The 72089-nt window shown below is 38.5% G+C and overlaps 3 protein-coding genes across 5 annotated transcripts in view; 1 reads left to right on the forward strand and 2 right to left on the reverse strand.

Annotated features, from left to right (window-relative positions):
* The window catches only part of mettl24 (methyltransferase like 24), a 34153-nt gene extending 31329 nt beyond the window's left edge, over window positions 1-2824 (reverse strand). The window contains exon 1 of one of the 2 annotated variants that reach the window (XM_053646371.1): window positions 1768-2824. In XM_053646371.1, the coding sequence (XP_053502346.1) occupies window positions 1768-1980 (213 nt within the window). In that variant the 5' untranslated portion in view covers window positions 1981-2824. The remainder of the gene's footprint in view (window positions 1-1767) is intronic. The other variant, XM_053646381.1, reaches the window with a different exon arrangement.
* A 12012-nt stretch (window positions 2825-14836) lies between these two features.
* Window positions 14837-44239, forward strand: slc22a16 (solute carrier family 22 member 16). Of its 2 annotated transcripts, XM_053646336.1 has the most exons (9): window positions 14837-15061; window positions 19589-20062; window positions 20647-20764; window positions 23076-23390; window positions 29995-30235; window positions 32362-32489; window positions 34660-34769; window positions 42242-42341; window positions 42648-44239. In XM_053646336.1, exons 1-9 carry the CDS (start codon window positions 15012-15014, stop codon window positions 42819-42821), a joined length of 1710 nt encoding a protein of 569 aa, XP_053502311.1. In that variant the 5' UTR covers window positions 14837-15011; the 3' UTR covers window positions 42822-44239. The 2 variants fall into 2 exon arrangements, with proteins under 2 accessions (XP_053502311.1, XP_053502319.1); XM_053646344.1 differs by lacking the exons at window positions 42242-42341; window positions 42648-44239 and adding an exon at window positions 34949-35300.
* A 5144-nt stretch (window positions 44240-49383) lies between these two features.
* usta (uronyl 2-sulfotransferase a) overlaps window positions 49384-72089 on the reverse strand; it is a 98846-nt gene continuing 76140 nt past the window's right edge. Inside the window, exons 6-8 of the mRNA XM_053646358.1 lie at window positions 57237-57334; window positions 56741-56898; window positions 49384-52751 (exon numbers count right to left, since the gene is read on the reverse strand). Coding sequence (XP_053502333.1) covers window positions 52450-52751; window positions 56741-56898; window positions 57237-57334 — 558 coding nt within the window. The 3' untranslated portion in view covers window positions 49384-52449. The remainder of the gene's footprint in view (window positions 52752-56740; window positions 56899-57236; window positions 57335-72089) is intronic.

Genomic DNA, 72089 nt, shown 5'->3' on the forward strand with positions numbered 1-72089 from the left:
TAACATTAGCAAGGACTGACATGGCACACTTTCAACTGCTTGAAAGCCGAGTTATAACACATTTAAAAATCCGTACTGAATTATGAGAATGCCTACGCTGTCCTTTTTCTTTTTGGGTATTGGGTAGTGTCTATAAAATGACTGAAAGGAGGGCCATGTAAACACAAATCAAGCACTCTGCACTCTGATTCTCTGTTAAATAATACATTTGTGCAGAGGCCATGGCTTAAACAGTTATTATATATCATGTTCTTTATATTTTTTCAGGTTAATTTTAAAAGAAAGAAACATTTTAAAATCAACTATTGTGCCTTCAAGCCTGTCTGGAGTTCAGTGAAAAATGTATGATGTAAAGTAGAGAGAATAGATGTATGGAATGTATAATGTTCTCTATGGGCCTTTTGTTATTGCTTACATGAAAGGTTGGAACAAAATAAGGACTTTTGTTAGGTTCAGGACACTGCTGCGTGTCTGGTGAAAATCTAGCTGGAAAAAGAAAATAGCAACAATAGAATATTCAGTGATAAGACAAACTAACCATTGTGCTCTGTGAAGAGCGAGGGAATGAGAGTATGTATCTGTGTCATTCAGTTGTGTGTGTTTAAGAGAGAGTGTGTGAAAGATAGGAGAGAGGAACTGAGGGACATGATGTTTGTGTGTGTGTGTGTGTGTGTGTGTGTGTGTGTGTGTGAGCAGAGGATGATAGGAGAGTCTGAGTGCCTGCTTTGACGTGTCACATTATACGCGACTCAAACACTGTGAACAGAAAAGTATGTCAAAACTTCTTTATTGGTTTCTTCACAGTCAACGCCACACACACACGTGTCCACTCAACCAGCAAATAAAAACACGAGAAGAAAGAGAGCAGAAAACTTTACTTGGTTGTGTATGTTTCATCTCTGTGGACACTTCGCAAAAGCGATTAAGTTTAGAAATGCATATATACACTGGGACAGCATTCTCAATTCAAGCCCCATATCCCTTTCATTAATAATAGGACATGAAATCTAATATTATCTGATTCAGTGATATGTGATGCATTTGTGTTCTACCCAGTGCCATACCCACTAATTGAAGTCATTTATATCCATAGCAGACACTTTCTCTGAGGACACGGTTATACTGTAATACCGCATTGTATTCCCCTGCACTGGATATTATGTCTGGCCTCCATTTTGTGACAGCAATTCAATTAGCAGGGTTTTATATGCCACACAAATTTCCATATGCGTTTTGAACGAGGCCGCAGTCTTTCTGTCACTGTACAATAAAATGGAAAGTGGCACTTCTGTGAGGTGCACTCCAGTGATGTTTCATAAAAGCACCATTAAAATCTATTTTAATTTCCACAGCCCAGAGGAAATGACAAGAAAGCTCATTAAAAAAAAAACAACATTAAAAACATAAAACGTTTAGGCAAAAGGTGTGGTTAACTCTTCATTTATATGAAATCCACAGGAAAACTGGGTGCAAGGTGTCCATCATAGGGAACTATGCACACACACACACACACACACACACACACACACACACACCTTGGGACAATTTAGCATAGCCAGCATGTTTTGGTAGGTGGGAGGAAACTGGAGAACCCAGAGGAGACCCACACAAACACTGGAACATTCAAAATTCCACACAGACAGTAATCCAAGTTTAGGATTGAACCTGAACCTGGAGCTGTGGGGCTTCTCCGTTGTTCACTGCACACTCAGTGTGTAGCTATCTAACTCAAAAGTAAAGTATTTCAGAATGAAAACTCACACTCACCTTTCTGTACTGTCTGTCTGTTGGGGAGCACGTGCGCACCAAGTCACTCAATCCTCTGTTTTCCTGAGTCTTGGTGTGATTTTGAGGTCCCTTGTGTGGGGCAAGTGTTCTCCAGCGCTTCACATAATATCCCTTAAACTCCACATAGACATGAGCAGCAAGGCACAGAACAGAGAGCAGGACACACACACGCGTGAGCACACATCTGTTCATCCTCTACTTTAGTGTTTTTCACTTCTTCTCCAGTGCCCTCTCATGCCATTGATCATTATATCATTTCTCCATATTTCTCCATTTCCTGGTGTATGGACTCTCACACGCAGTGTGCTGAAGTTTTTCTCTTTTTTGTCTGGTTAATCTTTGTTCTGCTTCTTCATCATGTTCTGAAGCACAGCACCAAAGCTCTCTGGTTACAAAGTGCACCATGTGTAAACATCTACGTCCATGCTGGTGGGCGGGAGTGTGTGTGTGTGTGTGTGTGCGTGTGTGTGTGTGGGTGTGTGTGTGTGCGTGTGTGTGTGTGTGTGTGTGTGTGTGTGTGTGTGTGTGTGGATTGCATTCAGAATTTTGGGAACTCCTTCTCTCTTTCTCTCTCTCTCAACTTTTGGTACCTCCCCCTCTCTCAGTCAGCAGTCATCTGTTCTGTGTTTTGTATCAGTCTCCTCGGCGATGTTGGCACAATCACACTTTAGACCAGATGGCAGCAGAAATGTCCTTCATCTTCCTTCATCTCCAATAAGACAGTTTCCAAAAACCAAATGGTGCTAAAAAAAAACATAACTTTGAAAACAAGTAAATAGGGGAAAAGCCTTCATTCAAAAAAAAAAAAAGAAAAAAATATAAGACATGAATCAAAAATCTCTCAGCACATACAGTATGTAGCGGACATACTCGAAACTCAATCTTTAAGTATTTTCCTTCAATATATAACACAAACACAAGACTATAACCATTAAATTCTAACAATAAATGAGTCTTTAAATGAGACAGACATGAAAGAAAGGCTTCCCAATGCTGATCTCATGTAGTCTTATCCCTCTCTCTAACACTGGAGTAATACAGTTAAAGTAATTTCAGGTTTGTTTCAGTTTTCCCAAAGAATTAGCCGCATTTCATGTGCCTTATTCCCATGTCTGCGTAGCCATGTTCCTGCTGTACTGTTTAGTTGTTGGATTTGTCTTGTGGACTGTGTTTTGACTTCTCTGTGTTTTGACCATTTTGGATTGTGTATTTTTGATTCTGGACTTTGCTCCATATTTTATCAGGACGTGTCTAGAGCGTTTCTGTGTTTACTCTGAGCTCTGGTACCTCACTACAAGCTCACATGTTATTTTAATTATACAATTCTCAGAAGTGTGTTTATAAATTAACATTTTCAACGGCGCACTGTAATAAATAAAGCCAAGTTGTTTAGAGAAAGCAATGAACTCGAGGTACTTCAAAGCATAAGTGTCGATAGTTGCTGATTTTGAATCAACAAATGAATAGAGATGAGATAAACTAAGACTTTTTTTTTTTTTTTTTTTTTTTTTTTTAAAGAAGAATAGCTTTATACGCAGCTAGTTCCCAAAGGAAGCTTATACTTATGCAGTTATTTTATCTTTTTATGTTTTTATTTTAACCAAAATGATAAATCAAGAATTTATAAGCAGATTTAAAACTGAGAGCCGAATCAGGCATCTTTCCATATCTGGGTAATTTTTGGGTCTTTTTACTTACAGTACAATACCAAAGTAAGATTTTGTTGGCAAAAAAAATAAAATAAATAAAAATAAACAATTTATGGAAAAATAATTAAAGAAAGTAAAAAAGATATTTAAAAAAATTTGTGTGATGTGATAATAGTTCAGAATTACAACCAAACCCCAAAACAAGCATATTTTCTTAGGTTCAGGGTTTAAAAATGATTAAAATAATAATTATAATTTTTTTTAAAAAAGGTTAGGAGATATAGTGGCACTCTAATTGTGGAATTATCCAGATGATACCGGATCAATCTTGTCACCTCAGGCTAGATTCAGAGCTTCCATATATTGTTATTGTTTCCTGTGCCTAGTAATCTGTTGCCATGGCAGTTAATTAGTTACATCTGTTTCTTGTTACCCATTGTTAGTCTGTTGATGTATACTCAGGTTTCCCTGTAAGTGTGCTGTACCTCCTACATTGTTCCTTGTGTTGCTTTTCAGTCATTAGTTACTCCGGAGTGTATCTTCACCTAGGATTTTGCAGTCATATTGTCTGCATTTTGCTTTCGTTACGGATTCCCTGTAATAGATATACCAAGCCTTGTGTCCTGCCTATCTCCTACACCTTCTGGGAAAAGTTACAGTTTCAGGCTTCACAGATTGAACATGTTGGGAATACTTTTGGGAATACTGTGTGACAATAGTTTCATACATAGCACAATACTGCCCTCTGCCGGACACCGAATGCTGCTATTTTGAAAGTGACTCAATGAAAATGACTCTTTGACTTGTGCTCCAGTAGTTGCATCATGTCCACTATTACTGTTCAGTCTTCCGACCCTTTTACTCAGTTGTCATAATATACTGAGCTACTACCTGCAAATACTCCACTTTTTGTATTAACTCTTCCTAGGGTTATTATATTTTGTTTCAGACCAACTAGACCAGCGAAAATTGTACATTGCAAAAAATGACATCTTAACTAATAATAATATCTCAAATATAGTCAAACATATTTAGTATTTCCTATAATAAGATTAGATAAGCCAAATATTTAACTTATATTTCTAGACATTTTTTGCTTACCAGTTTTAACCTTAAACGTGAAATAGTCTTATTCTATTGACATCATTTTACAGAATTGATGGAAATGAGTCTTTGTAACAGTCAGTTAGTTTTCCACCATGGACTACGTTCCAGATTCTCAGTAACAGGGAAAAAAATGTGTTTTTTTTTTGGCTTATTTATTTTAATAGAGAGTTATAAAAAAGGCAGGTGAGGGAACAGTTGAACAATAAATGGATAAAAATTATGTACCATTCATTAATAAGTTAAACACTGTAAATTTTGGCAAATTGCTGCGGTATGAGAAGAATAAAACACTCAGAGACACTTCTGAGAAATAATCAACGATGGGTCGTAACGATGTGGCCTGATGTGAACCAGGGGTCACTCATAAGTGATTCTTTTATAATAACAGCACATCCCAGAATGGTTTATTCAATTCAATTCAATTCAATTTTTTTTGTATAGCGCTTTTAACAATGGACATTGTCTCAAATCAGCTTTACAGAAATATATAAACACAAGATACAGATTTTAAGTGTATGAATTTATCCCTATTGAGCAAGCCGGTGGAGACGGTGGTGAGGAAAAACGTCCTAAGATGATATGAGGAAGAAACCTTGAGAGGAACCAGACTCAGAAGGGAACCCGTCCTCATCTGGGTAATACCAGATGATAATGTGAAAGTAAAGGAAAGTTCATTATGGTTTTAACATGAAGTCTTTGTTGAACTAACCCACTGTTCACCAAAGGAGACTTGAGTGCAAAACTGCATGTGATAATTGCAGTCCCAAGGCCATAGCAGCAACGGTAGTCACAGCAACCACAGCGAGAATGTCCATGTGGAATTGAGGTCCACACCCTTTTCCATGGTACTTCAAGCAGTACCATCCTAAGCATTCTCCATGCTGTAGCCTCCAGTTGATGAGAGCTCCATCCAGAGGTAGGGCATCAGGATGGATCAGGCAGGTCCGGAGAGCAGAAAGGGTCAGGATCACTGGCATCTCCATACAATAATGTGTGGCTCGACAGAAGGAGAGAGGGCGAGGAAGGTAAAAAGACGGAGAGATTATTAGGTATGCTTACTATCCCGTGATGGATAAAACTGTCTACTTTGCATATAAGAAAGTCTGTTCATGGTAATCTGGGAAGGTGACAGCAGCCAAACATTCCAATTCACCACAACATTCTATGCCTGTGAGCCCTCTAGATCTGCTCCTTTACATAAGAAAAAAAACTATTCACAAAAAGCTTGAGTAAACAAACATATTTTAAGCCTAGACTTAAACACAGAGACTGTGTCTGAGTCCCGAACACAAATTGGAAGACTGTTCCATAACTGTGGGGCTTTTAAGAGAAAGCTCTTCTCCCTGCTGTAGCTTTCGCTATTCGAGGTACCAACAAATAGCCTGCACCTTTTGATCAAAGTAGGTGTGGTGGATCATAGAAAACCAAAAGTTCGCTTAGATACTGTGGCGTGAGACTGTTTAGTGCTTTATAGGTCAGTAATAGTATTTTATAATCAATGCGAGATTTCACTGGGAGCCAATGCAGTGTTGATAAGATTGGGGTGATATGGTCGTATCTTCTGGTTCTAGTTAGTACTCTCGTAGGTGCATTCTGGACTAACTGGAGTTTGTTTATGTTCCTACTGGAACATCCAGACAGTAAGGCATTACAATAATCCAACCTAGAGGTAACGAAAGCTTGAACTAATATTTCTGCATCATGTAGTGACATTATATTTCTTATCTTAGCAATATTTCTGAGATGAAAGAAGGCTATCCTAGTAATATTATCTACATGAGCATCAAATGAAAGACTGGAGTCAATAATCACACCAAGGTCTTTTACTGCTGCGCATGATGAAGCAGAAAGGCAATCCAGAGTTACTGAGTAATCAGAAAGCTTACTTCTAGCTTCACGTGGTCCTAGTAGACATGCTTCTGTCTTAAGAGTAAGTTAATAAGCACCCAGTGTCTAATGTCCTTTACACATTCCTCAACTTTATTAAGCTGGTGTCTGTCACCTGACTTTGCTGAAACATACAACTGTGTATCATCAGCATAACAGTGGAATTCCATGTTTACGAATAATTTCAACCAGAGGTAGCAGAGGTATACAGTAAAAAGCAGTGGGCCTAAAACAGAACCTTGTGGAAGACCAAATTCAACATCGTTATGCGTGGAGAATTCACCATTTACATCTACGAACTGATAACGATCGGTCAAATAAGACCTGAGCCAGGAGAGGACTGTTCCCTTAATGTCAAAGTTTTCTAGTCAGTCAAGGAGAATAGTATGATCAGTAGTATCAAAAGCTGCACTAAAGTCAAGTAACACAAGCAAGGAGACACAACCCTGATCAGAGGCTAGTAGTAGGTCATTTACTCTTTTAACCAGCACTGTCTCTGTGTTACAATGATGATCGTGAACGTTATTCCTATGTATGTACGAGCATAGCTGCAGTGCTATAACCTTTTCTAAGATCATGGAGACAAAGGGGAGATTTGACATTGGCCTATAGTTGGACAACTGAAGCGAGTGACTTCCAATTGATGAAAACTCCAACATGAAGTAGGGCTGCAGGATTGACCCAGGCAGGTCCTCAGAGCAGAATGGGTCATGATCACTGGTATCTCAGGAGTAGCTTTTGTAGCTCGACAGAGAGAGAGAGAGAGAGGGAGAAAGAGAGTATTATGACATACACATACATAAGACAAAGTCTTACCTCAGCTCATGTGCCTTATTCCTGTGTCTGCGTAGCCATGGTTCTGCTTTACTGTTAATTATTGGATTTGCTCTGTGGACTGTGTATTGACACTTTTGGATTGTGTATTTTGGATTGTGGACAAACCTTTGCAAATGCAGCCTCAACCCTCTTCTTAGTCCCAAGTATTGCATCACTGTTTATATGGATATCTTATATGAATCTGGCCCCCAGGTGGCACAAAAGACAAGGGCTCACCATAACATCAGTAGATCACAAGCTTGAATCTGTGGCTGGTAGCTAAATTGACTGTGCTCTCTGAGTGGGAGGGATGGCATACTCTCTCTCCCCAGTCAATCACACATACACTAGCCAATCATGTGAGCTCATGTATGAGGGCAGATGGAGCTTTCCTCAGTCTGTAAAGTGAGGAGAATTACTTGCTGCTTTTCACACTAGTCCATCCAGTCCATCCAGTCCATCAGTAAAAAGAAGAGATTGCTGAAGTGGAGGGCAACAGTCCAGCCCAATGGTAGCAGCTCAGATGTCACATGACCTGAGAACATGTCTCTGCATTACAGCATGCCATAATAAAAACGTGTATATATAACTTTTCACCAGGTAAAAATCTTAAATATTTAAATTATTGAACACTTGTATTATACATCATAATTTTTTAAACAGATGCCATTATACTGTAATGTAACAAAAATGTGATTTTGGACTGCACAGTTATCATAATAAAATCAAAATAAAATACATTTTCCCTACAGTTTATCCCAGAACAGACATAGACATGATTATCAGTCAGAATGTGGACACTGGCCAGAAATAAATTTGTGTGAACAATGTGTGAACGGTATGAACCATAACTTGCATTCTTGCACATACTTGCGATGTCTGTGAAAACAAATATCCTTAGCTCACATTACATATTAACCTCATCAGGAATGCTCTTTACTACAGCTTCACAAGAGGTAAAGATGGTGGTCTTAATGGTAACTAGAAAATTCATTTGCAATCACAATCACAATTTACTGTATTAAATGTATAATAAATGATATAATAGAGATATATATTGCACAATTACAGTTTAAAATAATTGCAGCTTTCTGTAATGTCTTTCTTTCTTTTTACACTGTGTGAACTGCTTTACATCTAGTACTGCAATGTGTATTGTCTTGCATTGTTTCTAAAGTTACGTTCACACTGTCCAGTCTCTTACACTATATTGTTGTGGTTCTAATGTTTTGGTTGCACTGTAGTGAACAGTGAGAAAGTCACTGTACTTGTGACTTTCTCACAACAGTTTTTTTTTTTTTTTCTGTTGCCGTGTTTGTACATAGACATGGTGTACTCTGATCAGCCCTATCAGGAAACCTTGATGAGTGGGAACTTGGCAGCTGGAAGCAGAGATGAAAGATACATATGCATGAGTACATTGTAACTTGTAGCAAAAAAGGGGAAAAATAGGGAAATTGAATAATAAAGCTTTGTTTCCCTCTATAGAGGTTCAAGTTGCAGCACAGTTTCTTTTTAGAATCATTAGCCTCAGCAGGAATGCCATGATTTAGGACTTGGAAAGGGGCCCTGGAACATGAGTATTTAATATGAGAGGAGCCTTATGGGAGTGTCGTTTAAGTCGGGTGGGGGACCCAGGTTAAGCTTCTATTTCATGAAGCTCACTATTTCTTACCTCAGGCTTGCATTTGACTTCATTTCCCTTTTTCCAAAAGCTGATTTGACTCTGACACTTAAAACAGTCATCAACAATTAAAGATAGGCCTGCTAGAGATCAGTGGAGTTCAATCAGAGGCTACTAAATCATATCATATTGTTTAGTATTATAGCAGATTTCTGTGCCACAGTCAAATATCAAATTGTTGGCTTATGAGTTAAAATCACATCGTATCATATCATGTAGATGCCTGAGTATAACGTCCGTGATCATGTGATCATAGGTTTTTCCACATTATTATTAGAAGAAGAAGTCTATATTTGTCACATATACATTACAGTACAATGAAAATATTTTGACTGAATTAATGTTGTTGTATGAACACTCACTCATATGGAAAAAAACACATAAAGTGGGCCCAAAAATTATGTGGACACATTAAGTCTATTTTAGATGTCATAGTTAATCCATAGTTAATGTGATGAACTACACCATGTGGTTACTCTGCTAGGGGGAACTTGCATAATATTGATGGTAACTGACTACTTACATCCACTATAAATAACCTTGGGACCAGTTGATTAAAGGTAATTGCAAAATATTCTAAGAAAAGGGAAGTAAGTTTTGAGAAAAGGTCATGATCTATTTGCACAATGATGGCCACTCTATTGCAAGCTCAGGAAAAAAAATTTTCCTTCCTCTACCGTTAAATATATCATTAAACGGGAAATTAACACATACAGGCATAATTGTGAATAAAATCAAGAAAAACAGCATCAAGGATAGTTTCTGACTTAGTCAGTGTTATGAGCTACAACTTGTGCAAACTATTCAAAACAGTTTCAATAAGCATGGGTACAGCAGGAGAGTAATGCAGCGGAAACCATTCATCAGCCTCAAGAATAAGAATCATGGACAGGAAGACAGCCGCTTCTAGAGAAGTGTCTTATTTTCAGATGAATCCAAATTGAACTAGCTTGGATCTGATGGGAGCGAGTTTGTGTGCAGACTGCATTACAGTATAAAGCATGGAGAAGGCTGGGGCTATTTTTCCTGCAGTGGGGTTGGTGAGCTTGTGGGCACTGATGGTATCATGAACTCAGAAGTGTACACATTTTGGATGCAAGCTTGCAGAAATCAGCGAAGAAATAATAATGAGTCTTTATTGATCACATTCACACTACAGCACAGTGAAATTCTTTTCTTCACATACCCAAGCATGTCAGGAAGTTGGGGTCAGAGTGCAGGGTCAGTCATGATACAGTGCCCCTGGAGCAGAGAGGGTTAAGGGCCTTGCTCAAGGGCCCAACAGTTGGCAGTGCTGGGGCTTGAACCCCCGACCTTCCCATCAGTAAGCCAGAGTCTTAACCACCAAGCCACCACTTCCCCATGCAAACTATTCAAGTGACAGAAGTGGAATTTTCAGCAGGATAATGATCCAACGCAAACCAGCTGCCTTTTGAATGAATACTTGTGGCCAAATAAATGACACTTGGTTCAACATATTCAACTCCATTTGATTAAATTTTATTTGTATTGTGCTTTTAACAATGGACATTTTTACAAACAGCTTTACAGAAATATATACATTCAGGATATAAATTTTAAATGTATGAATTTATCCCTAATGAGAAAGCCAGAGGTGACGATGGTGAGGAAAAACTCCCTGAGGAAGAAACCTTGAGAATAACCAGAATCAAAAGAGAACCCATCCTCATCTGGGTGACACCGGATAGTGCAATAATAAATAAATCCCTTCTATAATTGTGTACTACATCGTCAAAAAGTGCAATCGTGTAACCAGGAAGTTCATTACAGGCTGTGGAAATGTGACTGTTTTCTATATTTAATTAGAATGTTAATATTAGATCAAGAGTGTGACCATTATTATGAATGGGTACTATTACATTGTGATGAACCCCTACTGAATCTGTTGTAGAATGGACACAACCGCTCTCAGAGGATCTTCTGGATTATCAAAATGAATATTTAAGTCTCCAACATTTCATGTTTTGTCTAAAGAAACAACCAGGTTAGAGAGGAAATCTGAAAGGTCACAAAGGAATTCAGAATATTGCCCTGAGGGTCTGTAAATGAATTTATCGATTAGCAGAATCGACTGGGTAGACTGATTATTTTGTAGCTACATATGTTGTGTTAGTATAAAGAACTACAAATGCATTGGATTTATGACTAGATTTGTGTGTGACGCCTAGATTATCACTATAAATGAGTGTGACACCTCCTCCTCTGCCAGTTATGCTGTTGTATATAACTGCATCCAAAAATACTTTTTGGGGCCACTGAAAATTTCACATGCTCATAAGTTTTTCCACATTTAAATTCAGAAATTAATTCCAACCTGCAACTTTCTTTGTCCAACTGCTGCAAGTACATCTCCTTTTTGTGTTTAGTAATTAATATATGAAGAGTTAATATTTCAGCAATAAACATTTAATCAAAATCTAACGTTTAATTAAGCTTTAATATCAATGCACACGTTTTTACTTTAATTCATGGATGCTAACAGTACAGATTGTTAAAAGGCTTTAATGTCTCTGTTTACAGGTCCTCACAAAACAGGTTCCATGTTGTCTTACCCTATACCATGTGTACAAATCTCCCTCACACACTTCTGCACTTTTAAGACAACACAATGAAAAAAAAAAACTCAATAAAAAGTAAATAGTTAAATAATTGTAGGTCGATGTTAAATTCATGAAATACGAATAGGAAGTCATTTGTCGTGTACATTTAAGCTACATTCAGAAATTTTAAATTTTATTTTTCTTTCTCATTTTTTCCCTTTAGCTTCACCATTGAGAGAGAAAATAGAGAAAAGTAATCAGTCAAACGCAATCATGAAGGGTTAAATATAGGAGACCTTGGGGCAGCAAACCCTCTCACGCTGACACAGAGACACACTTAATTCAGCACATTCAGTGAGTGCCAGTTGCTCTCGGCTCTAACAACTCAGTTCTATCAACATGAAAATAAATCAGTGTATTTTGTCTTATGGTTAGTCACTGTAAGTCTTCATTCTCATGAGATTTTTTTTAATGAAATGAAACTTCTCAGTCTATAAATAGAGCTTTCATTTCTCTGTCTTGTAGCATTGTGCTTGATGGAAAGCAAATGTTACTGTACATATCGAATGAATTTCATGAATACAGCCTTAAACATCCCACTGCTAATACAGCTACAGTAGTCAATGATTTGATCAAGGGAAAGCTAGGTGTGATTGCGTATGTGATTAATCATGCTGATTACATTTATAAATGAGTTTTGTCAGCCGATGTTCTGATATTACTAAAAGACAAGAAATTACAAAGGAAAGTTATACCATTTAAGTCCTCCTTGGCAGCTACTCATTTTTTCCAATAGACCTACACAAAAGTTTGGTCATCCCTGGCTAAATTATTTTTGTTTATGTATATAAGCTACTTATGTAATTTTTGGGCCCCTATAGTTGTCACAACCTTTCACCACACTAGCAACTTTCAAGCAGGAAAAATCTGTGAACACGAGAGCATTGGGCTAAACATTTCTGACGAAATATTACTGAGATTTTGGGATAGGTGGGATTATCAGTCATTCCAGATTTTTTGATTGGTTCGTCTGTCAATTTTATTACACACACACACTATTGGATTCACACACACACACACACACACACACACACACACACACACACACACACACACACACACAACCTATTTGTTCTTTGATTATGCTGTATTTGGTTTTGATTTTTAAATTAAAACGGTCATCATTATATATTTTCAAATAATGTGATACTATGTGTTGAAAAATCCAGTGTGATAGGGAACATTGACACAACTTTCTAGAACTTTCTACTGATTTTAGATATAATAAATGCAAATTATGTGTCTGAGGTTTCATTCATTCATTTGATATGACATTTATTCCATTGTAATGTATCTACAATGAAACTGGATCACACTCAAGCAGGGACATGGGAAGATGTTTTACACTGGAGGTGCTGGAATTTTAAACATAAAATTCTCAGATAAGAAGGTGTTGATTAATTTTCTATAACAGCATGAATCTGAATATTTACTGTACAACAGTAGCATAAATTATCGGTTTATATTCATGCACTCATTCTTATACGTTATTGCTCCTATAATACCTCATAAATAGGGTGCACTTGTGCGGTGGATGGTTTACATTTAGATTTAAGCCTAATAATAATGAACGAGGTCTCAAGTTCATCTGAAGTCATCTGGAGTCCACAAACACAAAAATGCAGCTGGTCATTTGTCTTGAAACTGGATAGTGCAACCTCCTGGAGACTTGAGGCTCATGGTGTTCCATACTATTAAATATCGCAGTTAAAATGCATGATGCAACATTCATTATTATATTTAAAATACTCAAAATACTCAATTTATCTAGCGTAAATTACGCTCCACAGTTAACCTGCTCCAGGGCAGGTTATGTTCTGGGTAAGAAAATTCAAACCCAACTTGGTCCAATCAGCTGTGAGGAAAGTGACATGTAAGTGGCGCAACTAATTCAACTTAGTGTCTGTTGCATTTCCTTCACCATTTCTTCATAATCCCATGGACATCACTGTGCAAACTGAAAGAAGAGAACTTTGCAGAAAAGGAGTTTTTATGGATAGACAAAATCCTCTGGCTTTCCCTGATACTTACTTGCATGAAAGATATCGATGTTCTGCGGATGGAATCTCATATCTTTGTCAAGTTTTTGAGCCGCACATTAAAAATCTGACATGCCAAAGCCACGCTCTTACTGTCCCGCAAACTGTATGTATTGCTTTGTGGTTCTTTGTGAGTGGTAGATATTTGCATGTGCCATCATTATTCCTGTCCTAATATATTTTCACAACTTGATATTTATTTATTTATTTTTCATATTAAATGAAATGACATGAAATATGTTGGGGTTATAAGTTCTCAATCCCTTAATTCTCATTGTCAGCCTATAAAAGTCAGCAATTTTCCCAAATTTTGGCAGCCACAACCACAATGGTGTTGCTTTTTGTGCTTAGTGTAGGTTAAATTCCTCTTATTTCCGCATAATAATTTCTTGCTCTTAAACCGGAAGTATGCTGCTTTTTTCCCCATGTTGAACGCAATTGGTTGTTCGGTGCCAACGTCAAAGTTTTACATACACACACTCGTGGACTAATCATAGCTTAAGGATCAAAGCCTGAGTTGACAGAGGAACTTAATAACCAGCATCATGGCACCAATAAAGCCAGATTGGTTTGGTTTGGTCAACTCAAAATCTAATAATGGAACAAAATTCCTCCAAGACCATGGTGCTACATAAAACAACACAGAACTACTTGAGACTATACAGAACTAAATAAGACGGCACAGACCTACACATGTGAAAATATATGCAATCAGACAAGACAACAACAGTACAACAGTTACTAAATTCAGGATAATAGGCACAGTGAGGGACAGTCCAGTGCCGACTGGTACACAATTCTAGTGTGGAATAAAGTGCAAAGTGATATTACAATATAATAATAGATCTGTACATGTAAACATGACATTAGCATGAAATTATCATCCAAAAAAAAAAAAATGCAGGTGGTCAGTACAGTATTTTGTTTACGGTGTCCCAGTGTCCCAGTCACATTTCAAAATATTTGAAAAAAAAAAGCTGCCTTTGATATTTCTAATATTAATTTATCAAATAAATTAATGAAACAAAACAGGAAATAGGGAGTATCTCTCGTGAACCCTTTTGCAAATTAAGCAACACCAAATGGGGTCACAATACTGAAGGAACCCTGAAACACTCAGCACCCCCATTTCCTTCATCTCCTCACTCAAGAAAAGTGACAACCTTCCCCCTCTTCCCTTATCGCATTACTCTGGATTAGATTATATTAAAGACTTTATAGGAGTCATTATAGTAATAATTACACCCGAGTATGGCACTGTGTTCTCTGAATGCTATCCTCTCTAATTTCACTTGGTGATCAGAGTGGAAATTTCCCTTCAGTAACCTCCCCCTCTGAGCTGGGCTGGACTCTGGGAGGCAACATTTACAACTAGTGACTGCATGAGCAACAAGCTCCAAGAACCTCACAGGACCTCAACATGAAAAGCGGTGTGGAGCACCTTTTCGACCAACTCGGCCACTTCAGCAGGTAGGTTGGGTGTTTTGATTGTTTTTCCAGACAGTGATAAGTGTAATAACATCTCATAAACATGCACAGACAGTGACAGGTTATGTATTCTTAATGTAGTTATTTGTTATGTTATGTTGTGTTGTGTTGTGTTATGTTATTCATTATGTTATGTTATGTTGTGTTGTGTTATGTTATGTAATGTTGTGTTTTGTTATGTTGTGTTATGTTATTCATTATGTTATGTTATGTTATTCATTATGTTATGTTGTGTTATGTTGTGTTATGTTATTCATTATGTTATGTTGTGTTGTGTTGTGTTATGTTATTCATTATGTTATGTTGTGTTGTGTTGTGTTATGTTATTCATTATGTTATGTTGTGTTGTGTTGTGTTCTGTTATTCATTATGTTATGTTATGTTGTGTTATGTTATTCATTATGTTATGTTATGTTATTCATTATGTTATGTTGTGTTATGTTGTGTTATGTTATTCATTATGTTATGTTGTGATATGTTATTCATTATGTTATGTTATGTTATATTATATTATGTTATGTTATGTTGTGTTGTGTTGTATGTTATGTTATGTTATGTAATGTTCTGTTTTGTTAGGTTGTGTTATGTTATTCATTATGTTATGTTATTTTATATTATGTTATGTTATGTTGTGTTGTGTTATGTTATGTTATGTTATGTTATGTTATGTTATGTTATGTTGTGTTTTGTTATGTTGTGTTATGTTATATTAGGTTATGTTATGTTGTATTGTGTTGTGTTATGTTATGTTATGTGATGGAGATGCAGTTTGCGCATAAACTATTAGATTTGAGCAAAACTGTACTGTAACTGCAACTGTAAACACAGTTATCATGCCTTGGCAACTAGTAAATAGATATTTTTAGCTGTGTTGTAACTCCTTTCTGTGAAGATACTCAGGTAGAGTCTGAGTGTGTGTTATCGTGCAGTTTCAAGTACACTCAAAGGAGTACTTCTTTCATCATGAAAAAAAAAAAGGTGGGGTATTCCTGTCACATTTTTAGCAAATTCAGCTGTTATGTTTCAAATGCAATGTTTTTACATAGATATCAACATATCAGCTCAAAGTGAATGGTAGGTTGTTGTTGTTTTATGTATATTTTTACAGTGTCTAATTGTCAGCCACATTCGATTAATCATATCAGATGGAATGCATACATTTAAGTAAGGAGTGATAGATGGTCACTTCAAATAGGCTAAATCCAAAAAGTAATCAGACTGAAAACATATAAACAAATACAAAGTTATTTTTTTATTAGGAATGCCATCTGATACTTTTTTTTTTGACAACATTTTGGACATGTTTATATTCAGGATGTGCACTATATGGCCCAAAGTATATGGACACCTGACCCTCACACCCTCTGTCGTGGATAAATCAACCTTTTTAGCCTAAGTCAAAAACTTCAGAGACAGAGAGATTAGTAGATGTCAAAAAGTAAATAAACTTTATTGAAAACCAGTCAAGTGTGACAGTCTGCAGAAAGGCCAAATTATGCAAACACACACAGCCCTTTTTATACTTTTCTCCACAGCGTAGTCATTGTAGGTGGGGTTTTGCCTTTCCTATTTAAAACAGACCAAACTTCTTTGCCACAATTAAATATTCATGTCTATGTGTTATCTTAAATTTGTGGAGCATGCGCAGTTAGTTGTTTTTCCTCAAAACGATTTTATGAGGTCATGGTTTCTTCTTATTTTAAAAAGGTTTCACACCGGCTTGTGTGTCCTGACCTTGATCCACACTCGCCTTTTTTAAGTCTTATCCTAGCTCGGTAGTTTGTATCTGACCTCAAAGTTAATTGCTTCTGTGGAGGAAGATACAGGCTGGTACAATTGTTATACAGTAAGACACAGAGGTCATTCAACTCAATCCACACTCAGAATATAGTGGATCAAACATTGTTCTATGGATTTAGATTATGCTTCTAACTATTGATTATACATATAGATTATGCTTTTTCACTAATATTGCTTATTCGATTATGCTTACGTAATAATTCTAAATGCTGGTTATACATTTTGAATACACTTCATTAACATATCCAAATGTTGGTTACACGTATTGATTACGCTTCATAAATATTTTCTATACCTCTTCCCCAAATAGTTGCAACAAAGTTAGAAGCACACAATTGTATAGGATATCTTTATATGTTTTAGGGCTAAGATTTCCTTTCACTGGAATTAAAGGGCATGGCACCATTTTTACCAGCGTGACAGTGCACAAAGTGAGCTCCATGAAGACATGGTTTGCCAAGGTTAGTATGAAAGAAGTCACGTGGCCTACACAGAGCCCTGACCACAACCCCACTGAACACCTTTGTAATGAACTTGAACGCTGACTGCACCCCAGGACTCTTCGTACGACATCAGAGCCTGACTTCACTTATGCTCTTGTAGCTGAATGAACACAAATCCCTATAGCTACGCTCTAAAATCTACTGGAAAACCTTCCCAGAAGAGTGAAGGTTGTTACTAGGAAAGGGGAGACAAATCTTGAATGAGATGTTCAACAAGCATGAGTGTGATGGTCAGGTGTCCGCAGACTTCATGTAGACTTAGAGCTATCATCCTGCCATGTCCAGCTGCCATGTCCAACTATACCATCTTAAACCCTTAAGGTTCTTTAAGTGTTTTCCTATCAGCCAGGGTTCTGAAAAATAAAACCCATTTGGAAGCTTAGAACTTTTAATTATCCAATGAACCCTGAAGGAACCCTTGAATTAATTTAATTTGTGTACAACATCCAACTTATTGGTAATGATGTTCTTCTTAATACCTATAACCTATCAGGCATTTAAAATCTGTCTTGGTTGGTTCATTGGATAATTAAGGTTTTTTGATAAGGAAATACTGTTGTGGAACATTATATTTACAGGGAAACTCTGTTGTAAGGTTCTAAATACTGTAGAACCCTTAATAGTTCCTTCAGACAGACAAATAAAGAACACATAAGGATTTGAAAATTTCTAAAAGGCATATCATGAATTCATTTCATGAGCAAAGCCGCTGGTGCGTGTAGTTTACATTCACACTGCAAATGTAATTGTTCCACTTTGATGTACTGCTGAAGTAAATTTTTTTGTTATTCTGTACACATTTTCTTTATAACATTGTATAAACAGTTCATACTTGTAAACTGACCCATATACACAAAGGAATAAAAATGACCATTCAAAAGGTACTTGATGATGTTATTGTGCAGAAATCCAATTTGTGCATCTGTTACTATGTTGTCTATGGAAAGAGTACAATGCTGCAGTGTTAAGTGGGCATACACATGATGCACAGTTATGACATCATTGTGTAGGATTTAAGAAAAAGTCACCTGAATTGCAATCTCGTTATTCAGACTGAGGTCATGTCAATATGTATAAGTACCAGTGGCATTGCTGCTTCAGAGTTCCAGGGACCATGGTTCAATCCTGAGCTCCCCATGTCCATGTGGCTTTCCTCCAAGTTCTCTGGTTTCCTCCAGCCTCCCAAAACCATGCCAGTGGGTGGACTGAATAAGATTAATTGCCCCTAGGTGTGTGAGCATGGTGCCTTAGCCCAAATCCTGCCCAGTTTTCCTGGGATAGGCCCAAGATCCACCATGACCCTGAGCCAGATAATGCGCTTACTGAAAGTGAGTAAGTGAGTGATATCAGTACCACATATGGAAGCATAGAGAATGGCAAATTCAATATTTGAATTGGAATATTTGATTGTCTTGAATGAAACAAATCTGTGCCACATGAGGAAAACAGTAATATTTGGCCCACTTAGAGGTTTTTTTTCTTACAGCTGCCCAATCTAGCCATGAGCGCTGTCTTTCAAATGCTGTTGCACAATCAGCAGGGCAGGAGAACCTTGCTCTGGGGTCATTGCTATTGATGTATCAGGAATCTCAGAGGACACACCTGTAGCTTTATCTAACCTTGGCAGTACTCTGTCCTTCTCTGCATGGTCTATATTTGACTGTCCATGCTAGTTTTTGAGTTAACAAATCTGGTGACATCCCCCGCTAATCACGTATTAGTCAATAATTTTCAGAACCTTTATTGTGTGAGGAACTGTGACTATCTGTCTTCTGTTTGAAATAACCATTTTATAGTTACTTAAACTTGACTCACAATATAATGGAATTTCATTGACATGTAATGAGTTTATCTAAAAAAAATACATTTTATTTAATCTTGAAGCAAAAATAAAACACATGTTCTATATTATTGCACTAATTATGTGAGATAATCATTATATGCTGTCTTGAATACAGCTGTAGAAGAAGCTGTCATCGAAATGTACAGATTATCCCTTAAAACCTTTTCTTCTTACCTTGATGCACCAGTGCATCAAGGAGTAGAGTTTTCACACCAATTTTCAAGTTCCTCTGACAAGTCTGAAGGACTTGTCTTTGAACATTATAAAGTAGTACATTCTTATGTCCAGCTGTTAACTGCATTTTTTGCTGAAGGTTAATCACAGTGAGATACAACATACTGACATTACTTCTTCATTCTCTAGGTTTCAGGCCTACCTCTACTTCGGTGCTGTTTTCCAGGCCACATCATGCGGGATTCACTACCTGGCCTCTGTTTTCTTGGTGGAGACCCCAAAGTTTCTTTGCGATGCTCCTTGGAACATCACTGATGTCCTGTACAGAAACCACTCAACAAGCTCGCTGGAGGAGATCTGGCCGGTTTATACTCCTGGAAATGGGCCAGTGGTGGTACGGACAGTTAACGGAGAACAGTGGGAACTTGGACCCTGTCGCAAAATGCTGCGTCACTACACCCAAGGCTTTCAGTATGAGTTTACTGGCAATAAATCTGTGGAGTCATGTAATGGCTATGAGTTTGATCATAGCCAGGTGGAGCAGAGTATTGTCACAGAATGGAACCTGGTGTGTGAGAAGGAATGGCTTTCCAAGCTTACACAGCCTAGCTTTATGCTGGGAGTCTTGATCGGGGCACTGCTGTTTGGAGACATCGCTGATAGGTATGCATGACATCCTAGGTAAAAAAGAAAAAGGGTCCCAAATAAAGTGTCTGGCACTAGATATAAACTGTGCAATGATGCGTGTACATTTCCCATAGTATTTCAGTGTGTGCTCCACCGGGGCCAATATGTCCATGCATACATGTATCTGGGGTGTTTCAGGCAATTATTATTAAACAACTACTGTATACAGTTTTGTGCCAAGGCGATACAATGGGTAGCATTACCACCTGTCAGCTCCCGGACCCTTGCTTCGATCCAATGCTCAGGTTACTGTCTGGTGAGGAGTTTAACATGTTCATGTTTTCTGGGAGTGGGTGAATTGGCTACTCTAAATTTGCCATAAGCGTGAGTGTGTCCTATCCAGGGTGTAGTCCCACCTTATGACCAGTGTTCCCATTATAGACTCCAGATTCACAGTGACGCTGTCCAGAATAAAGCTGTTGCTGAAAATGAATGACTAATTGTCTATACCAAAAGTATATTTATTTGCTTCAAAATATGTCTTGTTAGCAGAGTCAATAAAGTGCTGCATATAATAACATAATATTAAATAAATCTCTGTTTTCTTTGTCTTTCTCCAGGGTTGGGAGACGTCCCATTCTGATGGCCACCAGTGTGTGTCAGTTTGTATTTGGCATCACTGTGGCATTTACAGGAAACTACTACATTTTCATGGTGATGCGCTTCCTGCTTGCCATGGTAAGATTCTTATAACGAGACCCTCTTTCCCCTTGAAGCGAAGATACAATCACACTTTAAAGGTGCAATTGTCAATTAACTTTTTTCTTACTAGTATAAATATCATGGAAATTACAGTATGTAGAACCTGATAAATAAATAATTGTTTAAGCAAAGACATCAGCATGTGGCTGGGAAAACATGTTTGGAATGCAGAGTGTTTACATGGGTGTCCTGTCAGGCTTTTTATAGACACGACCCAAAGCCCCTGTATTTCATCCCCATCTCTGAAAGGACACCGTGGAAGAGTCTGGTATCTGAACAAATCAAGCAGATACACTTTTAATTATTTAGAGACACAGGCAAGGTAAAATGCTTTGGATGAACCACCTCGATAGAAATGTATGTAATGCTGCTAATATTCAGTGCACAATACTGGTAGTGATGGTCAGCTAAAAAACTCAAGAGAGCTCATTACAGAGAAAAACAGGAGAGCAAATAAACTCTTGACCTTTCTCGGAAATCAGTATGAACCGAATGTCTATGTCTCTGGCAAAAACATAGCTGTAAGAAAAAGAATACTTGGGTATCATAATTAGATGATGAGTCCATCTGGAGAAGTGAAATGTAATGGTGTATTATGAATTGACATGTTGACATTATGTATTGTGCAGTAAATTGACATCTGCTAATAGGAGAGCAATGCTTTAGCCCTCTGTTGATGTTTTTCAGATAATTGGCATGCAAACGGATGCAATTGCAGTTAAAGGCTTTATTAAAAGCCTTTAATAAAAGTAATATTAAAAAGCAATATCAAAGTCCAAAAACAGGCATGGGTCAGACTATCAGCTAATGAGAAAAACTAGGAAAAGGCAGAATCCAAAAACAAAGGACAAAAACAAGATCAATAACCACGAAACAATGTACAAATTCTCGGTACAGCACTGGCGGCAACACACAGAAACTCAATACTTTACGCCAAACAAAGACACACAGGGGTTTAAATATACAAACTAATCAAAAAGGAGAAACAGAAACAGCTGATTACAATGATTAGGACACGTTGGGGAAATAACCAATATTAACCCAATTTCATTTGAGTCTTATGATTTGGCTGATTCATTGAGAGCTCCGACTCATGCATGGACTCCACAAGACCTCTGAAGGTGTGCTGTTGTATCTGGCACCAAGACATTAGCAGCACATCCTTTAAGACCTGGAAGTTGAGAGGTGGGGCCTCCATGGATCGGACTTGCTTACCCAGTACATCCCACAGATGCTCGATCGGATTGAGATCTGGGGAATTTGGAGGCCAAGTCAACACCTTGAACTCTCTGTCATGTTCCTCAAACAATTCCTGAATAATTTTTGCAGTGTGGCAAGGAGCATTATCGTGCTGAACGAGGCCACTGACATTAGGGAATGCTGTGGTCATGAAGGGGTGTACTTGGTCTGCAACAATGTTTAGGTAGGTGGTGCGTGTCACAGTAACAACCACATGAATGCCAGGACCTAAGATTTACAAGCAGAACATTGTCCAGAGCATCACATTGCCTCTGCCATCTACATGATGTAAAAGAAAACATGATTTATCAGACCAGGGCACCTTCTTCCATTATTGGTATATGGTCCAATTTTGATGCTTACATGCTTAAGGGTCAGCATGGGCACTCTGACCAGTGCAAGCTGCGATGCACTGTGTCTTCTGACACCTTCTATCATAGCCAGCATTAACTTTTTCAGCAATTTCTGCTATTCACAGTAGCTCTTCTATGGGATTGGACCAGATGAGCTAGCCTTCATTCCTTACATACATCAATGAGCTTTGGGCATCCATGGCCCTTTCACTGATTCAGTGGTGACAGGGCCATGCCGTTTTAGAGATGCTCTGACTGGATCATCTAGCCATCACAATTTGACTCTTGTCAAAGTCACTCAGATTTTTACGCTTGTCCATTTTTCTGGCTTCCAACACATCAACTTTGATAACTGACTGTTTACTTGCTGCCTCATGTATCCCACCCCATGACAGGTGCCATTGTAATGAGATAATCAATGTTGTTCACTTCACCTGTCAGTGGTTTTCATGTTACGGCTGATTGGTGTAAATGACGTTTTATTTACCACATCCTCTTTTTTGCAAACATCGCTACTCTGTTTAAACAAAAGCACAATCAAAATAGATTTCTCATCAGTGAAATTGTGAGCTAAATTGTATAGGTGTGAGTGAATATTTGTGCAAATAGTTCCATCATAGGAAAAGCATTCTTCATTATCCTGCTTAGAGATGCCTTCTTCATCTTTCCCACTTTATATCTCCCTGTGTTGGCAGGTTTCAAGCGGCTATCTAGTCGTGGTTTTTGTGTACGTTACGGAGTTCACAGGCAGCAAAGTGCGGACGTGGACATCCATGCATGTGCATGCAGCATTTGCCGTAGGTGTCATGGTGGTAGCCCTGGTGGGTTACCTGGTCCGAGTCTGGTGGCTCTACCAGGTCATCCTCACCCTCAGCACCTCTCCCTTTCTCCTGTACTGCTGGAAGTTCCCTGAGACGCCATTCTATCTGATGGCCAAAGGACGGCACCAGGAAGCCCAGGAGCTCTTGGATACCATGGCCCGTTGGAATGGACTGGAGCCCAGACTGAAGGTACAGACACAGCTGCAAAATGGAATTTCTAATGGAATTTTTTATGAGGAAATATGTTATTAAGCCAATTAAGGTAATACTTTTTACCAGATATTATATTTTGAATGTTACAGAGAACATTTTTGTATTAATGGCAATAGTACAGTATGAACATGCTATATGGTCTGCACTTATATAGCGCTTTTAAACCTTAGCAAGCCAAAGCGCTTTACACTGTTTCTCATTCACCCATTCACACACACTCACACCAATGGCAACAGAGCCATTGGGAGTAACTTGGGGTTCAGTGTCTTGCCCAAGGACACTTCGGCATATGGAGACACGTGGACCGAGGATCAAACCATCAACCCTGCGATTAATGGACAAGCTGCTTTACCACCTGAACCACAGCCACCCAACTCTCATGTTCTTTAAACTATTTAGCAATGAATGTTACATCAACCCAGAGCATACCATTCTGAAATTACTTTTAAAATATAAAAATATTTCCAAAATACTATTGATAATTAGTGCAATATAAACAAATGTATTGCAATATAAACACACAAAATCCCTCTCCCTGATGCCACAGCCAGTATAATCAGAAATACTAGATATATTTGACTATATTCAAGATATTTTCACTTACTGTCATTTTTTGAAGTGTGATGTCAGTGTTTTATAAGAAAAAGTATGTTTTTAAAATGTCTTCACTTAAGAGGGTGTTTTTTTTACTTCAGTCTCGAAAAAAAAAAAAATACAGAAATCAACAGAAGTCAAGCTCCATTTTTAGTAGTTAGGTCCTTTTGAGCCACACAGAATGTAAAGATTAAAATTAAAATATGAATAAGATATTGCCTAATCCACTGAGTAAAAGCATGTTTATGGTCCTCTCTGATATGCAACAAAAAGTAAAACAAATCATTTATTAAAGAGACATTTATGTGATATCTGTATTTATAAAATGCTTATTTACATTATTTTTCCCTGAAAACGCCTTTGGAGGAGAAAGGAAGTGTACCACATTATACAGTCAAAGTACAAATCACAGAAAAGGAAATATGACCAAACCATACATTTAGTGTGTTTTAGTTTGAATGAAAGCGCATTTGGTATGAACAAACATGCGGGCATAATGGACTTCTATCACTGCCATCACATTTTCAGAGGATCATAAATTTTATATACAGTATATACACACAGTGGGGTCCAAATGTCTGAGAGCACTAGTGAAAATGCTTCTATTTTGCATTCTTTTCTAATTTAATGCAACAGTTTTCATTACAAATTATATTATTGACAACAACTTGAGTGAAAAGTAGAATCTTTTAAATATTTTCATGGATTTCAGGGTTTCTTAGTATTTGGTACGTCCACTTTTTGCTTTAATGACAACGTGCCATCGAGTTGGCATGGACTTCACAAGTTTGTGCAAAAAGTTATGATCCATTTAAGATCAAATCCATCAGTGTGTTATCTGAACACCTGCTTCAATAGAAGACATTAAGCATGGGGAAAATCTGACCTTTTGTATAAAGCAGTTAACATGGTCAATAGCACACCTTTGCCTAAATTCATATTGGGACTCTTGAATATTACTTTTCTTTGTTTTGAATATATTATATTTCCAGGTTTAAATGAAATATATATATATATATATATATATATATATATATATATATATATATATATATATATATATATACGTAGTCCTTGTCGGCCGTGTTTGTAGTAGGAAAGGGAGTCCCAGAATGCTGGTTTGCTGTGACATGACACACACACACACACACACACAGACACACACATATATATATATATATATATATATATATATATATATATGTGTGTGTGTGTGTGTGTGTGTGTGTGTGTGTGTGTGTATATATATGTATATGTATATATATATATATATATATATATATATATATATATATATATATATATATATATATATATATATGTGTGTGTGTGTGTGTGTGTGTGTGTGTGCGTGATGTCACAGCAAACCAGCATTCTGGGACTCCATTTTCTACTACAAACATGGCCGACGATGACTACAACTCCCAAAAAAACACACAGACATGTTCAGTTTCCCCAGAATACTAATCTGACACACTTTTTCCCAATCACACTAACTCACACCACCCTTTAACAGAGACTGCTCATTCACAATGCCTTTGCGAAATAAACGCTCAGTTGCTGTAGTCTCTGTTGTTACCAAGTCTTCCTCTAGTGTTGTTATTCTGGTTTTGATTCTGTTTTGTCCTGGACCAGAGTCCTGCCTTACCTGCTCTAGTCTGTTTGCCTGATCGCCTGACCTTTGCCTGTCTTAGTTTTTTTTTTATTTTGCCTTGCCCTTTGGAATATATTCTCTCATTAAAACTGCAATTTTGCATTTGCTTCCGTCTCTGCCTCCATTACATGACAGATTATTTCGCCTTAATATGGATGCAGCAGGTCCATCAGACTGGCAGCTAGCTGTCAGGGCCCACGATCAGCTTATGGGAGAACACCACCAACCGCCCAAGTGAGTCAACGTTCTCAGACCGCTCTGGTTGTCATGCAGACCCACACCCCTCTTCCTCCTATGCCAATGCTGGAGAAATATGCAGGTGATACCACACGGTGCAAAGGCTTTCTCCTGCAGTGTTCGTTGTATTTCACCAGCTACGAAGAGATGTCTGAGGCATGAATGATAACCCACTTCTCCAAGGCTCCGACGGCGGTATGGGAACGAGGCAGCAAGCCCATCTTCTCCTTTGAACAGTATACGGGGTTGTTTTGAAGTATCTTTGACCACTCGCCCGAAAGCACAGAATCGGGGGAAGAACTGCTCACCCGAGGTGCATGCGGCATAGCAGAATATGCTTTAGAGTTTCGCACCATCGCTGCGAGATGTTGATGGAACGAACCCGCGCTGAAAGCAGCCTTTCGCGATGGTTTGAACCCAGAAGTGGTGATGGAGCTAGCCTGCCACAATGAACAACTCACCCTCAATTTGCTCATTGACATGTCCATCCGTCTCGACCACCTTCTCCGAAGCCGTCACTCACTACGGAGCAAGGGAGCCCCTACTACCACCAGCACCACCTCTGAGCCTATCCAGCTGGGGCACACTCGGCTTAATGAAGAGAAGAGAGAGAGAGGCACTGAGAGTCCCAATGTTTCTACCATGGACAGGATGACCGTCTCATCCGGCAGTGTCCCCTCCAAGCCCGTCCTGGCACCAGGGAGAGCGGGAGCTCCACACCTTGCTTCCAAAGGGTGAGTCCTTCCCAGTTTTTCTCTCAACAAGCCTTCATTCTACCAGTCATAATAGAATACTCAGGCATGTCTTCTGTCCTGAAGACAGCACTGATTGACCCATTGGCAGCGGGGAACTTCATTGATCAAGACACTGTCACCCAGTTCAACGTCCCCATCCGTCCATTACAACAACTGTGCAAGATCCAGGCCATTGACAGAGCACCCATCGGAGGAGGGACCATCGCACACTGCACGGAACTTCTGTCACTCCAGATCGGCACTCTCCACATGGAATCCATAACCATGTACATCACAGTATCTGCTAGACATCCCATCATTTTTGGCCTCACATGACTAGACCAACACAACCCTCTCATTTCCTTGCCCAACAGGCAACTCACACGCTGGTGTACTACTTCCATGCCCATTGTCTCCAAACCCCAGTCATTCCTCTGGCTGCCACCTCCATTGAAAGCCCTGACCAACTAGTTACAATCCAGATTCCACCAGAGTATCAGTATCTGAAGCAGGTGTTCAATAAGGAGAAGGCCAGCAGCCTACCACCACAGCGACCATATGATTGTGCTATTCAGCTGCTTCCAGGAACCAGTCCACCTTGTGGCACGGTTACCCTCTCAGTGCCAGAACAACGAGCTATGGAGGATTACATTCAAGAGGCCCTCCAGCAAGGTTATATTATACCTTCTACAACCCCTGCTTCTGCTGGTTTCTGTTTTGTGGGGAAGAAAGGAGGCGGCAACAGACCATGTATAGATTACCGGGACCTTAACCAGTGTTAACCATACATACAGAATGCCAATCATCGTCGCAGCGAACATGCCCAATATCAAGCAGGTGACAGAGTCTGGCTTGCTACCAGAGATCTACGACAACCACACACATGCAAGAAACCCAGCCCCAGATACATTGGCCCATTCAAGATCATTAAACAGAATAACGAAGTCCCTGACAATCTGGACCTACCTCGACACAGCCGCATAGCCCCATCATTCCATGTCTCTCACCTCAGTCCAGTCATCCCCTGCCCACTAGCCACTGCGTGCCACCCAACACCCCTACTACACTACTGGACATCGAAGGCCAACCAGCATATCTGGTAAAGAATGCACCGCAAACTACAAACATGGCTGACAACGACTGCAACTCCCAAACAAACAAACAGACACATTCATCTTCTCTGGAATACTAATCTGACACATTTCTTCCCAATCACACTCACTCACACCACCTTTTAAAAGAGACTGCTCATTCACAATACCTTTGCGAAGTAAATGCTCAGTTTCTTTAGTATCTGTCATTACCAAGCCTTCCTCTAGTGGTGTAATTCTTGTTTTGATTCTGTTTTGTCCTGGACTCTGATTATTTGCCTTACCTGTTCTAGTCTGTTTGCCTGATCGTCTGATGTTTGCCTGTCTTAGTTTTTTTTTTTATTTTGCTTGTACTTTAGATTATATTTTCTCATTAAAGCGGCAATGCTTGCATTTGCTTCCATCTCCACCTCCATTACATGACAATATGTATATACAGTATCTCACAAAAGTGAGTACACCCCTCACATTTTTGTAAACATTTGATTATATCTTTTAATGTGACAACACTGAAGAAATGACACTTTGCTACAATGTAAAGTAGTGAGTGTACAGCTTGTGTAACAGTGTAAATTCGCTGTCCTCTCAAAATAACTCAACACACAGCCATTAATGTCTAAACCTTTGGCAACAAAAGTGAGTACACCCCTAATTGAAAATGTCCAATTTGTACATTTTCACTTAGGGGTGTACTTACTTTTGTTGCCAGCGGTTTAGACCTTAATGGCTGTGTGTTGAGTTATTTTGAGGGTACAGCAAATTTACACTGTTACACAAGCTGTACACTCACTACTTTACATTGTAGCAAAGTGTCATTTCTTCAGTGTTTTCACATGAAAATATATAATCAAATATTTACAAAAATGTGAGGGATGTACTCACTTTTGTGAGATACTGTACAGTGCTGTGAAAAAGCATTTCTTTTGTGCATATCTCTTTTGTGCATATCTCATACTAAATTGTTTCAGAAATTAAAACAAAATCTAAGATAAAACAATCAATTTTAAATGTTAATGTTATTTATTGAAGCAAAAAAGTTATCCAATACCAATTGGGCTTATGTGAAAATGTATTTGCCCATGCAGATACTAATTCCAGAAATCTGTGAAACTGCATTCATAATGGGGTTCAGCTGGATTAGATGCAACCAGGCCTGACTACTGCAAACCCTGTTCAATCAAATCAACACTTAAATAGAACTTTTTCAACAGCATGAAGTTAGTGAAAAGATCTTATCCAGTAACACACTATGCCAAAATTGAAAGAAATTCCCGAAATGATGAGGATGAAGGTGATTTGAAACACATCAGTCTAGGAAGGGGAAAGCTATTTCAAAGGCTCCGGGACTCCAAAGAACCACAGTGAAAGTTATTATCTCCAAATAAAAAAACTTGGCACAGTAGTGAACCTTCCCAGAAGTGGCTGACCTTCCAAAACTCCTCCAAGAGCACACCAACTACTCATCCAGCAAGTCCCAAAAGAGCCAAGGACAACATCAAAGCACCTACAGGCCTCTTGCATCAATAAAAGTTCATGACTCTACTATCAGAAAGACATTGGGCAAAAATGGCATACATGGAAGAGTGGAGATGCAAAAACCACTGCTAACCCAGAAGAACATTAAGTCTCATCTGAATTTTGCAAAAACACACCTTGATGATCCTCAAACCTTTGAAGAATGTTCTGTGGACTGATGAGTTGAAAGTGGAACTGTTTGGAAGACAGGGGTCCCGTTACATCTGGCGTAAACTAAACACAGAATTCCACAAAAACAATTTTTGGAAGTGTGATGGTGTGGGGATGCTTTGCTGCTTCAGGGTCTGGGCAACTTGCAATAAATGAGGGAAACAGTAATTCTGCTCTCTACCAGAAAATCCTAAAAGAGAATGTCCAGTCTTCAGTACCAAGCTGAAACTCAAGCACAACTGGATTATGCAGCAAGCCAATAATCTAAAGTATAGGAGTAAGTCCTAGACCTAGAAGTAAGGGAAAGTAATCTGAAGCGTTTTTTGCAGTTATTGTTGCTAATGGTGGCACAACCAGATTTTATGTTTAAGGGGGAAATTAGTTTTTTATAAGTTATCTATAACACATGTTACATTATTTTTAGGGAAATTGTTAGAAAATGTTAAGATTTGTTAAGTGTTAAATTGTTAAGAGGATTGTTCTACAGTATAATCTACACAAAATGTTTTTTTTCTCATTTTTTTGTGTAGTACTCTCTTAAAAAATAGATTTTAAAATGTTGATGGAATAACACCATGTTGTAGGTGTCGGAGCTGATAGAGGAAAGCAGGAACGTAATTATGGAGGACAAGCAGCGAGATGACAGGAAGCTGGAGGAACCGGAGAAGAAGTTGAGTATCCTGAACATGTTCGGCAGTTGGAAGATGGCTGGACGAAGCGCCACATGTTGTGCGATCTGGTTCATCGGCTCACTGGGTTACTACGTGTTCAGCCTGGGCTCTGTCAACCTGGGTGGAAACCAGTACATCAACCTCTTCTTGGCTGGTAATGTGTGTGTGTGTGTGTGTGTGTGTGTGTGTGTGTGTGTGTGTGTGTCATTGTGTGTGTTTGAGATAATATTAACATTACAGTGCTTTTGGTTTGGGACCACTTTAGAAATAAGCTAGTAAATAATTTGATGCTGCATGTTCTCCCCGTGATGCGGGGGTTTCCTCCGGGTACTCCGGTTTCCTTCCCCAGTCCAAAGATATGCATGGTGGGCTGATTGGCATGTCTAAAGTGTCCGTAGTGTATGAATGGGTGTGTGAGTTTGTATGTGATTGTGCCCTGCAATGGATTGGCACCCTTTCTAGGGTGTACCCCTCCTTGTGCCTGATGCTCCCTGGGATAGGCTCCAGGTTTCCCCGTGACCCTGAAAAGGATTAAGCGGTATAGAAGATGGATGGATGGTTGGATAATTTGATGCATGTAGTGATGATTTTGGCAATACAGAATTTGGCATATAGAGAGCCTGCTTACATTTTTTTTTTTGTATTATACAGTATGCATTTACATATTTTCATTTAGATATTGACATAAAAGAAAATGTGCATTTTAATTTATATTTTATTTTGACATTTATTCTATTTTAAGGGAATACCATTTGTATATTTATATCAGTTTGCTAACAATGTAAGTTAGTGAAACATACAGTGGGAGTGAGATTCACATTTCAGTTTTTAAGCTACCAGAAATTAATATTTAATAATTAGTGTCATTGTTAAACAGAATGCAATAGGCAAATTATAGGCAAGATATTGATATTGATATGATCTGTTCATAGGCATTTTGTTGCCTTATTTTGTGCTTAGAGTTGATGTTGCAATTGCCACATCAGGTTATAAACTACTAGGTTACACTGCATACTGAGAGTGGATTGGATATTTTAAGAGATTATGGAGTGGAAAGTTTACATGCTCTGTGTTTTGTTGAAAGATAACTACAGTGTGATTAACCACAGAAGCTAACAGGGACTATATATGATTAGCTAACTGATTGGCATGTCCAAAAGTGTCCGTAGTGTATGAATGTTTGTGTGAATGTGTGTGTGATTGTGCCCCGCGATGGATTGGCACCCTGTCCAGGGTGTCCCCCACCCTGTGCCCCATACCCCCCAGGATAGGCTCCAGGTTCCCTGTGACCCAATAAGGATAAGCAGTACAGAAAATGGATGGATGGATGGATTATATATAGTTCATCCTAACTAAGGTGCAAACCTAAAACTGCTAACAGAATACAATACAGAGATACTACTAATACATGAATAATCCACTCATATAAACAGCATACTCTGATTCTAATTTAGATTAAGGCTGGTATCAGATTTGAAGAAGTTAACTGTTTCTGCAGTGTTGAATTAATTGTGCTACAGCCAATTAAAAACAATGTTCAGGACTCAATTCTAATTGGTCTGAAGGTGTTGATTCATTTTCTATAACAGCACAACTCTGATGGTAGCCCCAACTCACAGTTTTATATTAATGCCCTCAATAAAATTTGTTATAGCTTCTATGGTAATTGCAAATTCACAGGGACTTACTGACAGACGCTCCATGTAACTTAAGTCTTATAAAATGGACAAAAGAGTCTTCAGCACAGAGCACTTAGTACTTTCTGGTTTCTCAGTAACATGACGTGTTTTTTTGACAGAGAATGACTGTAAGTAAGAGAAGTAAGAAGTAAGAGAACATAACATGTAACCAATGGTTTAAATATAAACTGAGGTCCTGTAAGTAAATAAACTGGGTCTGTGATGTATCAACTAGCATCAAAGTTGTTATGGTTATTATTTAATTATCATAGATATAAGCCCAATTCACAGGCCACTTTACAGGACAGAGATTAATCTAAAACTCTATTAAGAAGAAGAAGAAGTATAAATAATGTTAACTTTAATCAAAATGCCATTTCAAATTATAACCAGGAAGTGAAGTTGATACACAGTTTTAAAAAATCTACATCTGAATGAGTGGAAAAGTTCAGGAAAATGAGAGCTCTCATGCCCTGAATAAATTCATATGATGGTACGTATTATATTCTAGAAAGAGTCCCTGAAAGCAAAAAGTTTGGGAACACCTTGAGAACATCTGCACTAAATTGACACTGGTGTTTTGGTGATTGGTTCTTGGCAGGTGCTGTTGAACTGCCGTCCTACTTAATTGGCTGCTTTGCGATGGATCGGATCGGGAGGAAAATGACGTGTGCTCCAGCGCTGCTGCTGAGTGGAGTTGCCTGCATGCTCATCATTGCAGTGCCTCAGGTACGAGTATTTCAACTACTGAAAACTCAACAATTGAAATAATGCTTTGATACTTATTTGATTATAATTGAATAAATCATCTGTGAATGAACATGTCACTTATCTGCTTCCCTTTTAACAAGTGACATACTGCTTTTAGTAATCATGATCATTTCAAAAAGGTTTATTCAGTTCTTCGCACATTGGATTAAAAAATACACACACTCATACACACACTCTCAGAAGCACTTAGTTTGCATGGCTGATAAGGAACTTTTGTCTAAAATGTCACCTTTCACTGTAAACGTATGCATATGTGTGTGTGTGTGTGTGTGTGTGTGTGTGTGTGTGTGTATAGTATATAACAATTATAAATGCTTCTGAATTCAACCTTCAGCTTAAACACTTTTGCTGTCAGCTTCAAAGAATGGAAAAATTTTGGCATCCTGTCAAATCGTCAACAATCCGATCCAGCTAACTCAGTAATTTCCTGTAAGAAGAACGGAGCCCTGATGAAGTGGATTATCATGGATGATTTCATTGTGTGTGTTAAGTGTGTGGGTGTGTGTGTGTAAAAGGAGAACGCTCAGGTGAAAAACATGACGGTTGTTACAGGCACCAGTACTGTAGATCGTCACAATTTCCCCTTGTGCAAAGCACTGGAGCTCGCAGCGTGCTCTGAAACCCGAAGCGCGAGCTTGAAGCGCAAGCACTCACTTCCGGGTTTTTCAGTGACATCGGCATTGTTTATTTTTGACACGTGTTTTGTTATGGTTTATGTCCTGTCTGCTGTCTATGATTTCGTTTAGTATTCAAACCCCTTGTATCTCTTTGTTTGTCGTGAGGTATTGAGTGTTACTACCGTACCAAGCCTTTATATTTTGTTCCTCCTGTATTGGTTCATGGTTTTTGATCTTGTTTCTTGTTTTTCGTTTCGTGCTTTGCTGATCTGACCCTTTGCCTGTTTTCACCATGCTAGTGTTTCACGATTTGGATTTGTCTACCTACTTCTCTTTAATAAAGCTCTTATCTGCACTTGCATGCATCCTAACCTCCATCACGTGACATAGATTAGTGACATATGTCTTATAAAATGCCATAGGTTTATTGTATTAAAACATTCTAAATTAATATTAAAATAATCGTATATTAAATTAAATATTGTATATTTTACCAATCATACGATCACCACTGCTGTGTATTTGAAATATTACTCACTTTTCCACATTTTGCCCAGTGACTTAAACGCTATATAAACTGTGGTCTACTGCCTGACTTGGTCTCTTGCCTAATCACACTTATAAATAGACCTGTTCTAAGTGAGTGTATGGTAGTGGAATTGTACATTAGGGGGTGGGGATAGTGGTGTGTTACAGCTATAATACACTGTGTAATATAGTGGGGTGTCATATAGCTCTGCTGAGTTGATACTGAATAAAATTTGCACTATAGTATGATCGTTCACTACTTTCAGTTATTGTCACATTGTTGTGAACTTGAATATTGAGTAATTTGCTATGAGTAGATTGACTCTAACTATTTAAGGCTGTCCTGCATTCAGCAAAGCTATCAGCAAGTCTGCACAACAGCTGTGCACTGAAATAACCTCTCTCTCTCTCTCTCTCTCTCTCTCTCTCTCTCTCTCTTTCTCTTTTGTTTAAATTCAGATTTGTATCAGGATTGAAAACTCAGTATTATGAAAAATTGCCAGAACTTGCTAGAAATTGTGGGACCTGTAACATGGCCCCAGTTTGTTTGTTTTTTCCATTTGTAAGTCCTCTTTGGGTGACTTTTGTTAGATGATGAGTCTGTGTTTTTCTGTCTGTGTATAAGGGTAAGGCTTCTGCAGCTCTTGTACCGGCCCTAAGTATTTATATTTTACATTTATAGCATTTGGCAGATCCCCTTATCCAGAACGACTTACATTTATCTTAAGCATTTGTAACTGCTAGTCAATGTCAAGCTGTTCCCTCCTCATTTGTGGTTCTAAAGCCCATCAATTAGCAAATCTCTCAGCAACTATGCACATCACATTGTTCCTGCATTCATGTTCAGTAATCACTTTATCATGGTCAAGGTCATGGTAGCCCACTGGGCGCGAGGCAAGAATACACCCCGGATAAAACAGCAGTCCTGCACAACAACTATACGCTCACTTATTTTCTTTCCTTGTTCTCTCATTTTGCTGCAGGACTTTGAGATTTTGGCTGTCGTCCTGAGTATGACGGGGAAGTTTGCCATCGCCATCGCGTTTGGCCTCATTTACTTGTACACATGTGAGCTGTACCCAACAATTATCAGGTGAGTAAAGTTCACTATATGTCCAAACATATCCTGATACTACTCCTAGTTAGTGGATTTGGCTATTATTAGGCACTTACGATTGAGTGCACACATCAAAGTAATCTCTAAAGACAAGTAGTTTAACATGACCCTTATACTGTAGGTTGCCAAATTTCTAACAGTTGTTTATCAAATAGCTATGCTGATACAGCTGCTCTCAACTGGAAGTGACAGTGTGAAGGAGAAAAATCTGGCAGCATGTAGGAGGTAAAAGACCACTCACAGAATGGGATTGGAACCACAAAGTGCCAAAGCACATCCAGTGGTGCTTGAAAGTTTGTGAACCCTTTAGAATTTTCTATATGTCTGCATAAATATGACCTAAAACATCATCAGATTTTCACAAAAGTCCTAAAACTAGATAAAGACTACCCAATTAAACAAATGAGACAAAAATATTACACTTGCTTATTTACATATTGAGGAAGATGATCCAATATTACATATCTGTGAGTGGCAAAATATGTGAATTTTATTTCTTTCAGTATCTGGTGTGACCCCCTTGTGCAGCAATAACTGCAATGTTTCTGGTAACTGTTGATCAGTCCTTTACATCAGCTTGGAGGAATTTTTCCCTGTTCCTCAGTACAGAACACCTTCAACTCTGGGATGTTGGTGGGTTTCCTCACATGAACTGTTTGCTTCAGGTCCTTCCACAACATTTCTATTGGATTAAGGTCAGGACTTTGACTTGGCCATTCCAAACCCTTCACATTATTCTTCTTTAATCATTCTTTGGTAGAATGATTGTGTGCTTAGGGTTGTTGACTTGCTGCATGACCCACTTTCTCTTGAGATTCAGATAATGGAAAGATGTACTGACATTTTCCTTTACAATTCGCTGATATAATTCAGAATTCATTGTTCCATGAATGATGGCGATCCATCCTGGGCCAGGTGCAGCAGAAGGCCCAAACCATGATACTACCATCAGCATGTTTCACAGATGGGATAAGGTTCTTATGCTGGAATTCCGTATTTTCCTTTCTCCAAACATAACGCTTCTCATTTACACCAAAAATTCAATTTTCAATTCAGTTCAATTCACTTTTTTTTGTATACCGATTTTAACAATGGTCATTGTCCCAAAGCAGCTTTACAGAAACATATAAATTCAGGATATAGATTTTGAATGTATGAATATATCCCTAATGAGCAAGCCAGAGGCGACTGTGGCAAGGAAAAACTCCCTGAGACGATATGAGGAAGAAACCTTGAGAGGAACTTGACATTGAGAGGGAACCCATACTCATCTGGGTAACAATGGATAGTGCAGTTATACAGTATCTCACAAAAGTGAGTACACCCCTCACATTTTTGTAAATATTCGATTATATCTTTTCATGTGACAACACTGAAGAAATGACACTTTGCTACAATGTAAAGTAGTGAGTGTACACCTTGTGTAACAGTGTAAATTTGCTGTCCCCTCAAAATAACTCAACACACAGCCATTAATGTCTAAACCGCTGGCAACAAAAGTGAGTACACCCCTAAGTGAAAATGTCCAAATTGGGCCCAATTAGCCATTTTCGCTCTCCGGTGTCATGTGACTTATTAGTGTTACAAGGTCTCAGGTGTGAATGGGGAGCAGGTGTGTTAAATTTGGTGTCATTGCTCTCACACTCCCTCATACTGGTCACTGGAAGTTCAACATGGCACCTCATGGCAAAGAACTCTCTGAGGATCTGAAAAAAAGAATTATTGCTCTACATAAAGATGGCCTAGGCTATAAGAAGATTGCCAAGACCCTGACACTGAGCTGCAGCACAGTGGCCAAGACCATACAGCAATTTAACAGGACAGGTTCCACTCAGAACAGGCCTCATCATGGTCGACCAAAGAAGTTGAGTGCACGTGCTCAGCGTCATATCCAGAGGTTGTGTTTTGGGAAATAGACATATGAGTGCTGCCAGCATTGCTGCAGAGGTTGAAGGGGTGGGGGGTCAGCCTGTCAGTGATCAGACTATACACCGCACACTGCATCAAATTGGTCTGCATGGCTGTCATCCCAGAAGGAAGCCTCTTCTAAAGATGATGCACAAGAAAGCCCATAAACAGCTTGCTGAAGACAAGCAGACTAAGGACTTGGATTACTGGAACCATGTCCTGTGGTCTGATGAGACCAAGATAAATTAATTTGGTTCAGATGGTGTCAAGCGTGTGTGGTGGCAACCAGGTGAGGAGTACAAAGACAAGTGTGTCTTGCCTACAGTCAAGCATGGTGGTGGGAGTGTCATGGTCTGGGGTTGCATGAGTGCTGCCAGCACTGGGGAGCTACAGTTCATTGAGGGAACCATGAATGCCAACATGTACTGTGACATACCGAAGCAAAGCATGATCCCCTCCCTTCAGAGGGCAGTATTCCAGCATGATAATGACCCCAAACACACCTCCAAGATGACCACTGCCTTGCTAAAGAAGCTGAGGGTGAAGGTGATGGGTTGGAAAAGCATGTCTCCAGACCTAAACCCTATTGAGCATCTGTGGGGCATCCTCAAATGGAAGGTGGAGGAGCACAAGGTCTCTAACATCCACCAGCTCCGTGATGTCGTCATGGAGGAGTGGAAGAGGACTCCAGTGGCAACCTGTGAAGCTCTGGTGAACTCACTTTTGTTGTCAGCGGTTTAGACATTAATGGCTGTGTGTTGAGTTATTTTGAGGGGACAGCAAATTGACACTGTTACAGAAGCTGTACACTCATTACTTTACATTGGAGCAAAGTGTCATTTCCTCAGTGTTGTCACATGAAAAGATAAAATCAAATATTTACAAAAATGTGAGGGGTGTACTCACTTTTGTGAGATACTGTAAATAAATCCCTTCTACAAATGTGCTAATGCTATATGGTCAAATAGTGCAATTGTGTAACCAGGAAAATCCATTACAGTTTTTACATGAAATCTGTTTTGTTGAACTTCTCCATTGTTCACTGATGGAGACTGTTTGTGGCACTTGTAGTCCTAGCCATCATAGCATAACTGTTCATATGAATTGAGGTCCAAAGCCATCTTATGGCTTTTTTGTGGTACGATCCTCAGTAATCTGAATGATCTTTAGGCTGCACCATGTGGGGCCATGCTCAGCAGCAGCAGCATGTGACTTCCAATAGATGAGAACTCCAACCAGAATTAGGGCATCAGGATGGATCAGGCAGGTCCGGAGAGCAGAAGGGGTCAGGATCACTGGCATCTCAGGAGTATCATGTGTAGCTTGACAGAAAAATAGAGGGAGAGAGTGGGAGACATTATTATGTATGCTTATTGCCCCATAATGGTTAAGGACAATGTACTTTTCATGAGTGTAAGCAGGGACTCTGGCAAGACTAGCTATGACAGCATAACTAAAAGGGAGAGCCGGAAGGTAACACAGACATGAGGGCACCCTGGGACATAAGGCGGCCAGCCACTCCACCATCAACAAACCTGGGAGAACACATGAAACTGGGGGGTGACAGCATCCAAACATCCCAGTTCACCACAACATCTTAGCAATATTTCTGAGGTGAAAGAAGGCTATACAAATCAAAGGCTATAGTAATATAATCTACATGAGCATCAGATGAAAGATTGGAGTAAATAATCACACCAAGGTATTTTACTGCTACACATGATGAAGCAGAGAGGCCATCCAGATTTACTGTGTAATCAGAAAGCTTACTTCTATCTGCATGTGGTCCTAGTACAAGTACTTCTGTCTTGTCAGAATTAAGTAAGAGGAAGTTAATAAGCATCCAAGATCTAATGTCTTTTACACAATCCTGAACTTTTTTAAGCTAGTATCCGTTATCTGGCTTCACTGAAACATACAACTGTGTGTCATCAGCATAACATTGGAAGCTAATTCCATGTTTACAAATAATTTGACCCAGAGGTAGCATATACAGATAAAGAAAAAAGCAGTGGGCTTAAAACAGAACCTTGTGGAACACCAAACTTTACCTCAGTATCCATAGAGAAGTCACCATTTTCATACAAACTGATCACGGTCAGTCAAATAAGACCTGAGCCAGGAGAGGACCGTTCCCATAACACCAGCAACACTTTCTAATCTACCAAGGAGAATTGACTGATTGATTGTATCAAAGGCTGCACTAAAGTCAAGCAACGAGACACAACCCTGATCAGAGGCCAGTAATACGTTATTTACCACTTTAACCAGAGCTGACTCTGTGCTATGATGAAGCCTATATCCGGACTGATACATTTCAGGAATGTTATTCCTTTGTATGTACGAGCATAGCTGCTGCTGTCCTACAACCTTTTCAAAGGTAAAGATATAAAGGGGAGACAAAGGGAGGTTTGATATTGGCTTATAGCTGGACAATTGACAGGGGTCGAGGTCAGGTTTTTTAATCAGGGGTTTGATAACTGCTAGTTTAAATGATTTAGGTACATAGCCAGTACTAAGGGAAGAGTTGATTATTTTTAGAAGGGGTTTGATTACTTCTGGAATAATCTCTTTAAAGAAACATGTAGGTGAGAGATCTAGGATGCAAGTTGATGATTTTGATGAAGAAATTAATTAAATTAGTTCAGTCTCTCTAATAGGAGTAAAACATTCTAATCGTTGATCTGATAATTATGGTCTCATCCATAAATAAAACATTTTTTCCATTAGCATTCTGGCTTGTCCATGTGATCTTTAGCAAACTGCAGATGGTAGGCACTGTTCTTTTTGGAGAGTAGTTGCTTTCTCCTTGCAACCCTGCCATGCACACCATTGTTGGTCAGTGTTCTCCTGATGGTGGACTCATGAACATTAACATTAACCAATGTGAAAGAGGACTTTAGTTGCTTAGAAGTTACCCTGGGTTCCTTTGTGACCTCGTGGACTATTACACGTCTTGCTCTTGGAGTGATCTTTGTTTGTTGACCACAGTCTGACTGTGGATTGGTGGAGTCCAAACTCTTTACAGATGGCTTTGTAACATTTTCCAGTCTGATGAGCATCAACAACTCTTTTTGTGAGGTCCTCAGAAATCTCTTTTGTTCATGCCATGATACATTTCCTCAAACATGTGTTGTGAAGATCAGACTCTGATAGATCCCTGTTATTTAAATAAAACAGAGTGCTCACTCACACCTGATTGTCATACCATTGTTTGAAAACACCTGACTCTAATTTCACCTTTAAATTTAAATCTTTAAATTCCAGACTGCTGAGACTACGGCTGCTCCTAAGGCCATACAGACTTCATATAAATCCATAATGAACTTTTTCACACTATCTGTTGTTACCAAGATGAGGATGGGTTCCCTTCTGAGTCGGGTTCCTCTCAAGGTTTCTTCCTCTTAAAACATCTTAGGGAGTTTTTCCTTGCCACCGTCGCCACTAAGTGGCTTGCTCAGTTGGGATAAATTCACACTTTTAATATCTGTATACCATGTTGATATTTCTGTAAAGCTGCTTTGAGACAATGTCTATTGTAAAAAGCGCTATACAAATAAAATTGAATTGAATTGAATTGAAATTAACTGCTAATCCTAGAGGTTCACATACTTTTGCCACTAACAGATATGTAACATTGGATCATTTTCCTTAATAATTAAATGAGCAGGTGCAATATTTTTTGTCTCATTTGTTTAATTGGGTTCTCTTTGTCAACTTTTAGGATCTGTGTGAAAATCTGATGATGTTTTAGGTCATAGTTATGCGGATATATAGAAAATTCTAAAGGGTTCACCACAGTGGTTCAAGCACCACTGTATCATCTAAAAATAATCTAGCTTTGTTTCAAAGAGTCACAACTAAGTTCCAAACATTTCTGCTTCTATGCTCAAGCACATGTATATAGGCCCAGGATCAGCACATGCAATGCCAAATGAGAGCTAGAGTGGTGTAAAACTCACCATTAAATGTCTGTTCATTCATTGAAAGACAAATTGCATGGGACTGTCTGTCAGTTCTGTTGACTAGCAGATACTGAGAGAATGTTAATTACCTCAAGGCTCAGAGATTTAAAAAAAATAAAATCCAAGGTTTTGTCAGATTTCCACTACCAAAGTAAATGACAGTCTTGGGGAGTAATGGAATACATGTAACGGCGTTACATAATCAGGATACAAAAAACTGTTAACTGTAATCCGTTACAGTTACGTCAAAAAAAACAAAGTAATCAGATTACAGATACATTTTGTAAAATATGGGAATACTATCAGGATTACATTTTTTTTCATTTAAAACCAAAGAAATGAATCTTTTGACATAACACAATATAGACAGCTGCTTGATTATAGTTCTGGTTCTCTGTTGCCAGTCGTGACTCACATGAACAACCTCCTGGTGCATGCGCAAAATTAATTTGGTAGAAATTAACACAAATTGTTCTCTGAGATGCTTTTGTTAGGGTGACCATACATCCTCTTTTTCCCCAGACATGTCCTCTTTTTCAGACCTTAAAAAAGCGTCTAAATTTAAGCAAAATGTCCGGGATTTGGCATTAGTTTCATTATGATGTGCTTATAGTCTAATACTGTAAAGTGTGTGCATGTTTGTATTGCTTTAACCCCTCTCTGTAATTCCCGCCTTCTCGCACACCAATAGGTCGATTATAAAAGGCTTGAATCAACTATTGGCCAAATTCCTGCCTCTCATCCATTAGCCTACTCTCAGCAAACGCAAAAAATTGTATTTTTATTTTATTCCGTAGACATTTAAAAGAATATAGGAAAAAATGCAAAACATGGGCAGAGTGAATTTATATATATATATATATATATATATATATATATATATATATATATATATATATATATATATCAGTGCATTAAAGTGTGCATTCATAGTAACTGTTTTGCTAGGAACACTGGGTGCAGTCTCTTGGGACACAGTGTCTTGTCTTGGAACTCAACCCAGACTCTCGAATTAGGATTTTAGTTCTCATCTCAGACCTAGGCAATCTGGACTCAACCCAACCTTTCAAGATGGGAATTTTGTTTTTTTAACTGAGAATCTACTGTAAAGGATTTTAGACATGACTAAAGTATGAGTCCAGAGTGCCTCGCTTTAGAGTCTCCGGACTCAAGCTGTATTCTTAAGCTAGGAATTTTGGAATTGACTTTACAGCTATGGACTCTAGCTGTGACTCTGATTCTATGGCTTGGAACTCATGGCAGTTACCCTGCACACAATGTGAGTTTTTTCAGAAATAATTTGTTGAGAGTGGAGTGAAAGATTTTGACTGACCTGCACAGTCCTGATCTCATTCCCACATTGTATGAATTGGAGCATTGTTAGCGAATGTCAATTCTTACCTCACTAATGCTTATGTAAAAAGCTCTCTATTAATGCTCTTGATTTTGTAAGCACTTTTACCCAATGGAGTATCGAGGTACGCCTGTATATATAGTGAATATACATTTTGAAGGCACATAGGGTAAAGTGCTATATTATGTGTGAAATATAAAGGAATATTGGTGCATCTGCAGGTCACTTGCAGTGGGGAGTGGTAGCATGTCATGTCGGATTGGAAGTGTGGTGGCTCCCTTCTGCGTTTACCTTGCAGACATCTGGATCTACCTGCCTCAGGTAAACACAAGGCTGACTTGAAACTGACTACAGAGAATATCTGCTGTATTTTACATAAAATAAAATGACATCAGTTATTCTTTAACTGAAACGCCATAAATTGATAATTATCTATCCCAATCATGAAATAGGATTGGTATGTAACTATGATCACTCTCTCTAGTTTAAATGGCAGTCCTGTTCATGAGAGATTGTCTATGTTAATAAAGAATAACAAACAATCAGGATAGATCATTAATTAATTGATATTTGTGTTTTGAAAATAATATTTTAACATCACGTCTGTTTCTCTCCTCTGTTATGTAGCTCATCGTGGGTATCCTGTCTTTCATTATTGGAGTTTTGACCTTCTTCCTGCCGGAGACACTGGGGGAGCCGCTCACCTCCACTTTGGAGGAGGCAGAAGCTCTGGGCACGAAGTCAAGCAAGAAAACAAGAGACAATGAGATACAAATGAACCTGGCTGACAGCAAAGCCTGAGTCAAAAGAGACTGAAGTAATCAGAAATTCTCATCAACTTCCATGTGCTGGTCGCACATTCTACACAACTCCATATAAGGGGATTTTTAGCAATAGATTTGTTCAGGAAGACTACTCTAATCGAGGAATGAAGACAAAAACATATTAATAGCATCAACTGTGGTAACAAAAGCAAAAATGACTGTGAAGGCCTTCTTTGTTGTGTGCAGCACAATTAATGTTTTTACCTCAGGCTCTGACGTTTAAAGTAAAGTACTTAACTGGTCTGTCATGGTGAATCTGAGATTTTTTTAATTTTTAGGGTCCAGGTTGATTTATTTTTTATTTTTTCATTCTTATTTGTCTTCTTCCCTACTAAAAGAAACGGGTGGCCAAAGACACAGAAACAATTTGGTGGATTTGGTAGAGAGGTTCAGTGCTTCCTTGCACTGGGTTGAGACCAAATTTGAAAGATGGCAAGATAACTGTAGTCTGAGGAGGCATGTGATAAATAGGTTTAAACTGGATATAGATTTTGCTAAGCTCTGCTAAGATGATATGCTGCTGTGTTTTAAAATGATTTTTAAAGTCACGACTCTTTAGGTTTAACAATATGTGTTTTATTATATTTATTTTAGGTGCCACATAAGTACGTAGGAAGCCTAGTTCCAGTGTTAGTTACACTGTCCTGCAGATTAAAACTGCTGCTGTCCTAAACATGTGCTGCCAGTCAAACATTTTCTACTGTTACGAACCATTCTGAAGTATATGTCATTGCTGTGAGGTTACAAGCAATCAGATTGCACACAACACTGTTCCACAGTAGCACATCGGAGCTGTCTTAATTGGAGCTGAAACGTCTAGATTAAAGACAGTGGCAAATATGACAGATATTCTATGTCTGAGATTTTATTTAGCCAAACTGTATGTGAGAAGTTTTTTTAAAAATGACTTTGTGTATAGAGAACTATGAAATAAGCTATGTCTTCTGCAAAATTAATTTCAGTGCCTTGCACATGCCCTGAATGGACCAAAGAGTCTGTGACTGGACTAAATGTGCATAAAGGTTTCTTTAAACACTTAGTATTGTATATTCTTCCATTTTCATACCAGAGCCTTTGTGTAAAGGATGTTATGAAGAATACTGTATCACTGGTATTTTGTTACATTTCAGACACCATGAAGTAATGATGCATACGTATGTCATTCGGGTGAATTTTTGTACTGCTGGCTTTTCCAGGTGTTTCATCAGTACAATGAAATAATATAATTGTGAGAATGATTTGATTTCTTTTTTCTTTGTCTTTTATTATGGTTATGTAATATGTCTTTTCAACATTTAAATACTTATATATGAACATTTTCCACTCACAATCCTGTTTCTCTGCAGCATAGGCCTATTTCTGTATGATCCGTACTCCACTGTAGCACATGGTCTCATATCTGCAGCTATACATTTCACAGTTGTCACGAACTGTCTAAAACCAGCATAGAGAGAGAGAAAGGTTATTTCATTGCACAGCTGTTGTGCAGACTTGCTGATAGCTTTGCTAATACAGAGAATGTGTGTGATGTCAGTGCAGATCAAGTGGCGGTAGTCGCAGCTAGGATGATACTACTGTGGTATGGTAGTATGCTTAGTAGAAAGGTGTTTTGTTTATGTTTTTTTAAATCCCTGTAGCCTCTCCAATTCAAATGGGCTTTATTAGGTTTGACTGTTTACATTTACAGGTGCATCTCAAAAAATTTGAATATTGTGGAAAAGTTCATTTGAAATAACGGATTTTTGATTTCCATGAGCTGTAAACCTTAATCATTAAGATTAAATATTGAACTTTATGAGTAAAGAATCTAGAATATACACCGCCAGGGTCGGGGGTTCGATTCCCCCACTGCTCTGTGTGTGTGGAGTTTACATGTTCTCCCCGTGCTGCGGGGGTTTCCTCCGGGTACTCCGGTTTCCTCCCCCAGTCCAAAGACATGCATGGTAGGCTGATTGGGATGTCCAAAGTGTCCATAGTGTATGAATTGGTGTGTGAATGTGTATGTGATTGTGCCCTGTGATGGATTGGCACCCTGTCCAGGGTGTACCCCGCCTTGTGCCCCATGCTCCCTGGGATAGGCTCCAGGTTTCCCCGTGACCCTGAAAAGGATAAGCGGTATAGAAGATGGATGGGTGGATGGATGAAAATGACACTTTTTGAATTCAATTATGGAAAAAAATACTTTTCCACAATAATTATTTTTTTTTGTGTATATTATAGCAATGTTGTTGAGATTTAAAAAAAAAAAAATCCTAGCTGAGACTGAAGTCAATAATCACAAGAAGGTCAGTTATTATTGCCACTCATCATGTAACTGAAGACCAACGACAGTTACTCCATAATCAGAAAGCTTCGAGCTGTCTGTGGTGTGTCATCATGTATAGCAGATGTACTGGAAGCAATAAAAGTGTGACTGCTGATGGATACTAACTTCCTGACTACATGCCAGAGGTAATGTCGAAATTATCATATCAAATTTCATATAAGCAAAGGACAGAATGCCAGTGCCGCTGGGATTGCAGCAACCTTGATTTTAGATCAAGTGTCCAATCTTCAATCCAATCAAGTCTAAAAAGGGTCAATAAGGCTAAGGTTTTTATGGCAAGTGTTCTTCTGCTTAGTTATAATGAAATCTTGAAGCCATACCAGCTTTTTTTGGAGAAGACTGGACACCCTTGATGATTGCTGCACCTCAGACCACTTGGCTGAATGAATGTTGGCTGAATGCTCAGCACCTGTCAGTGTCAGTAGTATTGACAAGTGCATGTACATGTGCCCTGAGGTCCTGAGGTCTAGGGTATGTTTTTATAGTCAAGGCATGCCCTTGGGTTTAAAAAAGAAAAAGTAATTAAAAGCCTGGGAGTGTATGGAAAAAGCAGAAAGTGGTAGGAAGGTGGAAAAATGAGACTTGAGGTCAGCATATCAAGGTCCTACACATGCTAGTGTAGACAACAACATAATGGTGGTGTTTTACATCAACCGCCATGGAGGCACAAAATCAAAAGATAAACTGAGGCGGGCAAAGAATCTCTGGAAGTGCGCAGCTTCCAGTCTCTAAGAGCTGCCTATGCTCTAGGCAGCTGCAATCATACAATGAATGTGCTGTCTCACTGCAAGCCTGTGCCAAGGCATTGGCAAATTTTCAAGAAGGTGGGTCAGCTAATTTGGAACATCAACATGCAGACTAGAAATTGATCTGTTTGTGACCAGATAGACTGCTCAGTGTTCAGTGTGGTTCACGGACAGGGCAGAGACCAAGGCTTTGGGCCAGAATGTGTTGGCATACCACTGGTCAATGTGTACATGTATGTAGCAGCATCATCTGTGCACCAGGTACAGATTTTCCATTGGCTGTGCAAATTAGTGTATAATGTTTTCAGTAAATCTGCTACACATTTTCAAATTACTATAACACTGTAATGACAGCACAGGTATTCCATTATTTGGTAAGTTATTTTTTCTTAAGTATCTGGAATAGTCTTTAAAATGCATGGTGCAGTAGGTACTGTAGCGTTGTTGCCTCATAATTCCAATGCCCCTAGTTCAATCCAAAGCTCAAGCTCAAGTTGCTATCTGTGTTCTCCCTGTGGTCACATGGGTTTCCTCTGGGTTCTCTGGTTTCCTCCCACTGTCCAAAACATGCAGGCAGGTGGGTTGGCTATGCTAAATTGCCCCCAGGTGTGAATGAGTGTGTGAAAGTGTGTGTGCATAGTGCTCTGAGATAGACTGACATCCCATCCTGGTCGAAATCTCTTGGTTTGCACCCTGTGTTGCTGGAATTGTCTCCAGGTTCAGGATAATGTAGTTCCTGAAGATGAATGAATGAATAAATATTAGCATCTGATTTTTTTTCTGAGTAGACCGTTACTAAATATGCAGGTCAATAAGGCAATGAAGCTCTGTTTCATTTGTTGGAATGGAGTTTTTCTTGCTTTTAAATTGTGTACACATACACACAGCTCAGTATTGTTTGTCTCAAATGTCTCCACGTTTGCATAGTTGTATTATCCGGGACATAATCAGGGACAAACTCATCATTTAGAAATCAGTCCAACTCAAAGATTTAAATGGAAATTTGGAGAAAAAAGTAAATGTTTTCCATCTTAGTTGGTGCAAAACAAGTTGAGAGCTTCAGTGACTTTCATTCTCTGTGAGAGAGAGAGGAGGAGAGAACGTCTGTCCTGCCAGCACTTTCTAAAAGCTTCTAAGATCCAGAAAACAACATCAGCACACATAAAATCCACAAAGTCCCACTTGATGAATTCTGAATTGGTTCCACAGAGATGTCTGGATCCTGACATTTAGTACACAATGCTGGTATTTTCTATGATTCTTACATTGTCTTAAAAAGATTTCAGTCAAGTAATGGGAGTAGCAATGTAAGCAAACTGTGGTTATTTCTCTGTGCTGAAACTATGCTCAAGAAAAAAACTTTATAATGCGATCAAAAAGTAAAAAACTGGAGTTTGTCATATACAAATAGAAAATCACGTGGCTGTGGCAGTAGATAGACGTGGCTGTGTCTCAAATGTGAACAGCCAAAGACAATTTGACACCACAGCTTTCAGAAACTATAAATATATGTCCTTAGAACAATGTGGAAATGTGTTGGTTACTTTTGTCTTGCTATGGAGCCCTTTATACAAATGCAGTGCTAAAACAAACTGCCCAAAGATGTCTAAAACCTTGTTAGCTAATTGTGCTTTCCTCACACAGTGAATGTCATGTTTTGATCAAGATGTTGTATAGGTGTAGTGGAATAGATATAACTCTAATCATTTCAGTTTGCAACCAGATACTGGCTGTCAGAGTATTTGTGATGTAATTTTTCCTTATTACTTTAGGGAGTAACCAGATTTTAAATTGATCGTACTTTATGTGTGTTTGAGATGCACGCTAACAAAAAAAAACAAAACAATAACAATAACATTTTTCAGTTGAGAAAAGCTGGTAGTTTTAGAACTATATATTGTAAAAAAAAATAAAAATACAAATGAATCAAATTTATAATTTGATTTCAAGTTATAACAAAGACATATTGCTCCTTTGAAGTTCATATCCTATACACACACTATACAAATGGGAAGAGATGACCACATGAAGGCTGAACTATACATCTAAAAAAAAATTAAATTAAATTTAAAAAAAAAATCCTGCTTCCATGTCCATTCCCACATAACGACCGACAGATGATCCAGAGAAGGAATGTGAGCTGGCCCGCCTACCATCAGAGACATGATTTAAACTTGCTAAAGCAAACCACAGACCATAATTGGACTAACACTTAAGACACTGTGTATATTTGTGTGACTGTATGTATGTGAGCAAGAGAGTTGTCTCTGTTACACTAAGTCTACAGCCTAAAATAGAGCCCAGTTGCTCAGGCAGAGAGAAGGCAACAGTGTTTGAATTTTTTGAGTTCATTCAAGGCATGAGGGAAACAACGGTTGTAACCAAGTTTAATGTCTTCTTTTATTCCATTTACACACCATGAAATAAAAGTTACAAGTTTTGCTATGAAAGTCATTTGAATTACGCTCTTTTCAACCTCCTGCAAAACAACTTACCTCAAATGACCAGAGTGCAGAAGAAATTGTACAACAGCGCCATCAGACGTTGACTCGATTAATGCCCAAGATTAAATCAAGTCTCATCAACAAGCCCTCACCATTTACTCTAACAGAAATCTGCCATTTTGAAGGGTAGCTTGAATATATTCACGCATAGTCAGGTGTCCACAAACGTATCATACTTTATCAAATGAAATCTTTGGGTTTATGAAAGTCAATAAGCAATACACTGGTTGTTAAACCTACCTGTCTGTCCAGATGCAAAATCGTCATGCACGTCATTGGACACAAATTACAGAACAGTGACAAAGTCGGCATGATAATATACACAAACAGGTGAAAATTTATGAACACTGGTGGCTCAGTGATTGGGGCTCTGGACTGTTGAATCCTAGTACTGCCAAGCTACCAAATTTGGGCCCTTTTGGGTAAATGTGCCATATCTCCAAGGAATCTTCAACTGGATACATGGTCATTGCTGCTAAAAGCAAGTGCAGTCCTATGGAGAAATCTGTGATTCATTCCGTGTTCAACTTCCCCTCACGGAAGTGAGTATTGCTGACATTGCACAAGTGGCTGCTTGACTATTATAAAATGTATTTCATAGTGCCTGAGTAGCTTCATCTGACATTTTTGCTCTATTCAAAATTAAATCACCTCAGAATATTATTCTGTTACAATTATATATATATATATATATATATATATTTCCAAAAGCACATTCCTCACAAGCTTTGCATTTGAAGACTGCAGTCATGTTGACTCAATTCCTCCAGCCAAAAAAGATTCAGCCTGTAGCCAAATCATTTGGGAAACAGTGAATGCAATGCATCTTTTAAAAAAAAACAACATACTGAAACACAGATCAGCTCTCAGCCGTAATCAACAAATGCAATACACACTTCCTAGTCATAACTTAATACTTGAGGGTCTATGTCATGGAAAAGAAAGTCACCATTAAATCAACTAGTTCTTAAAAAGACATTTTATTTTGGAAGCTGTGCCAGAAAATAGATTTTATACATGTACATTACTATTTTGACATTTTGAAGAGTGGTCAATTTAGCTGCTGAGTCTTTTAACGCATCAGATGTTGATTACAAATCCTCAGTGTGCTAGCTATTCAATGTCAAATGGAATTCCACTCTGTTTTCCTGAGAATTGTATATAGAATGCATTTACACAATTAATACTGTAGAATAAATTAATCCATAATACACTTTAATACTACATACAATACATACACATTAATACCTGATTGGCAGGATTAGGATCATCGAATATCATACTGTAAGTGTTGGGTGAGTTCTTTTTAAAATGTTACGATGTTTTTTCTGTGATAAGTAATGTCGTTTTGTACGTTTGGGGTTGGTTTTAGAAAACACTCTTTGTGTAACGTGTAAATGCACTACACTACACACTGTGTTCCAATGCTGCGTTGCCGACTTCCCCTGCAATCGAATCACATTTTAAAGGGACAGTTCCAACACTTTATTAAGTATTCAAGTGAAGCCCTTGCAGGTCAGATGGATCAAGTCAACATCACTGTAGATTTCAGGAACAGAATTTTGCTCTCAAGCCATTTTGTCATGATGCAATTTCCTTTCCTAAACAGCTAATCATAAAATATAAAGCTGTTTATGAACAGAAACAGGCACAATGATGAATTTGCTATGCTCAAGCTAGGAAATACAAAATGATTGTATAAATGACGTTGTTTGAGATTCCTGCTCCACACTCCTCGCTTGTGTGATACACACTAACGAGTCATGAGGTTATAAAGTGATAAAGTTTTGCAAAGTTTGAGGAACGTCTTTAAGCCGATATATGGACTGAACAAATGTTTCCGAGTAGTTTTATGATAACCTGTTTTTCTGAAACATCCTGTCAAGTTAGCTTGTGTTAGCCATCTAGCTGGCTGATTATATGCATGAATATAAAAATCATCTTCTCAGAAATCCTGACTTAGCTTTTGTCAGCTAGCTGGATAATGTTAGCAGAAATTTGGTCAGGTATAGCTATATATAGACTCATGATACACCCACATTTCCTTATGTGCCCTGCCTTCCCTGGTCTGTGATCGGCAGACAGCCTTTACTGCCTCAATAGCAAACTACATTGTCTTTAATGGACATGAAGTGATTGCTAGAAGCTTAAACAATTAAGCTTAGAACAAATATTCAGCACTGTAGCTTCTATAACATTACCAAATTTATAATAAGTTTTTGTTAACCATGAAAATAATGTTATTACATGAACATTTCTGGCATTTGGCAGATGTCCTTATCATAGCGACTTACATATATCTCATTCATACAACTGAGCAGTTTGGTCCTTTTCTCAAGGGCCCAGCAGTGGCAGCATGGTGGTACTGGGATTTGAACTCATAACCTTCTGATCAGAGGTCCAATGTCTTAATAATTAAAATAATAGCCCCGATACACTTCCACCTTACCTTAATCAACTTCTAATTAGGCTTTTGTGGAATAAATGCCATTTCACTGTTGATTCAGTTTCTACAACAGCAGCTCTGGAAGTAGTGCTGCAAGGCAAATCACAGGTTTTATCGTTTCTGTAGTAACAACTAAACAGCTTCCACAGGGACTTGCATGGCCGACACTCCACAAAAAAAATACCTAAAATATATGGTGACATTTTCTGTGAGGCGGCGTATATTTAGCATTTTTGTAAGGAGTCTCCAGTGTCAGTGCTTTGTGGTAAAGCTATAAAGTTTTCCATCTTCAGGACATTGCGCTTGTCAGGTTCTTGGCTAAAAGACAAGCTGCATTTGTTTTGTCTTATTAACTTCAATCTTGTATGGGAATGACTGCTCTTAGCTTTTGTCATGTAAATGATAAAAGGACTTGTTTTATGGGCATTCCACAGAATTAAATTATAATAAATGTAAATTCTAAAAAAAAAAAAGCATGACACTGTTTTTTAATAAATAAACGTTTTTGATCATTGGATCGTCTGTGAGACTTTGGCATGGTAATAATAATTACACCACCTTGTGTTTTATTTTTCATGTTTTCTATCAAATATGTCATTTCCGATTGGCCGATTTCTAATACAATACATGATATATGATGTCATTTGGTTGTTGATATTAATGAATGATGACATGTTTGCATTTCACACATGGCAGACATCCTGAGTGTACAGAAGGCACTGGTCCAAGTTGGCATCAGTGGTCAAAGTTTGGGCTATTTCTGTTTACTGATGGTTAACAGTCCTGGTAAACAATTTTTTTAAAATATCATGTCCATTGTAGTTTTGGGCTTTTTCAAAACATCTCCTCATGGCAATATTGTGGCATGATTTGTCCATTATTATTATTTTTAAAACATTTATTAGGAATTTGTAATAAAGGCACTTAAAAGAAGAGTTTCCTGAGGTACAGCTTGTGCTCCCTAAAATTTAGAGTACTGTATATGCGCTCCATACATAAAACTGATACTAGGTAGTGCTCTGCCATCAGAGAGCAACAGTTTCTTAACAAAACACATTGGGCTCTGCATGTGCAGTGTAAAGTCTGTTTGGTTTGAATGATGGTGTGGATCTTATCTGAAATCAAACACAGAACTTTTGAACTCTCTGCTCTGTTCTGGGTGTCCATTTCCTCCACCATGATACTGATTGTAAATATTCTTCCATTTATTCTCCCCCAAATCTTAAACACCAGATATATAAACAAATGACAAAAACTCTTTTTTCTGAGTTCTTTTCCTTTTTTTTTAAACAAAGCAAAAATAATTCTTAATTAAAAAAAGACAAAAGATAAATTCATTTGTACATTGTCTTTTGTTTTGTATTTTTGAATATATTAAATTAGGTCCATCCATGCACTTTAACTGTCCTGGTGGATTTATAATGCCCCCGTTAAAAATACGGGTATCACTTGATCATGTGTACATGCACACAACACGCACGCACACACGCACACGCACACACACACACACACACACACACACACACAAAGTGCTCTTGGGAATGCTATCTCCACTTGAATCCTGGGATTCTTTGTGCCAACATTCAAGGCTGCACCAACCAGTTGTTGGCATCTTCCAGAGCAGTATCGTCCTCCTCATCTTCGTCATCCTCGTCCAGTGGGTCGTTGGTTTGTAGGGCGAGCTCCCGCAGAAAGTCAAGCTCTCGCACCGAGCTTGTATGTGTCGACTTAAGGCCAATTTTCTTCTTGACCAGGTGGAACTGGTCGCGCACGAAGTTGTAGAAGTCGTATTCGTACCTCATGCGGCGGTACAACACCTGCAAAGCCTCCAGCGTGGGCATGTGCTTCTTTACTGTGCCTGTTAGGTTGCCCACCTTCCAAAAGGCTGTGAGATACAGACACACAGCAGATTGTCAAAACTTTACTAGATGTCTCATACATTACAAAATACAATCCTCAAAATGCCCAAATCGCACCCTTGCTGCTGTAGACTTAGCCTAAAACTGCTAAAAATTACCTAAAACTTCTTCTGTAATCATAAAGACTGGGTCCCCATACAGACTGTTTATCCCAGGACTCCTATTCATATTTATTTACATGTATTTACTGAGGGTTTAATACTTAAATTAATTAATTGGCATCGATAACCGATTATCAGCAAAAGTCCACACGGATAGTTTTTCCGGTTGCGTCCGTTGCGGGAGCAGCTGAGAAAGGTCCGCTTTCATTATACAGTACGAGAGCGGCCTCTAGAGGCGAAATAAAAACTATCACTGACAAGTTTTTCTGTTATTTGAAGTGTTTTTTGATTAATTTTGGCTGTTTCTATTTTTATTTGTTATTTGGAGTGTTACTTGGTGGTTCAGTTTGGATGTATAGCTTTTATTTACTTTTATTTATTAATAGTTAATATATATTAATATTTATATATTGATTTCATTTTAAAAAGTACAGTACATTTTCCTGGTACAGTCAGTACTGTAATAAAATTCAGAAATATTTTACTTTGAATGTTTATTCAGTATCAAATGTAAAAACTAAGCAAATGGTGGAGTTAGCCAGAAACAGAAGCATGTCTTAGTTACACGCGATTCTGTCATTGGACGTTATCATTCTTGCATGATATCGGCTCAATAACTTTATAAGGCCTGTGAGATATAACGATTTTATCATCCGTACATGATATTACTGCCACGATATCCAGTGACATTTACTCTGATATTATAGTATATTATATTATATTATATTAACAGACCTGCCGACATTTGCATATTTGGCTAGGAGCTCCAGATTTTAGGATCAGAGTACACTAGTGTGAGTTATCGCTCAAACTGAAAGAGCAGTCTCCTTCTCTCCTGTAAAAAATCAACACATAACTGTATTCCATTATCCATATTCATGGTTTAAACTTTCCAATATTTGCACAAGCATGATAGTGAAAATGTTCTATGATTTTTTTAATATACATAGACGCCTCAGTGAAAATGTGTTTTGTTAGCAAAAAGTAGCCAGCTAACATTGGTGATCATGAGTTTGTGATGTATTTCTCTTGGCTCAGGTCTTATCTGACCGATCGTTATCAATTCGTAGATGTAAATGGAGACTTCTCCGCGCCGAGGTTACCTTTGGAGTTCCACAGGGTTCTGTTTTAAGCTCACTGCTTTTTACTTTATATATGCTACCTCTGGGTCAAATTATTCATAAGCATGGAATTAGCTTCCACTGTTAAGTGGAACATACACAGTTGTATGTTTCAGCGAAGCCAGAGGACAGACAGCAGCTTAGTAAAGTTGAGGATTGTGTAAATGACATTAGACGTTGGATGTTAACTAACTTCCTTTTACTTAATTCTGATTAAACAGAAATACTTGTATTAGGACCACGTGTAGCTAGAAATAAGCTTTCTGATCACATGGTTACTCTGGATGGACTTTCTATTTCATCATGTACAGCAGTTAAAGACCTTGGAGTGATTATTGACTCCAGCCTATCATTTGATGCTCATGTAGATAATATTACTAGGATAGCCTTCTTTCATCTCAGAAATATTGCTAAGATAAGAAATATAATGTCACTACATGATGCAGAAATACTAGTTCATGCATTCCTCACCTCTAGATTAGTTTACTGTAATGCCTTACTGTCTGGATGTTCCAGTAGGAACATAAACAAACTCCAGTTAGTCCAGAATGCAGCTGCTAGAGTCCTAACTAGAACCAGAAGATACGACCATATCACCCCAATCTTATCAACACTGCATTGGCTCCCAGTTAAATCTCACATTGATTATAAAATACTTTTATTAACTTATAAAGCACTAAACGGTCTCGCACCACGCCTACTTAGATCAAAAGGTGCAGGCTATTTGACGGTACCTAGAATAGTGAAGGCTACAACAGGGGGAAGAGCTTTCGCTTGTAGAGCCCCACAGTTATGTAACAGTCTTCCAATTAGTGTTCGGGACTCAGACACAGTCTCAGTGTTTAAGTCTAGGCTTAAAACGTATTTGTTTACTCAAGCCTACCCTGACTAGACTTTCTATTATGTGCATTCCCAGTCCTAATAATCTTTTCTCTCCCTCTCTCCTTCTGCCGAGCCACACACGATTTTATGGAGATATTAGAGATCCTGATCCTTTTCTGATCTCTGGACCTGCCTGATCCGTTTCGGATTTCCTGCCTCTGGATGGAGCTCTAATGTACTCCAATTCCAGACTGCTGGGACTACGGCTGCTTCTAAGGCCATACAGAATTCATATAAGTCAATTTTTAACTTTTTCACACTATCTGTTGTTACCCAGATGAGGATGGGTTCCCTTCTGAGTCGGGTTCCTCTCAAGGTTTCTTCCTCTTAAAACATCTTAGGGAGTTTTTCCTTGCCACCATCGCCACTCAGTGGCTTGCTCAGTTGGGATAAATTCGCACCTTTAATATCTATATACCGTGTTGATATTTCTGTAAAGCTGCTTTGAGACAATGTCTATTGTAAAAAGCGCTATACAAATAAAATTGAATTGAATTGAATTGAATTGAATATTTATTTCCCAAAACAGTGAACTGTACAATCAGTGTTATAGAATTAACTATAGCTATACACTACTTGTGGTATATAGTAGCGAAGTGATATTTTATTTACTATTGATGGTGTGAGCAGCCATGCTGACATGATGTCATATCCTGAACTTGAGATGGGGGAGACCTTCCTGACTAGGAATTCCAAACTGAGGAATTTTATTTCTTTTTTCATAACCAGAGGTTAGAAATTCCTAATTACAAGCTGTACTCAAACGCAGCATATTATGACGCCCTCTCCTGCTCTCCTTAAACTGGAAGTGGTGGAAACATTGGTTCCTGTCTTTTAATGGTTCCAGATGAATGAAATAGTTTATCATTCACCAAAAAGCAGGGAAAAAATCAACATTGTACAAGCCTACTTTCTATAAAGCCTGTATTCATGAGTAATTATATTGATGTAAATGGTAACTGGTCTGCACTTATATAGCGCTTTTATCCCAAGCACTTTACACTGTGTCTCATTCACCCATTCACACACACCAGTGGTAGCAGAGCTGCCATGCAAGGCGCTAACTTGCCATCGGGAGCAACTTGGGGTTCAGTGTCTTGCCCAAGGACACTTCGGCATGTGGCGTCACGTGGGCTGGGAATCGAACCGCCAACCCTACGATTAGTGGACAACCCGCTCTACCACCTGAGCCACAGCCACCCATATGATGTACTTTTAACTTCTTAACAAATGATTGTAAGTATCATTATAACATCTCATATATAGCAAAAAGTAGCCAGATAACATTAGTGGCCATGTATTTATTTCTCAAAACAGTGAACTGTACAATCAGTTATAGAATTAACTATAACTATACACTACTTGTGGTATATATATAGTAGTGAAGTGATATTTTATTTACTATTGATGGTGTGATAACTATAACAAGCTCCAATATAGTAACTTTAAAACTTCTCGATGTTGTATCATAAATGTCTGAATTGTTGCATTTTGAACTATTTTTGTGCAGGTAAACAATACATGTGCAGTCATGAAATGTAAGTGTATGTTTAGATGGTACATACGTCTCCTTGTCACAAAACATCCTTAACTGTTCTTCTTCTTTACTTTGACTGCATTTATGTACAAAATATGCAAGTAGTTTGATATTGTGTCATTTGTTAAAGTCCTAACAGTACTGAAATATCATGGATATTTATGTTATAGTTATGTTACATGCCACGTATTATCAATATGAGTTACCAAATAAATCAACTGCTACCAAATGTTACCAAATAATCAAAATTATTCGTTTTTTTTATGATTACATTCTTCATAGAAAGTGTTAAAAAGATTTTTCTTGGTATGTACCTGGGCTGTGGTAGATGGTCAGCACATCGCTGAAGTAGTGAGGTAGCAGTCTCTCAAGCAGGAGCAGCACGTCCTCCAGCTCCTCCAAAATTCCCACTAGCAGGAAGTTCTCCATGACGTTCTGTTTGGCCCTCTCTAGTGCCCATTCACCCGGCTCCCTGTCTCACACACACACATACACACACCCCACAGACACACACATGGCACATCTGTATCATTTAGAACAATTTAGATTAGATTTTGCCTTATTACAAGATTAGATTCAGATTAGACTTCAGACTTATAAAGGACCAAACAGAAATTTGTTTGTGGAACGTAGCTGAAGCTAGTTTTTTTTTTTTACATCTTTGAAACGTCACTGGTTGCATCGTGTGACTCCATTGTGTGACTCCATCTTTACGTGCAGGTACATTGTATACAACCTGAAACACCTGTTCTAATTCATTAGCAGTTAAAATGATGTGTCTGTGCTAGCCGTGTATATGGATGGCTCTACCTGCACTGAGGATGCTGACCACAGAAATACGGCACAATGTAGAAAAGGCGAGGATTTGTGCACTCTGGGAAATTCTCCAGGATACACACGTTAATGTCCTGCAGAGAGAGAGTGAGGTGACAGAGAGTGAGACTACTGAAGCTATTATGGATGAAGACATCATTTTAATACAGAATATGAACACAACTCAGACATTTGAGGTCCCATGAGGTGCCAAAACCTGCAAGAGGCTGATAATTAATAATTAGCTGAGAAGAAGATGATGAAAGTGTACAGTATAAAAGTGACCTCTGTTATACACAGTGCCCGAGCGAGTCAATACTCAAATGTAACTGAACAAATTCAGAAACCTTATATTTACCACTGATAAGGTAAAGAAATGTTGCTGTACAGAGCTTGATAAAATAATAATAATAATAATAAAAAAGTATTAGTTGTATGTGGTCAGAAGGGGGCGCCACTCACTCACACACACACACACACACACACACACACACACACACACACACCCTCCTCAAGGAATTCAACGGAAGTTGTTCATAACAGGGACTGACTCTTGTCTTTCAACACAAACAACACAAAACACGATGACTTCCTGTAAGAGTGTAACTAGCTCTGAGTTATATGATATGGAAAAAAAAAACAAAGTCCATGAAATAAACATCACCGTCGCATCTTTTGGAGACAGCGATCACTTACAACTTAAAATTGAACTTACATCTGATTTAAATAATTTAACATAATTAAGAGCTTTCATCATGATCAAGGCTAGTAGTTATTATAATTACATGAGGGCAATATGTTGATGTGGTTTACAGTAAAATGGCACTCTGAGACCATAATATGTTTGCTTTCCGAAGCTCACGATGCCGTGTTCTTAAAAACGCACCAAACTCTTCGAAAGACCACTGAGGTTTTCCCACAAATGCATAATTCAACAAGCCAATGAGGGATATTATTATACAGTGCTCTTCAAGTTGCTGTTCAAATATTTTTACTTGGAAAAATGCTTATTTTTGTCAATTATGAAATTCAATTGTAGGAATATAATCTTTTATAACAGGATGATACGCATCAGCAGATTCAGTCCTCTGTTTCGGAAAATAAAAAGTTACTCTTAGCTTTTAGCAGTTTGTCAAAAAATGTCAATTTGTCAAAAAGTCACTTTGTGTGTTTCCTTCTTTAAAAACCATAAACTGTTAAAAATGATTTCAAATTATGTCAAATTCTGAATGTATATTATTGATTATTTATAATAATACTATGTATGAGATCTTCCCATCCATTCATCCCATCCATCCATTCTATACCGTTTATCCTTTTCAGGGTCGTGCGGAACCTGGAGTCTATCCCAGGAAGCATCGGGCACAAGGCGGGGTACACCCTGGCCAATCCATCGCAGGGCACAATCACACACACATTCACACACCCATTCATACACTACAGACACTTTGGACATGCCAATCAGCCTACCATGCATGTCTTTGGACTGGGGGAGGAAACCGGAGTACCCGGAGAAAACCCCTGCAGCACGGGGAGAACATGCGAACTCCGCACACACAGAGTGGGAATCGAACCCCCAACCCTGGCGGTGTGAGGAGAACGTGCTAACCACTAAGCCACCGTGTGCCCAATATGAGATCTTAAATATATTAAAAATATGGTGCGCATAGGACAACATTAACGCCTACAAATTAACCTTTAAACATTTATAAAAGGCTTACTCCAAATGGAGTCACCTGCCACAAAGACTGCTTCTGTCGATTCCCATGTCAAGTCGAGAGATTTCTGTGGACATACTTCTGTTTTCGTTGTTGACAAAATGTTCCAGGTTGGCTTATATTAGAATTTCAGATTACCAGACTTTGTGCCCATTTATACCTCATCCCTCCATGCACGTTGTATCTGGACATAGACACTTGCAGTCAAATCTGTCTCCGGTCACAGAGACTAAAATCTAATAGCTGTATTGCTGTTTAGAAACTTCTAGTAACTCCGTGTTTTCTGAATAAGATGGTTGCCTGGACAAAATTGTGATTTTTTTTTTTCATGCCAACATCGGCATTCACAGAGCGCATACGGATATAATCCTGATCCTGAAGACGCTTAAAACAAGCAACTAAATGGGATGTTTGTACTTCTGGTATATGTCAAATACTAAACTTATCCTAATTTAGGCTCAGATAAAATACACATACAATTTACATATGCCTTGCAGAATCTGCAAGATGTTAATAATCATAAAATTTGCATTTTGTGTTTTATTTAGTTCTGCCTTGAATAAGCTATTTCACATAACAGACGGTTACATATAGTCCAAAAGACACTAATAATAAATTAATTTACACAAGAGAACCAGTTCACAAGTTTACATACACTTGATTCTTAATACTGTGTGTTGTTATCTGGATGATCAACGATTGTGTTTGTGTTTTGTGAGAGTTGTTCACGAGTCCCTTGTTTGTCCTGAGCAGTTAAACTGCCCACTGTTCTTCAGAAAAATCCTCCAGATCCTGCACATTCTTTGCTTTTCCAGCGTTTTCTGCATATTTGAGCCCTTTCCAACAGTAACTGTATGATTTTGAGATCCATCTTTTCACACTGAGGACGACTGAGGGACTCGTACACAACTATTACAAAAGGTGCAAACATTCACTGATGCACAAGAAGGCAACACGATACAGTAAGAGCCAGGGGGGTGTAAACTTTTGAACAGGATAATCTGTGTAAATTGTTACTATTTTGTTTAAAGATATTATTGTTTTCATTTAGTATTGCACTTCAGAAGCTACATGACATATTAACATGTTTCCCAAAAGACAAAATAATAACAAATTATAACAACTCCGGCGTCAGCAATTTGTAAATGTATGTCTTCAGAACGGAGGGGTTTGTGGTTTCTCTGTAACATGACAGTGCGATGAGGGAACAATGGTTTATTGCTGTTATAACATGAGGGATAACTTGTTTTGCAGATGTTCCACAATCTGCTGAGGAAAGCGCTATTCGCCCTCTTCCGCATCCATGAGCTCACAGACGACGGCGAAGGCCTAGGATTGCTGTGATTGACAGGTGAGAGAGGTATGTCATTCCTCATACCCAGAGAGCATGGGTAATTTGGCTTTCTTGATTCGAACTCTTCAGGATTTAAGCTTGCAAACGCTTTTCTGTTGGACTTTGCGCTAGAGATTCTTAAAATCTTAAAAATAGTGAAACAAAACTTGAAGGCTCATAGAAAATATACACAACTGAAAACACAGCGTAATGACTGCCACTCGAACCCTACTCAGAGCTTAAAGAGATACTCCAGAGCTGCTCTTTCAGTTTGTTTATTTTTTTACATTTTTTTATTAACTGCACAAGACCAGATCATCGCCATTATGTGCCATTATGTGGACATACCAGAAGGACACCGAGCTGCAAAGATGATGGAAAAATCCATCATTTGTCTCAGGTAGTCTATCAAACAAGTCTGCTGATGTCTTTCAGAATAATCCTTTGTAAACGTTTATGTAGGTTTATTATCAGTTAGCATGGATGTGTATGTAATATAGCCCCATGAACTCCATCCTTAAGTCCAGTGTTGTGAAAAATGTTATAGGAATAATGACATTAGCTCAGGAATGACCTGAAAGTGTTCTGTCTGTAAGCGCCTATAAACCTTCTGTCATTGCCTCTGGTTTGGCACTAAGGCTGTGGTTTCATGCAATGTGCAAAACTACTCATATGCCGGCAAAGAAAAGGGCACACACACACACACACACACACACTCAAACAGCAGGCGGTTATGCTGTTGTACAGAATGCTATGAAATTCCACACCATTTAGCTGCACTTTACACAGGGCTGAGCAGTTAAAAAGTATGAAAGAAGGTGATATAAAAACAAAATGTGAAGGATATTGCTGTTTTTGAGGTCAGCGAAACTTCAGCAGTTAAATGTCTGTGCTAATGACTCGAAGGGTGAAGGTTCAAATCTGAGGAATGCCCTGAAATGCTCCCTTGGGTCAGTGAACCCTCAACTGCTTAACCCTGTGCTTGGACTGTATTCTGTCTCACTATTAACTTGAGTCTGCTAAATGTATAAATGTTAATAATCTTTTCTTTATCTTTAAGAATTAAGGTCACGTGACAAGCTGAACAGAAAGTGACTCCCACTACTAACAAATTACTACCTTTGAAATACAGGAAATGCAACAGATGGACGATAAAAAATGCTTGTTCAGCACAGAGAATGGCACCGAGGTTAAAAAACAAGCTGAAAAGTCAATGCTCTGTAGTATTTTGTCAAAGCATACGACTGAACGGTTATTAGACTCCAGTTTAATTCCTGTGCAAAAAAAAATGATGGAGGTTGGGCTCCTGAATGGCGCAACACAAAACCGTTTACTTTATCATCCAGAGATCGTGAATTCGAAGCCTGATGATGCCGTGGCCAGGAGACCGAGAGATTAAAATTGGCCGTGTTCTCAAGGAGGGAGGATTGCATTCTCTCTCCTCTATCAAGTCCTCTGCCCGCTGACGTTGCATGAGCAGCAGTTCGAAAAGATGCAGCCGGCTGGCTTCAGGTGCCTCGGAGGAATCACGTGATAGCCATCAACTTCCATGGTTGGTGGCCATCATGTGATAGGGGAGAGCTGTCTGATGGGTGGGAATTGGCTATGACTAAATTAGGGAGAAAATCTTCCATCACTGGACCACAGGACCATATGGATAACGACACAGCACACACACAGCATCAGCGTCACCTACAGGGAATTATTGTGTGAATAATTGTTTGAGAAGTGTACACATTTTTGTTTCTCTATTGCAGGTGGACGTGCTGAAAGAGGACATAAAGAGTGCATAAGAGAAAATCTTGATGACTGTGGAAGACAGTTTGCACTATGCTGGCTTCCTGTTTCATGACCTACTGAAAGCACACACTGGGCCTCATTTATCAAACTGGATACAAACAGATTTATTCGGAACTCGTTTGTAACCAATAAAAAATCATGAGAATCCCATAAATTCGGGAAAAAAAACCCATTTGTATCCTACTTGTGCTGAGTATGTGTAAATTTGCATATAGGAAGACTAATTTTAAATCATATAATTTGTGATGAGCTACTGCACTTTTATATCTGGTGAAGGGTGGATTCAGGAATCCCCTGCCTCTTCAATATACATATAACATACACACACATATATATATATATATATATATATATATATATATATATATATATATATATATATATATATATATATATATAGCTTATGAGATTTACTATTCTTAGTTAAAGCATTTACCTTGCTTTTAATCTTCAATCAGTAGAGAATAATTACACATATTGTCTGAACCTCTAACTGAGAGAAAGTATATCTAATCAGTATGTTTTGGAAGGTTCCTGGTCAGAGCTATAGCTCGAACAAATTCAACCTTGGAGGAGCTGTGTATCTGTGTGTGTGTTTTCAGAGGTGATCATCTGATGAGACAACTGGAGATAAAAAAAATTCAGATTGATGACCTCAGTGGTTCACAGTACGCCTAAACCAAGATGTCCAGATAATCGATGGAGATATTCTTCTGACGCACAGCCATATGTGGAAATTTCCTAAATTTATCTATACCTTAACCAATCAGAATCATTCAATCAAGAATCATGACTAGCTTAGTGATTGTGTGAAAGTATAATTGTTGATGTAATGAGTGTGCACGCAGAGCGGCCTACGAACTCCTTGCTCAGTTTGAAGCTGACTTCTGCTGATGAAACTGCAAACTATTCTTCAGTAAAATTTTCTTTAATTGATTGCATCTCTTGACTCCTGGTCTTCATTCATCATATCTGGTCCCATCTGGGTCTTTAACTGTAACTTCCCCTACATTGGAATATACTATTGAGGTTAAATTACTTATTTTTATTACGTTTACAGCATTTAGCAGACGCCCTTATCCAGAGCGACTTACTGAAGTGCCTTGGAGCCTCGATCAAAAACACATCCTCACACTAGTTCACTAGGTCAAAGACTAAGAATATCATAGAGAACATTTTTTGAAAACCGGTCGTTTTACATTATTGGCATTAATGAAAGAATATGAAAAAATAAAAGAAAAAAGAAATACAGAGAGCCAACACAAGACCATAAATTAAGATAAATAAAACTAATAATACAACAAAAGAAATGGCCCTGTATAAACGGAGGACGGGACGGTCTGTGTATAGTTGTAAGCCATAAACAAATGCCTCAGCTGATGATTATTATTAATATTGTATATTATTAAATATGTTTATTAAATAACTTCCACTTCTGTATTTCAGCCGTTCACGCTGTACAATTTTGGCCACAATCAATTTTGAGAATTCTAAAAGATTCCTATAACCTTACGCCAAAATCTGAAGTCTTTGATCGCTAGTTTGACTTGTTCCCCGACAGCCGATATACGGTCGCTGCGATCAAATGTTTCCTCTGATTAAATTCTGTCAGTGTCAGAAGACTTGAGGCACAGTCCTGTAGTGTCGCTTCTCTGACTCCGTACGAGTCTTCTTGCGTGGATCCTACAGTGTGACGTGGCTTACAGCGGGGATCATGTTCATACAGTCTGACAAGCAACAGTCGCAAAGGACTATTAAAAATCGCACAGTGTGCACCAGCTTAACTTCCCAGCTGTCTGTTCCCAGCACTAAATGCAAATGAGCTGTCGGGAACGCGCTTTTGCACATTACATGTGATCAACATACACACACGAGTACAAAGAAAATTTTAGTTCTGTTTGGCTTACACAAACATTTCCACACTACTTTACTAAAAGATTGGTAAATAAGGCCCAATATGAGCAGTGAGTTCTTTTCATACTTCAAACCTGTGTGTGTTTGTTGATACGGTGGCCCAAAAATTGTGCTTTTTTCCTTCAACTGAGAGAGAATAAATGCAAAACTGAAAAAAAAACTGCATGAGATTATAAAGTTTGAATGCAAAAAATATGTTTCCAGGACAAATGTAAACAGTGATGGTAATGTCCACATAAAAAATAATTTCTGAAAAGTATCAAAACGAATTATTTAAAGTATATTTTACATAGAATTAAAATTGTTTCCCTAAATATATAGATTTCATTTATAACTTCAAAGACTATTAAGCCTATTTCTTGACACATTTACTCATTTCAAGTTTAAAATATTCTTATTCTATTGGCAGACATTTTAGCTTCTTTCTAGAAATATACAATGTCAAGCTTGAAATGTGTGAAATATCTTGAAACGGGATTAATACTCTTGCTTTAATTTTAATTTAATAAAAAGAAATATTAGCTGAATTTGAGATACATTATCTTTATAAGTTTATTCTAGTAAACTGCACATTAATTGCAAATGTATTTTGCTTTGTATTTGTGCCATTGTTCATTGAGCGACCTCCATGAATCATGATAATCCAAGATGCTCCACTCCTCACTGTGTACTTTGAAGTTTGTCCAGGGGTTTAAGCTCCCTACTGTCAACAAATAACCACATCCATGATGTAGTACTGCCAAGTCAAGCAAACAATTTAGGAAGAGTTAACAATGGTGGGTTCATGCAGTGAGCACTGGTTCCAGATCTCTATCAGCGTCAGCATTAAGACCATTTTCTTATCTCTTGAACTATCTTTATACATTACATGTCAAAATGTTTCCAATTTTTTACTATTAATAAAGACACTATTAACACTATAACTCAACAGTACAGATGGCACTGATCCAATACCCAGTACTGGTATCAGGCAGAAAATACTGAGGATGTTCTGAACCCTGTTATTGTTGCTGTAGTTATGTTTACTTAGTGTTCATACAATATTCAAATACGGTGGTGATGAATTTGGAGAAGAGGATTTCAAATCTATTATTATGTTATTATTATTAATAGCCATGAATACATATGCTACAAAGAAACAACTTTTTAAATGTGTCATTGAGGATGAAAATAAAGACCTAAAGGAATGAAAATATGTCAGTTTTTTTTTTATCAAACATTTTGTTGCAGATTCTCAAACTAAAAGTCTTGCTTCCTTAGAACACACATCTAAACATCTTTCCTTCACATTTAGATAGTCAAAACCTTGAGGATTTCAGAAATGTGTCAGGGATTTAGTTTTATTAATGGCAAGAACACTTCGAAAACACGGACAGACTCTTAACAGATGAGACCTCGGCTTTGAACTTGAAGTAGTGAAGATAAAACGCATACTTCTCTGTCCAGTCACTGTAAACATTCTGTTTTCCTCATTGACTTTAACAAGACATGTTGTCAGTTCACTCATCAGACCTGAAGTTTAAATGAAATGAAAGGAAAAAAAACCCAACTCACGAAGACTTATAGAGGTTCTGTCACAGAAACCAGGTCGCTAAATCGGTCTGCTGAAATACTTTCCTGGGTCCACATTTGGACCACGGTCCAGTCTGCCAGTTGACAACCCCTGGCCTACATGATGCACTATAAAGACACTGGGTTTTTCAAATTTCAATAATTTTTTTTTTTAAATGTATGTTTATAATATTACTTTTTATTTGAGATACACAATGTGAAGTGTAGTTCGACTTTGTTTTGAAGATCTACACATGGTTAGTAGCCACAGAAGCAGCTTTTGACATACAGTACTGGGCAACAGTCTTAGGCACATGCAAAGAAATGCTGTAGAGCAAAGATGCCTTCAAAAATAATGAAATTAAATGTTTCTCTATTAAAACAAAATACTATAAAGGGCAGTAAACAGTAATAAATGAAACAAAGGCAATATTTGGTGCGATGACCCTTTGATTAAAAACCATTTTGATATAAAGCTACAGTGTACGCTGCATTCTAATCAAAATACTCAATAAGAGTTTTTAATTTTTTTTAAATAATGGCCATTAGAGACTATTGTGCACTTTTTTGCATTTGACCTACTCTATACTATTATCTCTTTACTCTCAAAGCATTGCACAAATTAGACAACTGCATATAAGACAGAGTACATTTTTTCTTATTCAGTATTTAGATGGTGTGTATCTCATATGTGATTGTCAAATGAATTACATTTATGATTAATTACTCTGAATTCAATGGAAAAGAAGTCATTTTGGTTAAAGTGGAAAGAAAACAAATTCCTTTGGACCTCGGCCACTGTGCTGCTCTCCCAGTTTCACAGGCACCGATGTACACAAAGAGTGTACTGGCTGTGCTTCCGTTGACCTGACTGTCAGACCGGGAATGTTTTCAAGTGTGGTGGAGAAGAATGTAGAAGTGAATAATGATGCTGAGCTAAAAAAAAAAAACAAAAAAAAAACACAGACTTTCTGCAACTTGGGGAACAAGTGAAGCTACAAGTTAGATAATGATAATGTCTGAAATGTGTTTGAGAGTGCCAGGAGTGCTAAAACAATTAAACCAATAAGAGTTCAGTGAGGACAAGCGAGAAGCTGAGGAAGAAGTGCGAGAGAGAAAAACGAGAGAATGAGGTGGACACGTGTAATGAAATAAACAGGAAATGACACACATATTGCTGGCTTGTGTCTCAAATCTTCCCACTCCTCCAACATGTCTTTCTGGGACTTTCTCTCGCTCAGTGCTGCAGGCCTGGACATGCTACACACCGTTCCAGTTACCTCCACTACCTCCACCATGTGCTTTATCCTTTATTGTCAAAACAAGCAAGCACTGAGCACATATTTCAGGAAGCTTTTGGGCAAAACAGCTTACATTTGTAATGGACTTTACATGTGTAATGTTAGAGAGTTTGTAAAAGCAGTTATTACTGTTGGACATGTTCCTTTCAGACTGTTTCTTATTACACACAGAGAAAAGAAAAGACAGTCAGAGCCAGGCTGTGTTTGTCACGCGTTACTGTTCAGAACATATCTCTACACTAACAAAACAATCTCACTATGTTCATCAACATCCTGACAGTTACACACCAACACATAGAGGAGTGAAGAAGAAGATTTGAGAAGATGAGGGGAAAAGAAGACAAGAGAGACTCCCGAGTGGCGCAACAGAAAAGTTCGTAATTCATAAGTTTGAAATCCAATGATGTCGGCAAACTAAGAGTTCAAAATGAGACAGCATGTATGGGGAAGAGGGCTGATAGCACTTTCCTCCGAGTGTGTTACGCTAATCTGTCAGGCAGCAGTTAAAAAACAAAACAAAATAAACGCAGTTATGGCTCAGGTATGGGGCAGTGGTGGCTCAGTGGTTAAAGGTTCTGGGTTACTGATCAGAAGGTCGTAAGTTCAAATCCCAGCACTGCCAAGCTACCACTGCTGGGCCCTTGAGTAAGGCCCTTAACCCTCAACTGCTCAGTTGTATAAATGAGATAAATGTAAGTTGCTCTGGATGAGGGCATCTGCCAAAATGCCATAAATGTAATGTAAGTTAGCTGGCTTCACATGTCTCAGAGGAAGCTCGTGTTAGTCTTCACCCTGTTGTATGACGGAGAAGCGCTGGGTGTGAACTGTCTGCTGAAGAAACTAAGAAAATAGGTAAATAAAACAGAACCAGAGTTCTCACTCCCCATTTAAACACAAGCCTCATCATCATCTCTTGCCTCAACTGATCGCAGCAGGGAAATAATCGCTCATTCATTCATTCAGTCAATCAGATCTGTTGCTTAAATCTCTTGTTAATAATCACTTTTTATTAGGTCATTTATCTTATATATATATATATATATATATATATATATATATATATATATATATAAAACTTATAACTAATAAGCAATAGTGATTGCTTCCACTATCCAATTAGAGATGTGTTGCTTTGACACACCATCACCTCTACTGTCACCGTCAAAGCAGACCAGCAGCTGCTCCGACTTATGCCACTGGCAGTAGCGGTGGACGTAAGTACAGAGAGGCTTTACTGGACACAACAGGTGCATTTTCTCTTGTTCCGGTGTGGGGAATGGAGGAGGGCAGAAAGCCTGCAACACCACAGGGTAGAGAGACGATGTAGGTACCTTAGGAATATAATCCGGCATAGGATACAGGAAGGCCTTGGCTAATCCAGGGGCAAAGTCAAGGCAGGAAGGGGCAACAGAGAGAGCTTGTAGATCTCCTACTCACTTGAGAGATGTCAGGGCCAGCAGAGGAGCTACCTTTAGAGTCAGAAGCTTCTCAGAGGCTGACTCTAAGGGCTCAAATGTGGCCCCTGACAGACCTTCCAAGACCACAGAAAGGTCCCAGGAAGGTATGCGCGGCCTGCAGATGGGCCTCAGCCGCCTGACACCACGCACGAACCTCAACGTTAGAGGATGTTGCCCCACAGAGGCTCCAACAACAGGGGCGTGGCTGGCCGAAATGACGGCCACGTAAACCCTGAATGAAGAAGGAGCCCACCCCGCTGAGAAATGTTCTTGTAAGAACTCCTGGACTGTAGCTATTGTGCAGTTCACTGGGTGTAGCTGACATTCCTCATACCACAAGACACAAAGCCATCACTTGAGTGCATACAATTTCCTTGTGGATGTTGCTCTAGCGTTTAACAGGGTCTCTACAACCTCAGTTGTGAGACCAGAATCTATGAGCTGGTGCCCCTCAGGGGTCAGACCCACAGTTTCCATAGATCTGGCCGAGGGTGATAAATCAGCCCTCTGGCTTGAGACAGTAGATCCACTCTAATTGCTCAAATGAGGCACCTGACAGACCTTCCAGGACCACAGAAAGGTCCCAGGAAAGTATGCACGGCCTGCAGATGGGCTTCAGACAGCCCCCTAATTACCTGCCGTTGATGGAGAGAGGTAGCTCACAAGCACCTCCTCCACCTTCAGCAAGGCTAAATAGCCATCCTAGCCATGCTGTTTAGCTATTGCTATGCTAAATAGCAATCCAACATCATGGGGTTATAATTACGGCTTGTGCATGGTTTTCCCCCAGAAGCCTGATATTTTGTCATGCACTTCTGGAAGAAAGGGAAGTTTTCTGCAGTGTGAGGGATTTACTTTCACTGGGGAGAAAAAGGCTCATCCAGCCTTAGTAATCCCTTCATGAAGCTCTTTATATGCTGCTCTCAGTTTTTAGCACATCCTTCTGGCTCCTCGGAATCAGAGAGGAATTATTACTATTATTTTTGTGAGTGTGTTTTTTTTTCTTTTTTCTCTTTTTTTCCTTTTGGCTTTCCATAGCGGAAGGAGGGGTCACGACGCAAGCTCCAAAATCCAGAGAGTCGGGCCCAGAATACAGAGCAAGAGATAGAGCAGCACTCGTTTCTGGCTCCCCTTCCAGATCCGTAAGAGATCCCCCGAACCTGAGATGGCTAGCTGCCTCGGCAGCGGCCGGCCCAGATCTGCAAGGCTCTGAAACCCAACTCACTTCGGCTTCCAAGAGCGCGTGTCGCGAGCGGAGATGCTAATGTAGGCATTACCATGCGCAGCCTCTTGAGGCTGTCATCACATGCTACACCCCTAGACACTTCACCCAGAAAGTGTGCACTATTCCCCGTGATGAAACGGGAGCAAGCCGTAGCACACTTCCTGAATTCTCTCACTCATATTTTTTCTATCTCACTCATTCCTTTTTTTTCTTATCTTTTTTTTTTTAAAGGGATAGAAAAATTCTGAGATTTTTGAGAAAAGATAGCGAGGAAATGAAGTGTCTTTTTGTTTCTTTATACAAACAACTGACATGCAGTCTTTCGCTGAAGATATTAAGGCTGATGGCACTGTTCTTAGGTGCCATATTTATATCACATGAAGTGCTTAACTGCCATGTCACCCGATCATGGCATGCCTATAAATAGGCATGATTTAACACAAGCTTCAGATGCCGGTCGCGTGCAAGAGGCGCTCCCATAGTGTTATGCTAAATGCAGTGTCGAACAAAGGGAATGCAAAAGGAACCCATCAGGTTTTCACACAAAGGCTGTCACGAAACAACAAAAGATAAGATGAAAGTCAAAAAATATGAGAGAAGGTCTATCCAAAGCTGTTCTCTTGCTGTTTTATCCAACTGAAGGAATACCGTAAAAGCATTTTACACATAAATGTTTTTTATAAGCAAGTTTTCAGTAAACAGGTTTAAATTTATTTACTATATATATATATATATATATATATATAAAATCAGATAATCAGATAATCAGACAGTAGATGCAGTAGAGGTCCGTAGACATCTGTACAGATTAGGCTGTGAAAATACTGCAGTATTTCAAGTTGTTACTATAAACCCAAGTGACAACAAAGGAAATCTTTTTTTTCTTTCTTTCTCTTTCTATAGCATACTTTAAGAACTTCACACGCATGCACAAAAATCAACAGCAGAACCTAATTACCTGACATACTCAAATTTCATTTGAATACTCAGATTTTACTTACAATGAACCTATGGGTAAATCTTCATTTGCATATAATTAAAGTCTTAAATGTGGCGTGTGTGTGTAACCATTAGAAAGTGGGGAATTCCAGTCCAGACATGCACCAATTACAATAATTAAATCCCATACAAATGCACATCATAAGTCAGATCTCATCATACTGTTGCATCTAAGAATTTATTTCATGCAGACTCTTTGACTTGCGCAGACATCTAAATCAACCCGACAGAGCTTTAAACGTTCATATAAGACAGCGTATAAACTGTGAGGGAAAATAATGAGGGTTTCAGGAGAAACTATGCACAATTTAAGTACATAAAATTATAGAACTCTAAATCACTGGCCATGTTTTGATTAGCGTGTTTGGATCAGCTATTGTCAAATAGCAGCCATCAGTAACTATGGGCTATTATGTCGACGCTGTATGCATGATATATGGACTTCCTGTTTACAATTACATAATGCCAAAGCTTTCATAAATTGGTTTATTAAACCAGCACCAGCTCTGTCCAGTATTAGTGGACAAATGGTGGATCTTGTAATGAAATGTGAACACACAGAGCTTCAACATTAGTACACTGCCAATGTGTTTTTTCAAAAAGTTTTGCAGATGAGGAAGAAAAAAGAAAACTTGGCTATATTTCAGCTATGTAGATCTGGAATGTCTCTGAATGTCGTTATCACATAAAGTTGAGGCCAAACATTGACATAAACCCAGGATAAAGGCATTTCACAACTCCACACATTTCATGTTACTATACATTTCCTGTGTCAAGCCATTTAGGGCACCTACTGTATTTCCATAAAAGGTCATTTCAGAATATTAACTAAGACAGGCTTCTTCCTTGCACAACAGCATTTCAGGCCATGGCGATGTAAGACTCTCTTAATGGTGGATGTAAATATTTGGTACAACTTTGGTTATCTAGACTACCAGTCAAAAGTGTGTGCCCCCATCGTTTTCTACTAATTTAGAATGATAATGACGACATTAAGACCATGAAATAACACATATTAACAGTGACAAAGAAAAGTGTTAAAGAAATCAAAGCAATTGTATATGTTACGTTTTTAACAGTATTCTTGATGAAGATTTACGCACTATTGCTATCGTTTCATTAGGAACCACATGGGAGGAACTTTCATAACGTTCCCAAACGGGCCGAGCACTTCTAAGTTCTAAACGAAAGAAACGTTTTATTTTAAGCAAAAATACTTATAAAAATATGATTTAGAAAACAAAATTAGAAGAAGAAGCAGCCTTTTTTGTCCCATATACATTACAGCACAGTGAAATAATTTTTTTTCTCTCACATATACCAGCTTGTTAGGAAGTTGGGATCAGAGCACCGGGTCAGCCACTATACGGCACCCCTGGAGCAGCGAGGGTTAAGGGACTTGCTCAAGAGCCTAACAGTGGCAGCTTGGTGGTGCTGGGGATTGAACCCCCGAACCTTCTGAACTTTCAGCAGCATAAGCAGACATTTAACCCATGACCTGTTATTGCAGAACTATTCTCCAGATATAATACAATCCACATTTCCATAAACT

Source organism: Ictalurus furcatus, chromosome 2, assembly GCF_023375685.1.
Source record: "Ictalurus furcatus strain D&B chromosome 2, Billie_1.0, whole genome shotgun sequence".
Lineage (NCBI taxonomy): Eukaryota > Metazoa > Chordata > Actinopteri > Siluriformes > Ictaluridae > Ictalurus > Ictalurus furcatus.

Coding starts and splice junctions, on each gene's coding strand:
- slc22a16 (XM_053646336.1), top strand. CDS start 15,012: ATGAAAAGCGGTGTGGAGCACCTTTTCGACCAACTCGGCCACTTCAGC. Junction 23,391..29,994: donor GACTGGAGCCCAGACTGAAG/GTACAGACACAG, acceptor ACCATGTTGTAG/GTGTCGGAGCTGATAGAGGA. Junction 34,770..42,241: donor CTGTACCCAACAATTATCAG/GTGAGTAAAGTT, acceptor GTGCATCTGCAG/GTCACTTGCAGTGGGGAGTG.